This window comes from Nicotiana tomentosiformis, chromosome 7 (assembly GCF_000390325.3).
Source record: "Nicotiana tomentosiformis chromosome 7, ASM39032v3, whole genome shotgun sequence".
NCBI classification, from domain to species: Eukaryota; Viridiplantae; Streptophyta; class Magnoliopsida; order Solanales; family Solanaceae; genus Nicotiana; species Nicotiana tomentosiformis.
Window position 1 is genome coordinate 11,942,611 of NC_090818.1, and position 72,089 is coordinate 12,014,699.

The 72,089-nt window shown below is 38.3% G+C and overlaps 5 protein-coding genes across 6 annotated transcripts; 3 read left to right on the forward strand and 2 right to left on the reverse strand.

Moving 5' to 3' along the window:
* Positions 1-6,384: 6,384 nt before the first annotated feature.
* Positions 6,385-17,162, forward strand: LOC104091021 (threonine--tRNA ligase, chloroplastic/mitochondrial 2). The gene is made up of 8 exons (XM_009596265.4): positions 6,385-6,781; positions 9,916-10,062; positions 10,198-10,345; positions 11,925-12,178; positions 12,329-12,706; positions 15,795-16,103; positions 16,245-16,445; positions 16,767-17,162. The coding sequence occupies exons 1-8, from the start codon at positions 6,437-6,439 to the stop codon at positions 17,025-17,027; spliced, it is 2,043 nt and encodes a 680-aa protein (XP_009594560.1). The 5' UTR covers positions 6,385-6,436; the 3' UTR covers positions 17,028-17,162.
* Positions 17,163-18,360: 1,198 nt separating this feature from the next.
* LOC104091022 (fasciclin-like arabinogalactan protein 7) lies at positions 18,361-20,507 on the reverse strand. Its single transcript, XM_070181318.1, has 2 exons — positions 20,295-20,507; positions 18,361-19,355 (listed from the first exon to the last, which is right to left on the reverse strand). The coding sequence occupies exon 2, from the start codon at positions 19,324-19,326 to the stop codon at positions 18,532-18,534; it is 795 nt and encodes a 264-aa protein (XP_070037419.1). The 5' UTR covers positions 19,327-19,355; positions 20,295-20,507; the 3' UTR covers positions 18,361-18,531.
* A 3,606-nt stretch (positions 20,508-24,113) lies between these two features.
* LOC104091024 (uncharacterized) lies at positions 24,114-39,078 on the forward strand. Of its 2 annotated transcripts, none has more exons than XM_009596267.4 (12): positions 24,114-24,262; positions 24,647-24,718; positions 26,955-27,086; positions 27,438-28,295; positions 28,530-28,611; positions 28,689-28,765; positions 30,264-31,173; positions 31,262-31,554; positions 32,217-32,323; positions 36,651-36,801; positions 38,077-38,229; positions 38,426-39,078. In XM_009596267.4, the coding sequence occupies exons 1-12, from the start codon at positions 24,224-24,226 to the stop codon at positions 38,558-38,560; spliced, it is 3,009 nt and encodes a 1,002-aa protein (XP_009594562.1). In that variant the 5' UTR covers positions 24,114-24,223; the 3' UTR covers positions 38,561-39,078. The 2 variants fall into 2 exon arrangements, with proteins under 2 accessions (XP_009594562.1, XP_009594563.1); XM_009596268.4 differs by having other exon boundaries at positions 30,267-31,173.
* Positions 39,079-45,378: 6,300 nt separating this feature from the next.
* LOC138895247 (uncharacterized) lies at positions 45,379-46,533 on the reverse strand. Its single transcript, XM_070179919.1, has 2 exons — positions 46,022-46,533; positions 45,379-45,880 (listed from the first exon to the last, which is right to left on the reverse strand). The coding sequence occupies exons 1-2, from the start codon at positions 46,531-46,533 to the stop codon at positions 45,379-45,381; spliced, it is 1,014 nt and encodes a 337-aa protein (XP_070036020.1).
* Positions 46,534-69,514: 22,981 nt separating this feature from the next.
* LOC138895248 (uncharacterized) lies at positions 69,515-70,378 on the forward strand. The gene has a single exon (XM_070179920.1). It carries the CDS (start codon positions 69,515-69,517, stop codon positions 70,376-70,378), a length of 864 nt encoding a protein of 287 aa, XP_070036021.1.
* The last annotated feature ends 1,711 nt before the right edge of the window (positions 70,379-72,089 follow it).

Sequence of the window (72,089 nt, forward strand, 5' to 3'; positions counted from 1 at the left end):
CTCGCCCTACCGTATTCCGCAAGTATATGTATAGACGTCTTTTGGTCATGTTTTCCTCGCATATGTTATTCACGTGATTCAACAGTTTATTGACAGATGTTATGCATGATCTACTTTTTTTTTCATGTTATGTCTTAGGCATATGCTTAGGGGTGTTCGACAGGTACGACTCGGGCACTCGTCATGGCCCATCAGTTTGGGTAATGACAGTTGGGCTCCTGAGATGAAATCCGACTAAAAAATGACCAGTCTAAGCACAAGGCAATAAAGGGGCACAGAAGCACAAATGTGCGGTCCGCAGAAGAAATTGCGAAACGCGAAATTCCATCTGCAACCACAACCAAAGAGAGACAAATCTGCAGATAATTGTGCAAATTGCGGACCACACATGAATTGTGCGGCCACAAAAGCTGGGCTAGGATTCAAGATCAAAGAGTATGCAAATTTCTAAGTCCAGGACCTCAGTGAATTACGGATCGCACAATATTTGTGCGGCAGCAAAAGATAGTCTTGTTGTCGCAACCCTAACATTGCGGACCGCAGAAGACTGTTTTGTGGCCTTAGTTCTAAATCTGCGGACCGCTGAAAAGTTGCTTCGCGGCCGCAATACAGAATTGTGCGGCCGCAGAATTCATGCTCTTGTCAAATGAAGAAATCTGCGGACTGCACATGGAATTGTGCGGCCGTAGAACCTCCCGAGGGGTATTTTTGTCCGAGATTTTTAGTCTTGTATAAATCTACGAGTTTCACAAAATTACGTCAAGTTTCACAAAATTAGGTCAAGTTTGAACCTTTGCAATTATTGTAGCCGGTTTTCTTTGCTATTCTTTGAAGTTTACCTTGCTTTGGTGTATTTTATAATAGATTTAGCCATTTTAATCTTTCATTATGAATTTAATTAGTCTTTCTTCTTCATTTTCTTCAAACCAAAGTATGAGTAGCTAGATTTTTACTAGGGTTGTGACCCAACCCTAGTGTGTAAACCTTATGGGTATTTAATTTAGTGCTTGTTTATGATTGCGTGTTTATTATTTAGCTTAGTCCATGCTTTAATTTGTGGAATTAATGGTTGCAAACATTAGTTCATGTCTATTTGACTTAGTCTCTACTTGAGAAAGAGAGACCTAGTCTAGGATAACTTGGCTAACAAGGAATTGGGTCAATCGAGAGATTGATTTACCCAATTAAAGGGTTCAACCTAGAGATAGTAATAACCCGACTTGAGCTTTTATCAACTGTTTTGTGTGATACCCATTTGGTCTTGAGAAAGACAAATTGGGCAAAACCACTCTCTAACTGAGAGGTATTGAGTGCGTAATTTAGAGTTGATAGCTATACTACACCCCAATCAACATAACAAGTATTAAAGTCTTTATCCCATTAGGCAAACACCTAGGTAATGGTCACAACCCTAGAATATTTATCAATTTGGAAAAATCCCTAAAAACAATTATCTCTAGTTTTCTTTCTTTATTTTGCAATTAATAGAGTAAAATAAGAAATAGAAAACCAATCTTTTTTGTGGAAGTGCAATCTAGATAGTTCAATCACGCGCATTGAAATGTATACCCCTAACTCCCACCTTAACTCCCTGTGGATTCGACCCCGACTCTTAGTTGGGTTTCTATAATTGCAAATGACTATTTCATACCTCTTTTGAGGTATGCATTTGAATACGATCAAGGCCCACCCTCGAGAATATCGGGGTCATGGTTCGGAATCGATCCTAGCCTTAAACGACTTCGAAAAACGTTGTCAAGCAATCAAGCACGGCCAATGAAGGGCTGCTATATCCTTCACCAGCCGAATAGCACGACGAGGATCTTAGCACGTATCGATGAAGAACCGACAATCAGTTAATCAGAGGATTTTTTTATATTTTATAGAGTTATACCTAGAGTAGGATTCCCCTACTATATAAATGGGGTCTGATAATTCATTAAACACACTGTAACACATATTCCAAAGTAATATATTATTATTTTCTCTGTTATTAGCTCTTTATCTTGTTCATCAGCGCTGGCCATAGCGAGCCCAGATCGAGGGTGAATATTTCACTAAGGTTGAAATTATCCTCCTCGTGTGGTTTGAATCCTTTTTATCTTTGTTTGTTCAATTTGACTTAATTTATCGCTTTGTATCAAATTAATCCGTGTATCCTTAAAACCACATACAAATTTAATTGTTATCCGATTTTGAGGGTAAACAGTTTGGTGTCCACTGTGGGGCTAAGGATAATAGTGGCGATTTGATACAAATTTCCATAACACACCCTACACAGGTGTTCTTTGAAGTGTCTTTGATTTTAGGTATGCATTTAAAATGGCAAACTCCTAATCTGCCCCTCTAAAAACGGATGTTGAGTCTGGCCACCATGGCGAGAACAACAATATAGCGCCCAGTAACGAGGTGCCCCCCGCCGATCCCAACAGAATTCTGGTCGGGACACGATCGACGCCAGCTCACATGTGGCCATCAACACGAATTTGCCTGCCGATCCTGAGAACAACATCTGCGGGGGAGTCCGGTCAGTAGCTCAAAATGCTCGTGACGGTGAAGGAGATGGGATCAGCTTACAGGTGATCTTCAAAATGCTGCAGGCTCAGCAGGCAGCGATAGTCCAACTACAGAACCGAAGTCGCGCTCCCAATAGAGCTGAGTCTGAATCATCCCAGGAAAACACATGCAAAAATGAACTAGCCACAGATAGTCCAAATGAAGTTGAACCCGAAACCAACCCCGGGATAATAAAGATGATCAAGAAATTGAAAAAGTGGGTAGAAATGGGAGAAAAGAAAATCGAAGCCAACGATAAGAAGGTGGAGACTTACAACTCCAAGGTCGACCAAATCCCCAGAGCGCCACCGATATTGAAAGGCCTAGACTCCAAAAAGTTTGTTCAGAAACCCTTCCCTCCGAGCGCAGCCCCGAAGCCGATCCCTAAAAGGTTCTGCATGCCTGAAATTCCTAAGTACAACGGGACAACTGACCCAAATGAACATGTGACCTTATACACGTGTGCCATCAAGGGGACTGGCCTAGAAGATAATGAGATCGAATCTGTCTTGCTGAAAAAGTTCGGGGAGACTTTGTCAAAAGGAGCTATGATATGGTGTCACAACTTACCCCCCCCCCCCAATTCTATTGACTCATTTGCTATGCTCTTACATGCCTTTGTGAAAGCACACGCCGGAGCCATCAAGGTCGAGACCAGGAAATCAGACCTTTTTAAGGTAAAGCAAAGAGATAACGAAATACTCAGGGAGTTCGTGTCAATATTTCAAATGGAACGGATGGACCTGCCGCCGGTGGCAGATGATTGGGCCGTTCAGGCCTTCACCTAAGGACTCAATACTCGAAGCTCATTTGCTTCGCAGCAGTTGAAGTAAAATCTGGTAGAATATTCGGCCGTAACTTGGGCTGATGTGCATAACCGATATCAGTCAAAAATTAGAGTAGAAGATGATCAGCTTGGGGCCCCTTCGGGGTCTGTTTATCCTGTCTGAACTAGTGACAGTCCTAAAAGAGACATTGATCGTGAACCAAGGCCAAGTAAAGATGGATATCAGTCGTATAACTGTGATCGTAGGGGTAACCGATCTGGACGAAACCCTGTGAGAAATGAAAGGAGAAGTGATCAGAGTCAAAATAACTGGGGACTCATGAGCAAAAACGGTTTTGACAGGACCATCGGACCTAAGGAAGCACCGATAAGAAAAGGGAATATAAGGCATAAAATCGACGCTTAAAGGGAATGCTTACGTGATGCATTCCACCTTTCGGGAAACGGCCTCCACTCGGCAAGTACCAGGTCGACGGTCCTCACTTGAACAAAATGTCCTTGCCAACCCCGATCCTGGTCCTCGTCGATGCTCGAGAATGGGGCTTTGCTGGCCCTGCGTACTAGCTTTATCACTCCCCCAGAAGATTCGGGGACTGTATAAGCGGAGTAGATGATCGATGGTGAACGAGTACCCATCCATTTTGTTCACAAAGAATCGGAGGAGGATCACGATCCTCCACGGTGATGGATGAATCTGGCCAAGGCACACATTGTACCTCCTGCAGAAGTCTAAGATGACCAGGTCTACCTGTCCCAATGTAAAGGGAAAAGTGTAAACACTTAGATATCCCTCGACATGGGTGGTAATGGCCTCTTTGGAGTCGGGGACCACTATGTCTTTGTCGGCCCATTTCAGTCTTTTCGGACCGTGGGGAGGACCTCTTCGGTAATTGAGCAGATATATCTCGAGGCCTCCTCACGCCGACCCTGTACAGAAGAAGGCTTCTCAACCTTGAAGTCGTCGGTGACCGAACAACCACCGGGAATGAACATCTTGAAAGGGGGCTCTTCCGCTGTTTCATCAACAATCGTACCAGGGACGGTCTCCTCGACCTCAGTGGTCGGTCGCGAGGAAGAAGGAGCATCCTTCCGAGGAACAGATTTTTAGGTTTTTGCCATTATTATGTAAGAAGAAGCTTGGAAAAGATGGAGAAAGATCGAAAGTTGAAAGATCAAACTTGTTGACTTGAGTAGGAGATGAGTAAAAGTTTTTGCAAAGTACTGAAGAACCTTGAATAACGGAGGTAAAAACGCTAAAGAGTACTGAAATCCTGAAGGTACGAAGGTAGAAGATTTGGTGTAAAGTGAAAAATGGACGGAGAAGGGGGTATTTATAGGAGTTTAGCGATATTTCGCGTCCAGGTACAGCCGACCGGCGGCTGACATGCATTTAATGCTATTATGACATGACTGACGAGACGTTTTAGGTGTTTTGTTATTTCTGCCGCGATGTGTCGAAGTAAGAATCAGGAGGTCATGTTGTTTCTCGTCATTTACTCTCTGAGAAACGAGGAGACTATCTGTATACGGGTAAAACCGGGCTCATGGTACACCCTGGTCTCCGACAAAAACAAGCCAAGCTCGAGACATGATGACAGGGGCCCGAAATTGAGGCAAAAGTCTCATCGAGTTAGAATCCAGGGGCATGATGCCCGCCCTTGAGAATATCGGGGTTATGGTTCAGAATCGGTCCTAGCCTTGAACGACTTCGAAGAACATTGTCGGGCAATCAAGCACGGCCAACGGAGGGCCGTTATATCCTTGACTGGCTGGATATCACGGCGAGGATTTCGGCACGTATCGATGAAGAACCGACAATCAATTAATCAGAGAATGTTTTACCTTTTATAGAGTTGTACCTAGAGTAGGATTCCCCTACTATATAAAGGGGGTCTGATAATTCATTAAACACATTGTAACACGCATTCCAAAATAATATATTATTATTTTTTTTGTTATTAGCTCTTTCTCTTGTTCATCAGTGTTGGTCATAGCGAGCTCGGATCGAGAGCGAATATTTCACTAAGGCTGAAATTATCCTCCTTGTGTGGTTTGAATCCTTTTTATCTTTGTTTGTTTAATTTGACTTAATTTATCGTTTTGTATTAAATTAATCTGCGTATCCTTAAAACTACTTACAAATTTAATTATTATCCGATTTTGAGGGTAAACACACGTGTAAAAATTTCATGTGGCGTCCACATACAATTTTCTCTTCTTCTTTAATGCTATTTTCTTCTTCTTTGTGCTTAGAGTTTCTTCTTCTTTTAAGTTGCAAAATGAGTTTGTTAAATTTGTTGTTGTTTTGACAACTTAATGATTGAGATTTGTTCTTTATAATATTTAAAAGTTATATTTCAAATTTGAGTTTATTTGGAGTAGATTTGGGTAATGAATCGTGTATTAGATTGTTGAAATACGAATAACACATTTATGTTTCAGAACTTAAAATTTAAAATGTGAAGTTGCTTTCAATAGATTGAACTACTTAAAATTTAAATTTTTGAAGTTGCATTTAAAAGACGGAAGAACTTCATATTCGATTTATGAAGTTGCATTGAAGAGATTGAACTATGTCAGATTCGAATTACTGAAGTTGCATTTAAAAGATAGATTAATTTTGGATTTGATTTCTGCAGTTGCATTGAAGAAATTGAACTACTTTAGATCCGAGCGGATACGTTTTGTAAATTTTTATATAATGCGGGTATAACTTTAATGGTGACCCCAAAAGTGGATATATATGAAAATGTCCAACAACACATGGTTAAAAAATAAATGTTGACATAGAAAATGTTCAGGGAAAAGATCACTTTTAACCGGCAATCGAAACTAATTACATTTTGTAACTGCAAAAATATATAAATATTTTTATATATGACATACATAAATATATATAAAAAAATATACAGAAATATATCTATATATAAAAAATATACAAAAAATATATATTTTTACTACTATTATTATTTTCGCAAATATTTATTAATCGTGGTAAAAGTGAAAGTGAAATATGAGGAAACAAAACCTCCACCACAGAAATCAAAAGACCCACAGCAACAACACAGCAGATAGTTAGCCAAAATCTCAAAAATGAAGTACGTTGGGGCTCTAGGAAAAACGATGGCTTTATCACTATCTTCACGCCCTTCTCTCTTCACTTCCTCTATTAAAAACACACTTTCTTGCTTCCCAATTCGTCAATTTAGAAATAGTTTTTTTGTTCTTTATCCGTCTAAGAACTGTAGTAGTACTAGGAACAAGTTACTGAGATGTCGCAGCAATTCTTTCTCGACCCATGCCGTCGCCACCGATTCTTCTGAAGCTCCTGCTGCTGCCTCTGCCACCGATGAACGGACAAATGGCGAGGCCGCAGTTGAGAAAATTGTGCTGCCCACTAACGAATCGTCCGACACACTCCTTAGAGTTCGCCACACGGTAATTTACATATTTTGGATGTTTTATTTGGGTATTGAAGAAATTTAAAACCATTTCTGCTATTAGAGTTAAGTTAAAATGCAGATACTCTATTAATAGCACTGATTGGTAATTTTTGATAAATTGTAATACTAAGTAAGGCATGGATAGGTATAAGGCAGCTAGGAAGGAGGCTAAGCTGGCGGTCACAGAGGCTAAGACTGCGGCTTATGGTCGTATGTACGAGGAATTGGGGAAAAAAGACGGGGAGAAGAAGTTATTCCGGCTGGCCAAGTTGAGAGAGAGGAAGGCTCGGGATTTGGACCAAGTGAGATGCATCAAGGACGAAGATGGTAGAGTATTGATGGAAGATGCCCAGATTAAGAGGAGATGGCAGACTTACTTTCATAAACTTCTGAATGAAGAAGGGGATCGGGATATTGTGCTAGGCGAATTGGAGCATTCCAAGAGTCACCGTGACTTTGGGTACTGCAGGCGTATCGAGGTTAAGGAGGTCGTGGGAGCTATGCGTAAGATGAGTAGGGGCAGAGCGACCGGGCCAGATGAGATTCCGGTGGAATTTTGGAAGTGTGTGGGGAGAGCAGGTTTGGAGTGGTTGACTAGGTTGCTTAATATTATTTTTAAGGGGAAAAGGATGCCGGATGAGTGGAGGTGGAGTACGGTGGTTCCATTGTATAAGAACAAAGGTGATATCCAGATTTGTAACAATTATAGGAGTATCAAATTACTGAGTCATACCATGAAAGTGTGGGAGAGGGTGGTTGAAGCGAGGGTGAGGATGACAGTGTCTGTATCCGACAACCAGTTCGGGTTCATGCCGGGTCGTTCGACTACAGAAGCTATACACCTTGTTAGAAGGTTGGTGGAACTATACAGAGAGAGGAAGAAGGATCTGCACATGGTGTTTATTGACCTAGAGAAAGCGTATGACAAAGTTCCTAGAGAAATTCTCTGGAGATGCCTGGAGGCAAAAGGTGTGTCGGTTCCCTACATTATGGCGATTAAGGACATGTATGATGGGGCTAAGACTCGGGTTAGGACAGTAGGAGGCGACTCTGAACATTTTCCGGTTGTAATGGGGTTACACCAAGGTTCTGCGCTCAGTCCGTTCTTATTCTCCCTGATGATGGACGCGTTAACACACCATATTCAAGGGGATATGCCATGGTGCATGCTATTCGTCGATGACATAGTTCTAATTGATGAGTCGCGAGCCGGTGTTAACGAAAGGCTGGAGGTTTGGAGACAGGCTCTTGAGCCTAAGGGTTTCAAGCTGAGCAGGACGAAAACGGAATACCTGGAGTGTAAGTTCAACGCTGAGCTAGGGGAAGTGGGCGTGGATATGAGGCTTGATTCGCAGGTCATCCCGAGTAGAGGCAGCTTCAAGTATCTTGGTTCGGTTATCCAGGGGGAGGGAGATCGACGAGGATGTCACACACCGTATTGGGGTAGGATGGATGAAGTGGAGGTTAGCATTTGGAGTCCTGTGTGACAAGAGAGTGCCACCGATACTCAAAGGTAAGTTTTATAAAGCGGTGGTTAGACCGGCCATGATGTATGGGGCGGAGTGTTGGCCCGTTAAGAACTCACATATCCAGAAGATGAAAGTAGCAGAAATGAGGATGTTGCGGTGGATGTGCGGGCACACTAGGATAGATAAGATTAGGAATGATGATATTCGGGAGAAGGTGCACGTGGCTCCCATTGATGACAAGATGCGGGAAGCGAGGCTTAGATGGTTCGGACATGTTCAGAGGAGAAGCCCAGATGCTCCGGTACGAAGGTGTGAGCAGCTGGTTATGGAGTGCACAAGAAGAGGTAGAGGGCGGCCTAAGAAGTATTGGGGAGAGGTGATCAGGCAGGATATGGCGAGGCTCCAGATTTCCGAGGACATGACACTTGATAGGAAGATGTGGAGGTCGAGTATTAGGGTTGTAAGTTAGGAGGTAGTTGAGTTGTGCCTTTCTTCGTAACATGGTGGGACTAGCCATGTAGGGTTTTTGTCTAAGATAACTAGTGGGAATGTTGTGGCTTACTAGTTCGCTTTTCAGTGCAGGTCCTATTTACTAGCTATCGCTTTTACTTTACACCTTTCTTCTAGATTTCATGGTGTTCCTATTTTTCTTATGACTGTTGTGGTGATACTAATATTTACTAATATTGTCTCTCTTTCTTTGCATCTTTCTTCTGGATTTCATGGTGTTCCTATTTATCCTATAATTGTTGTTGTGATACTAATATTGTCTCCTTTTTGCCCTTTTGTCTTTTTGTTTTTTTTTGAGCCGAGGGTCTTTCGGAAACAGCCTCTCTACTCCTTCGGGGTAGGGGTAAGGTCTGCGTACCCACTACCCTCCCCAGACCCCATTAGTTGGATTTTACTGGGTTGTTGTTGTTGTTGTTGTTGTTGTAATACTAAGTAACTTGTTATATGAAAACAGTTTCCTCCAAAAGAGGGACAATTACAGAAATAAGTAGAACCTAATACATTGTTGCCAATCTTTAATGCCACAGATAGTTTAGAGGTGGATCCAGATTTGAACTTTATGGGGTCGGAATTATAGAACAACAAACTCGAGTGCTAAAAATTTTAATATTTGTACCTATTTAGTGGATTTTTTAACACATATATACGGTCTAGGCCAAAGCCAATGAGTTCGGCCGAACTCATAGCTTACACTGTGGATCCACCGCGGAGGCGCTGACAATATCACTCAACATGATGTTCTTATGCCCTTTCCTAGATTACCATGTGCTACCTACTGCTTTTTTCACTCAAACATTGGAAAATAGTCCATGAAATGATTTACAAAGGTAAAACATTTTTTCACAGAAAGCTATTTTTGCCGTGTCGAATACATCCATTGCGTTTAAGTAATAAGTTTCTATTATAACTCATAGTCTTCTTCTTGTACGTTATTTGGATTTGTAAAATCTATTCTTTTATGATTTTAATGTTGTTAGAAATGAAGTTCGTTTTGTCATTGCAACATATTCCTTTTTTTTAGTGAGTAGTGGTGACTTTACTCGCTCATGGGATTATGTAGAATGCTCATTTTTGTATTTAAGTTGGACCAGCAGATTTTAGTAATATAAATTACCATTCTGAGGGCGGTTCAATGCATCTCTTGCTGCAGTGTGCTCATGTTATGGCCATGGCAGTACAAAAGCTCTATCCAAATGCAAAAGTGACAATTGGGCCATGGATTGAAAATGGTTTTTATTATGATTTTGATATGGATCCATTGACCGATAGAGACTTGAAGAGGATTAAGAAGGAAATGGTGAGCTGACTCATTCTTTTTCAGTTATCCCCCATGACAATCCAACCCCCTAATAAAGGAATAAAGAAGTAGTTGGATCTTGTCAATGAAGCTGTCATTTCTGGCTAGATAATTGACATTTTGAATTTTCTGTAGGACCGAATTATCAGCCGAAATTTGCCTCTTGTTAGAGAAGAAGTTAGCCGGGACGAAGCTCAGAGAAGAATAATGGCTATTAATGAACCTTACAAGGTAGAGATTTTAGAGAGCATAAAGGAGGAACCAATTACCATATATCATATTGGTAAGACTTTGATTGGTTGCTTTGTTTAGTTTGAGAAACTTATATTTAAAATATTACATTAGCACATTGTACATGTGTTCTAATTCAGACGATATAAGCTTTTACTTTATGACCGAATGACTCATAAATGGGAATGATTGTGGGGAGTAATTCAAGAACCATAAACCCTATATTTTACAAGACCATACTTACTTGGTGATTGATGGAAGTAAGTGTCTTGCATTATCAATATTATCTTGACAGAAGATTATGGTATTCCACTTGAGCATTTTTGAGAGAATGAACCTTTATCTATTTCTTGAGGATCTACTGTCATACATGTTGACCTATGCTTAGTAGCTATCTTGATGTCATTGTATACAACAAATGACCATATGTTAGAGTGCTGGACTAATTCATAGAGGATAAATTCTGATCTTGCTGCGTATTAGATCCTTCCTGAAAGTGTTTCAGGTGGAATTTTCAATACTTACCCCAGTTATTGTTGCAGATTGTTTTAAAGATGTCATTCTTCTGCTGAATTATATAGTTCTTTCTTAATATTGTCAAAAAATGCAAATTTTTTTTTTTTTGAATTTATGTGGAGTAGTATATTTCATTCTGGTCTGTGCTAAATGCACTTATAGTTGAACCAAGTCAAATATCTTCACTTTGAGAGAATTTTATTTCTAGGAATAGAAACTTACGTTTGTGGAGGACCAAATTGATGCCGTAGGAAGTGGTTCTCCAAAAAGGTTAAGTGAAGTTTGAGAGTTCCATGACAAAGGCTGTTAAGAAACACCTTTCTCACTTTAGGTCATAATGCACAAATTGAATCCGGGATCTAGGTGGAACTATGTACCATATTGAGTGCAACAAAAGTAAAATTAAATTTGTTGTTATTATTATTGTTAGCGCTAAAAGAAGAGGGAAACTGAATCGTGCACCTGGTAGCCAGATGACTTGAACCTGGTTGGATCCTGAGATAGTTGATTTAGTGCAAAATCATACTTCCAATCTTCCTGGACTTGTACCTCTAACTCGAACTTTGCCATTGAAGCCTTATACCCTCCTGTCTACCCTGGAAGTTTTAACAACTTTGTAGAGGTCTGAGGTGTGAGAATACGAGTCGGAAAGATAAAGTGAACCAAATCAACTGTCCAAGGATCCAGTCTCAACCCTCAAGGTTCAAGATTCGAGTCATCATTCTTAATAAGTAAGTGCTAAGAATTATTAATTACTATTTTTAATTCGGAAGTGCTTCATAAACTGTTGAGCTTTCACCAAGCTGTAGTCCATAATTGACATGTTGAGAAATTGTACAATAGGTGAACTTACTTGGATTTACCTGAAGGGATTAAGACTTCTAGGGGGCAAAGAATGTTAAGTTTAGGACTTTTAAAGTTCTAGCTAAGATTATCCTTCAATCTGTAGGTCTTCAGCCACTATTTGCTTATCCATCCTTTATAAAGCATCCTCACAAGCTTCATCTCGTATTTTGCAAAATTTGATCTGATCGTGGAAACATCCACCTAAACCTATGCTCCAACAACAAAGTATATTTAACTTTTTCTCATTATCATATGCTTGCTTTTCGTAGGTAATGAATGGTGGGATCTTTGTGCGGGACCTCATGTTGAAACTACAGGAAAGATTAACAAAAAAGCTGTTGAGCTTGAATCTGTTGCTGGTGCTTACTGGAGAGGAGATGTAAAAAAACCAATGCTCCAAAGAATTTATGGCACCGCATGGGAGAATGAGGACCAATTAAAAGCATATCTTCACTTCAAAGAGGAAGCTAAACGGCGTGATCACCGGAGACTTGGCCAAGATCTTGATCTCTTCTCCATACAGGCAGGTCTCTCTTTGATTAACCCATTTATGAGACTTGTTATGCATATATACTTCTTCTTGATGGAATCAGCATGAGATTCAATATCTTCTTTTTCATTGTTGCATATGCTGCACATGAATTGAAACTCAAATTGGGTATAAAACTGGCAGGATGAAGCTGGTGGAGGCTTAGTGTTCTGGCATCCCAAAGGAGCTATTATTAGGCACATAATAGAAGACACATGGAAAAAGATTCATATGCAGCGGGGCTATGATTTGCTCTATACTCCTCATGTAGCTAAGGCAGATCTTTGGAAGATTAGCGGTCATCTGGATTTCTACAAAGAGAATATGTTTGATCAGATGGAGATTGAGGAAGAGCTTTATCAGCTTCGACCAATGAACTGCCCTTATCATGTATTGGTCTATAAGAGGCAGTTACACTCTTATCGGGATTTTCCAATCAGAGTTGCAGAGCTTGGAACAGTGTATAGATATGAGTTATCTGGAAGCTTACATGGCCTTTTCCGTGTAAGAGGTTTTACTCAGGTATGTTTTCAAATATATATTTTCATTTACCTGAACATCTGTATCTTGGATTTAGATTATCATCCCTAAATGTGAGTGGTTATTGCATTCAATTGTCTGAAAGAGAAGAAATGGAGGAAAGGGTGGACAAAATGGGTATAGCATTTTATTTGTTTTTCCCTGTGCAGTAACCACGATGACCTACTGCTTATGCACCAATAATATGAACGAATGAAGATGCATTTCCTGTAAACAATTGTTGTGGAGCACAACATACTTGTTATAGTTGATAGAAGTGATCTGTCTTCTCCTCTTGGAGGCTAGGATTCTTGTCTTGGTCTGCTTTGGGTTCTCTCTGGCATAGAGAAAATACCTAATGTGATTGAACAAATAAATCTGTTCTCTCTTTAGGGATTTGAGGTACCATCTTGAGTCTCAACACCTGATCTTTTGTATTGGCTGAAATGTTTGGCATTTCTTGTAAACATGAAAAGTTTCACAATTAAGAGAACCGCGGATCATTTATCGTTAGTTTCTTTTTATTAGGTCAAATGTTTAATTGGGCATCCAAGGGGAAAAAGCTCCAGGAAGGGTGGTGTTTATGACACAAGAAAGGCCATTTTTTTTTTTTTTTTTTTGGTAAATAAAATTTTATTACCCTCTGAGCACGAAATTTCTTCCAGAAGAAATTTAGGAACCATAATGTACCCCATAAAAGTTTCCATCACCCTCAAATCATATACAAAGAACTGCAAGAAAAGGGAGAGAGAGGAAAAACACGCACTCACATGCACACACAAAGGAAGCGCCTGGTATAATTGAGGACACTTCATTAGATTACTTTGATATTCTTTCTTCTTTTTTTCTTTAACATTGGTGTCTGAGCAAATTTGCTTGCACCTAATTCACCAGGCAGCCTGCTATAGCCCACACACACATGCCAAGTAATCCTACTGATCAAGTCTGGAGCAAATCACGTAGAGTGTTGTAGTTGGGATTGGAACTTGGGACCTCTAGGTTGTTACTCTTATACCGCTCCAGATTGCTTTGATATTCTTTTTCTCTCTACTCTGTTTTTGTCATTATTGTTTGGTGTTTTTCCATCTCTTCCAGATCAGCTCTTAACTGGGTCCCAAAATTTTGCCTTGTGCTCTTTGCTTGTCACACCTTTCTTGCGAATTATACCCAATGCAGAATTTAATGGATTTGTAATCTTTCCCAAAAGATATAACCAGAATTTTTGAAACGTTCATAATTCTGCAATCTGACGCTGGAGCCAAGTCGCATTATCTCCTCTATTCATGCCAATGACTTTCCAAGAGGATCCCCTAAAAAAGTAAAAGGACCCGTGTGAGTGTATTACCTGTGATGCTGTGGAGGTTCAGCTTCTAACCTGCTATTACTAGATCTTTTAACGTGATACTTCAGCCTTTGTGAAAGACCAATATAGAACTCCTTTGCCCTGCATTAGGAATTGGTGGTGGGGAGTTGTTAACCGTTTTACTTTTTACCCGTTTGTAATCTTCTCCACCACAGCAGGAGATTTTAGTTTCACATTTATAATTATGACGAGCGCAGAACACAACACGAAATTGATGCTCGCTAGCCAAAGATAGTATAGTTTAATTATCGTCTCCAAAGGGATCGGATTTAGACAATGTTCAAGTAATTTTTGGCTTATCGCTATTCAGGATGATTAACACTTTGGTTGGAATGACTAATAACTAAAATTAATTATTAAAACTAAAGCAATTAACAATTGATCATAGAAAGATAAGAGTTGAGCAACACCGAAATAATGAATGGGAGAAATAAGGGTCGTGACAAGATAGGTGCAAGATAGCTATTCGTGATCTAACTCTAGTTCAATTCACTCTAATGTTCTAATGATTCTCACGAATACACTCAATAATTAGTTCACACGTGTAGCCAAGACTCCTCTCTCGATTAAATCTTAACTCTACGAGGTGAATTAATATAAAACATGTGAAAATATGTAAGAACGCGTTAATAGATTAGTCTTTAGGAAAACATTTCTTGAATATTCTCCTCATTTGAGTTAATCAACAATTCAACAAGCTCTTTCGATTACTTAAAAGAAACACGGAATTAAACCAAACAAAATAATGCGACGATAATCACCAAAATATTCCTCTTTCGATTAAAAAAACTGGTGAATAAAGTTGCAATCAATTCAAAGCTCCATAAACGAATTCATGCAAAGCACTAGAGTTAAAATCTACAAATATCAATCAAAACATCATATCCGTCAAACCCTAAGGTAAACTACTCCATAATCATGGAGAAAGTCATCAGAAATAAAGTTAAATTATAAGAAAACATGAATTCAATCCAAACTCGAGTGTTGAGTCGAGGAAAGAATGATGAATCCTTGTGCCTTAGCGTCTCCAATGCTCTTCTAATCCTCCGCAGGTCAAATGTCCTCTGAAAATCGTGTTTTTGATGTATTTATACCATGTAGGAACGGGTCCGGACGGAACTACCCGTTCCAAGCCGAAACGGGAAAGTACTCTGACAAAAATGCACATGCGCGACGCAGGGCACAGTGCCCCATGCGCCGCGCCAGTGGAGAACTTCATGGGGCTGATTTTTACACTCTGCAGAAAAATTGCACTACCACCTTTCTCGGAGTAATCTTTTTTCCTCACCTTTTGGCATCCAGACTTGGTCCTCAACCGCGCGAACGTGATCCTGGCTTAATTTCTTGGGCTTCTACTCAGACTTTAAAGCTCCAAATCATCCATTTTACCTCCAAACTTGTTTCTTCACTCGAAATCACATCCTACGCAATATAATACACGTAATAAGTACAAAGTACTAACACTTAGGCTCAAATATAATCAAAGTGTAGTAATTAGAGTGCGAAATATAGTTAACATGAGTTCCTAGCTTATCATCAAATTATAATCATTGTTGTAATGTACACTCTTCTTAGTAGAATGCTTCTCCTATCTCAGAAAAGGACTGAGAAAGATTGAATCTATGAGATGATTCTGATAAAATGTCTGCTTCAAGTGTTCTTTCTTTCAGGGGAAACTCCTAAGTAGTTGCAATATGCATTACTGTGATCCCTTTATTGATTTTGCAGGATGATGCACACATCTTCTGTTTAGAGGATCAAATTAAAGATGAAATCAGGGGTGTTTTAGACCTGACCGAGGAAATATTACAGCAATTTGGTTTTGACAAGTATGAGGTGAACCTTTCAACAAGGCCAGAAAAGGCTGTGGGAGATGATGAGATTTGGGATAAAGCAACGTCCGCACTTAAGGATGCTTTAGAAGACAAAGGTTGGAGCTATCAGATAGATGATGGTGGTGGGGCATTCTATGGTCCCAAGATTGATCTGAAAATTGAGGATGCTCTTGGAAGGAAGTGGCAATGCTCAACTATACAGGTCTCTGTTTGCAAAACTCTGATCAAGTTTGAGCTTGATCAAACAATTCACAAACTTGAAGTGTTTTTGTTCCTCTTCATTTTCTTGTTTCAAGCTCGCTATATTCTTTGTAACCCTTCACTGACACATGAACTTCTACAGGTTGATTTCAATTTACCCCAGCGCTTTGGCATTACATATGTTGACTCAAATCAAGAGAGGAAGCGACCTATCATGATCCATAGAGCAGTTCTTGGATCTTTGGAGCGCTTTTTTGGTGTTCTCATAGAGAACTATGCTGGTGATTTTCCGCTTTGGCTTTCTCCGATCCAAGCTCGAGTTTTACCAGTTACAGATGCTCAGGTAATCAATACTTGTTTGACTAATTCTTGTTTTCCATTTACATAAAACCACGTTTAATTTATTACCCTGACCAAAGATTTGCTGCTTACAGTATAGTAACTCCTGTAGTAACCCTTTATGGTACTGTTTGACTTGATTAAAATGACACGGATCACGATCCGTAATGTACAATCAAATAAAAACCACAAAAGGCTTCATGATGAAGTTTATGTCTTGAAACTGGTCGATAATAATTGTCTTCTTTATATTTTTATCTGTCCATAATCTTCTGCTGATATATATGGTGGCTCGGACTGATTTTATGCATGTATATGTTCACAGCTCCAGTACTGCAATGAAGTGGGAAAGAAACTAAAAGCTAGTGGTATTCGGGTCGAGGTTTGCAGTGGCGAACGCCTGCCAAAACTCATTAGGAATGCAGAGAAGCAGAAGATACCATTGATGGCTGTAGTTGGGCCCAAAGAGGTAGAAACACAAACTGTTACTGTTAGGTCTAGGTTTGCTGGGGAGTTGGGGAATATGTCCATTGATGAGTTTATCAGTAGAACAAAGACTGCTAGTGAAAACCGTACATTCTTATGATCAGGACTCAGGAGCATGGTATTGTTTGAGAGTAGCTCTCCTAAGTTATAAGTATTTCATGTATGGTTTAAACATAGTTGTGAACCACAGAGAAATAGAGATGAAAAATAAAGGAATACAGAAATTCTTGTTGAATCTTTTATTTTGTATTTCATTCATTTCTACTTGTATGGCATTGTTTGACTGCCATAACATTTATGTGACTATAAAATCATGTTATCACGAGTAAATTGGAAATAAAGTCTAATGCCATCACAAATACAAAAATATGTTATTTTTCTTGGAATAAACTATTAAGGAAAGAATCCATTTAAAAAATTGTTCAGATCTACTGTAAACTATTCGTACTTTAGTTGACCTCTCCAAAATCACATTAAAAATGAGTTAGTTGAGATCTACAATTACCACTCACAACAGCTGCTGTCTCTTTTGTTTTACTATCATTTTTTACACGTGAATTAATTATTAGATTAATTGGATGGCATGTGATTCCAGTTGTAAGATCTTTGAAGAAGTGGATGGTTTTGTGTGTGTGTATTAAAGTATGTTTGTTAAAATTTTGTCCTTTTCTCTCAAGCTATTAAAGAGGCCGGACATAAAATTAATGTCACCTTAGAGATTAAGATTAAGAAATCCTTGGGGATTGTAATCAGGCAACTTAATCAAGAAAACACTGAAGATAAATTCAGAATTGTTGTCTGAGCCACTAAGTTTCCTGTATTCACAATTTTCTCCACTGAATCTAATGCAATAAACACTTTGATCCCTACTTTTGTGTTTTAGAAGTAAAGTTCGATTTGTTACTCGACCTTGTGATTTTTTTTTTTCCTAATATTGCATTTGAGTGTCTTCTTTGACATGTGGTATTGTTATGGATATGTTTCCTCCTAAGTCCTAATATGGGTGAAGTAGGGTAGGAAGTTTTTGGACATTGTATCCGATTGAGATGTAATACTCCCTTTGTATAAAATAGAAAGACAGAAATATGAAATACGAGAATCAAACTGTCTAATTTCCGTATTATCTTATGTTTATTTCTTTAGTTCTATCCTATGTTTATTTCTATCCGGAAAAAGATAGATATCCAGAAACTACAAAAAGTACTGTATACTTAGAGGCGACTCTTCCACGGATCCCGACCCCAAAGTCACGGATCCAACACGGAATACTTTGTGAACAACACGGAATACTTTGTGAACTGGACTGACCTTATTATAAAAGAGTTTGTTAGAGAACAGGATTTGCAACATAGCAATGGAATCAATGAAGAAATCTGAATTGGTAGCACTTCGGAAAAGAATCCACAATGATAAAACTAAAGAACAGAGAATGATTGAGAAAGAATATGGAGTATCAGAAATGAAAATGATACATGAATGTATACAAAAATATTGTAACCAATAACCAATACTAAATCACGAATGGAGTATATCAAACCAATAAGAAACAGATGTACCATTTTCAACATAATTTAACAAAATTCCCCCCCATAAGATCATTTTCCTTACAATAACACCAAGAATCCACCAGCAATTGCCAAAACCAAATGATTTAAAATGCCCCAGCTCATCATCCTGTGAGAAGCCGATGGCGATGAAGAATCTGGAGAGGCTGCAGCTCTAGCTTTTCCTGTTTGATCGGCAGCTGGACTATCAGCAGTAGGGGCGATATCTGTTTCTGGCGCTGGTGCTGGTGCTGGCATTGGAGGTAAATCTGTCCCGAAAATGGCTTCAGGAAGAAGCACCTTGTCCACCTGATAAACAGCAACGGGAAAAGTCGTGCGAACAGCGCTACTAACTTTAGTTCTAGACCATCCTGAGTTAAGGTGAACGGTCCCTGAATCATAGGTGAAGTTCAAGGAAAATAAATTTCCTCCAGCAAAGGTATTAATAGGGCTCATGTCACTAAGGTTCTTGAAGTCGGCTAGACTGTAGTAATGTGGCAATGCATGGAAAAGGCAAAGGGATTTGAGTTTATCTGAGGTGAGGTTGGAAATGGTAGGCTTCTTGAGTGAAGCAAAGGCGGAGTCTTTGGGAACAAAGAGTGTGATCCCTTCTTCTGTGTCGTTGGCTTGGCTTTGGAAAGTATCGATGACTTTTGTCGATTCAAGGTAGTTAAGGAATGTGTGGAAAGGGCCAGCAACGGAGAGTAAGTCGGTTAGGTTTGTGTATTCGGGACCTGGTGCTGGTGCTGGAGCTAGGCTTGGAGATCCAATTATAGCTTTGCCTTTCCCGGCTACAGTTGACAATTGAAGGACTACAAGTAGACTACAGACAATGAAAACAATAGAGTAGCCCATTTTCTCTTAGTGCTAATATACACAGACCCCTACAAATTCAAGATCCATGATTAGAACACCAAAATCAAAGCAAATGGGCACAAAGTTAGCATCTTTAGTTAAAACTAAGCCAAACTGGACCGATCCAAGTGAATTGCTGTTCACACTTGAGCTCATTTTTTTCATTTGAGTTCATAAGAATATGTTATCTAGACAGGGGTGGATCTAGAGTTCGACATACATGTTCACGGGAACCCAATAGCTTTTGCTCTTATACTACGAAGTTCACTAAATAAAATTTTGACCATGAATCCAATTATTATTATAAATTTATTTAAATTCTGACGCTAGAACCCATAAGCTTCAATCATGTATTCGACTCGGTATCTAGACACCCTATTACTTAGATCTCAGCATTTCCACTTCAGAATTTCCTAAAAGGGTAAGTTCTATCTACCCTTTTGGATGGATAGTGTAGTGCATTTTCATACTTACATTACAAAATCATACTAAAATTTTCTTGAAAAACTTGAGCAAGTAACAATTGAGTATAAAATGATCACTAATTAGTAAAATTATAACTCGTCAACTCAAGGACTAAATCAACAAATAATTGAATTCAAGATAGAGTAGTAAGTACATACAGGTAACATGCAGTAAAATACAAGATAAAAGCAGATATAACAGTCAAAACAACAAGAAAAGGAAACTTCCATATGTTACAATGTCAATTAACAGCTTTAGATATCTTTGAGGAAAACAATGCAGTACATCAACCTGACTAAACAAGAACACAGATCCAGATCCAGTCATAACCCCCCCCCCCCCCCCCCCCAAAAAAAAAAAAAAACTCCCACCACCCTTTTACACAAACATAGGGGGAAAAAAGCACAAACAAATGCTTCAAGATAATGCAAATGTTAAGAAAAACAGAGAATTTTGAGAAAGAAAATGCAAAGATTAAAAGAGTGAATATGAAAGAAAAATACCTGAACTGAGCAGCTCAGAGAGAGAAAAGGTTTGAGAGCAAAAGGGTATGAAGTTTGGTATACAAAGAGAGTATTTAAAGAAAGAGGAGTGTAAATTTTACAAGTTTTGCACTGGCATCTGGTCTAAGAAAAAGGGATTTTTGCTTACGTCTGTGATTACTATGGGCTTTCTTTGTCCTTATTATTTTATATTCATCTGTTAATTTGTCTTTTGATTGGAAATAACTTTGACGACAAGACTTTAAAGCAAAGAGTTGATGTGTTTTGTTGGCCTTTCAATGTCGCACTTACCTTCTCATCTAATTGTTTCTTTATAATGTTTCTTCTTGTGTCTACAAATTTGTATTCTGCCTGTATGTTCATTTCTCGATGTAAAAGTACTATAGTAAATTTGTAATATAGTCTTAATTAGAGGTGTGTATAATATATTAAAAATATTATATGAATTGTGCAGTCTTAAACAATTATGTCTTTTTTTTTATAAGGGTGTCATTAAGGTTAAAATAAAATTATTAAAATTAAAAACTTACTAAATATAAAAAGATGGATTTTTTTACTAAACAAAAAAGTAAGACACAATAATTAAAACAAATGGAATATTAATTTTCAACAACAACAACCAACAAAAAATTCTGTGTAATCACATAAGTGAGATTTGGGAAGGATAGTGTATACACAAACCTTACCCCAACTTTGAAAAGGTAGATATGTTGTTTTCAATAGACCATCGGCTCAAAGAAAGATGAAAAAAAAGCGGTAGCAACATGCAGTAATAATAACAAGATAACAAGAAAACCGAAACGAAAGGAGTATTATGTAAGTAATAGAAAGCTAAAAATAAAAAAAGTATAAGATTAATACTAATACTACCGGTATGAACAAGGAAAACTCACCACTACCCATCTTTGTACCGGTACTCTTAATGATTTCATTCAATATCTGAAACTCACTTGTCTAACTAATATGATTCATATAGAATAGACTCACTGATAAGGATAAATCACTCCTTACTGAAAGGTTTTTCCATCCTCACAACTCAAAATCGAAACCCTTTGATACTAGTATTAAGCGAGTAGTGTGTCCATAACTAGCATTGTTTTTGGTATGCTTTAATTTTAATTTTACTCTAAAAATTATTATGCTAAAATTTAGCTTTACAATATTATCATTGTTTTTTGAACATGTTATGTATACCCGTTTCCTATCTCAAGTCTAAACCTTTCTATGGTTCATCATAATACCTATTTTATAAATTGTATTAGCTAAATAAATCTTATATCAGGGGCTTGTAGAGATATTCTACAAGGGAAATAAAAACGGAGATATAGGCGTCATGCGCCTAGATTTCTTTTGATCTTACGACCATATTATTAATTTATTATTATAATATCAACTTTAATTATTTTTAGTTAAAGCTTAAGCAAACGACAAGGATACAAAGATATGATCTTACCTGAGCTGTTTTGAGCAAAATGACAATCAAATAGCTAAGAATATGGTCCAACATGAATTGGCAGTGTCCTACTTTTGCTGATTGCTTTATATGATTAACAATCTAATGCTTGTTTAGCGATACATTTAGCTTAAAACATTAACTAATGGAGTATATAATTTGATTTTTTTGGTACTTAAAAAAAAGAGAGAGGGAGAGTGTGGTGTGTGTTTATTCACAGCTGTCGTAGCTAATTTCTTCATAACCAGCTAATAGACGTCTAAATTGGATACACAACAAACTTTGATTTTGACCAAGATGAAGATAATAAGTAGAAAAAAGGTTCCTTCTTGATTTTTTAAGATGCAGGTGAGCTATAGCTCCTTTAATAACGAGGAGAGAAAAGTATAATCTTACAAAATTACAACAATTAGGTACTATAGAACTTAATTTTTATATGACTGATAGTTTAGATATTTTTGTATTATTATAATTAATTGATTATAAAAGTTAATTTAATCGACAATAAAAGTTATTACTCTATTATTTAGTTAGAATATCATATTTGCTATAAAAAATTATATATTAATACTGTATGTCAACTTGACCCAATTATATAAAAAAAGATTATATCTCATGCACTGTCAATATACAAACTCGATCGACACGATAATTATAATTATCACTCAGTATAAATAGAAATAATTAAAGTGTGTGAAAACGGAGATGTGGAGGTTGAGTTGTTGCTGTCGGATACAGTAGAAACCAAATTCTTTGAAACAGAATATATATCATTTTATGTAGCACACAAATCTTTGTAACCGACACTAATTCATTTGGCACTTCTGTAAAGCAAGTTCGGGAGCGTGATAAAGCTGATCCCATACATCACCAATACCATGTATTTTATGCATTTAGCTGATGATCTTTTTTAATTTTTTGATTTAATAATTTGGTGTTTCACAGTTGATTTAATTAATTCGGATTCGCATAGTATAAAACATATTATAAGATATTGTATACGGGTGAAACCGAGCCCGTTGGACACCTCAGTTCTCGATGGAGTAAACAGAGCAGAGACATGACCGTAAGGAACCGGAATCGGGGCAAGGAGCCCATCGAGTCGGGGTCCGGACAAAACACCTGCCCTCGGAAGAATCGGGGCCACGTCCCCATGTCCGATCCGAATCCCAAAACTTCGAAGAGCATTACCATATAATCGAGCACGACTAGCAAAGGGCCGTGATATCCGTACCCCAGCCGGATGTCACTGTGTGAATCTCGGCACGTATCGGCAGAAAATCCGTAATTAGCAAAACGGAATTTTTTTACCTTTTATGGAACTATACTTATGGTAAAACTCTAACTATGTAAAGGGGAGTCTCACTATTTATTAGAGGCATTTGAAACACGCATATCAAGGCAATATACTTTTATTTTCTCTATTATTCAACTTTTCTTACTTTTGTTCATCAATTCTTCGTTATAGTGAGCCCAGAATCGAAGACAGGCATTTCATTAAGTTGTTACTGAGTTCGGGGTCATTATTCTTAATTAGTATGACAATTTATTACGTTCTTTATCTGTTTAATCTAACACTTTTTATCATTTGTGTTGAATTAATCCGCATATCCTTAAAATCACATATAAATTCAATTGTTATATGTTTTTAGGGTAAATAAATATTTAAGTGTTCTTTATTGACGAAGGCTTCATTTTCAAGACTCGAATCCGAGACTCTTATTAAAAATAGAGCATCGTTGATAATTCACTACACCCTTTGATGGTAAAGAAGATCACTTATGAGTACGGGTTATTAGTTTTGAACTCTTAATCCCACTATACAAATTGTATTTTTTTTTAGGAGTATTTCAAGTGAAATAATAATTTTCACTCATATAATTTTATTTTCTTAATTTATATCCAAACATAATTTCAATTTCAAAATATTATTTTTTCTAGTATTGTTTTCCGACTCCTCTCTTGTGGCCTACCCCTTTCATTTCTTGTTCACATTATTGCGTCTAAAGTTTGCGTCCCCCCAACCACATCTTTCCAAGCATTTTCTTCAATTCCTTCAGCTTTAGTTGCAGACAATGAAATTAGTAGACTTCCAAAGTTGGTCCATTTCGTACTTCATCTTCTTCTTTTTTTTAAGAGAAAATATTTCTAAAAGATATCCTTAAAAAAGTCGGAAAGTAAAAATAACAAGAAGTGATTTTTCCTTCCTATACAATATTTGAAACTTATTTATCAAAATTGTTCTAATTTTGTATATTACCCGCCTTAAACAAGGATGTAAACTAGGCTTATTGGGCCGTTCAGCTAGCGCGCTAACTCATAACTTGGCCCAATTTATGAGAAAAGGCCGAGGCCCAATGCAAAAGTCCCCCTTTAGGTTTTTGGCGCGAAGAAAAATTGGCGCGGGTTCGTCATTTTCCTGCTCCTGCTCACAGTGATAGCTCATTGAGTGAATAGAGCAAAGTGATTACATTCAATGAACTTGCTAGGGTTTCGTCCTCCTCAATTTTCTGAGGTATGCTTTCCAATCCATAACTATTTTTTCTTTCTTTTTCTTTTCGCGTTTTTTTTTTTTTTTGAAGTTTTACGCATTTGAAAAATCCATAAGCTGCGCCTACAGTGGCGCGGAACCAGTATTTTTATTAAGGGGAGTCAAAATATAAAGAAACAAACTCACTAAGAAGTATATAGTATATATACATATTTTTAAAAAAATTACCCAACTAAACATTGTAATTTTCCGACGGTTGAGCGGCTCCGCCACTGTGCGCCTATACCAAAATCAGAATCTATGCGAATTTTCAGTTCAATCACTACTTGCAAGCTCAATAATTTGATTTTTTGTGTGGAACTAAAGTGAAAAAGGGGATTAATTGACTTGAACAATTGATTGATGTAGGAGGCTGCTTGGCTTCCCGGTTGGCTTCAGCAACATGATGTGGAAATTAAATTATCTGACCATCATGTGGAGGTATTGTCTTTAAATTTGTCCTTTTTTTACCTGAATCAGAAACACCTTTTTTTGGGTTATTAAAAAATCAAGTAAAAGAAAAGTATCAATATAGCTTGTGAAAATATACAAACTATTATTTTGATAAAAGTTCACCAGCTTTCCATCTTGAAGTACAACCTGTCAATGCACCACCTGAAATGTAATAGTTTGAGGGGAAAAGGGCCAAATATACCCCTCTACTTTGATATATTGTTCACATTTACGCTCCGTTATACTATCGGGTCAAATCTACCCTCACCGTTAGCAAGGTTTTCAAATTTACCCTCTAATCTTACGGAAAGCCCCAAATCCCAATTTACCCTCTAATTTTTTCTCACAAATTACTTATCCCTGCGTGTGCTCTACCAGATAAGAAAATATCCTCGACAAGTTGATTTCTTATTCCACTTGATTATTTAGAGCAGGAAGAGTTAACAAACTCGCCACCTTCAGGCATGAGAGCACTAGTAAATATTACTTTGAAAGAATGTTCTGAAGCTGGACATAATTTAAACAGATCATTTAATTTAGGACTTCTCAAACAATACTTAAGAATCATATGTCACAAATTTCATGCAGAAGTGCTTGCGCAAGCAAAATTTGCATCAAATGACATGCTAAATCCAAATCCGAAAGGGAATGCATTTACATGGATACCTACGGCCTTGTTATGCCTGTAGTCCATAAAAATAGTAAATATTAGTAACAACTTCATAAGCGAATGCATTTCGTCCACCTGAAGAATTAAATAAATCTCTTCCAAATTATCTACGGTATTTCACTCATCCTCGTTCTGTTGGAAACATACCCATAAACTGTGAATTTTGCGTTTCATTTTTGGTTTGAGCATAACCAAAGACAAGAGGAATAATTATGATGTAACTCCACACTCACATTTCTATAATATGGACCTTTTTTCTTCTCTGGTGGATCACACGAAGGAGATGGCTGATTTATGAGAAGAATTGCAGTAAATAGAAGGGATTTGGGGCTTTCCGTTAGGTTAGAGGGAAAATTTGAAAACTTTGCTAACTGTGAGGGTAGATTTGACACGATAGTATAACAGAGGGTAAATATGAACAATATATCAAAGTAGAGGGGTATATTTGGCCATTTTCCCTAGTTTGAATTATATTTTTATAATGGTGCAAACTTTAAGATGTTGAAACAATACTAAAGCTTTTAGTTTGCACCATATAACAAATGCATAAAAATGGAGAAAAATGTAAATGTAGTACTTTTATCAACATCATTTATTGCACTGCAAACTAAGCAGGGGCTGCTCAATGATATTTGGGACCTAAAGCCAAACTTCAATTAGAGGCCCTATGTTTTATGATAGTATTAAAAAAAATTCATATAGTATAATTTTATTTGAAGTTTATTTTCTAGCTTTTTGTGATGCAAAATTACTAATAATTTGTTTATAATCAATTTCTTCTCATAATTCTTTTTCAATTATTCAATTGATAATATAGTTAATCCATTTAATCTCTCTTATATTAAATTTTTAACCCTTCTCTTTTTTTGTTTTGGCATTTTTAATACCAAGATTCATATTTTCTAGTTTATATACTAAAATTCTAATAAATAACTAAAAATACAATATATACTTACCAAAAAAATATAAAAAATAACAAATTTTATATGCAAAATAATAAGAAAAGTATAGAACAATGGAACCTGATTCAACAAGTAGTGATTCAACAAGTAGTACTTTGCTGCTTCAGTATTCTTGATTCAAAGCCGGGAAACTTGAAGGAAAAAAAGAGTTAGCAATTGCTTTATGTTCTCTTATATTTGATAGAAAGGTTTATCAGATTGTGGATTTGTGAGTCTGGAGAAAGGCCAAAAAAAATACTCCGTATAAAAGATTAAAGTAAATACACGTTTGAAGTGAAAAGTAAATAAAGGAATAAGAGTAACGTGGGCGTCTGATAATAATGGTGGTGTATAAATGAAGCAAGAAGAATATTCATACGTAAGGTTAGGGGTGAATCCCAAAAGTAACATTCATATTCCCAATTTATCTGTAACGCTCCCATATTTTCCTTTTTCATGAAAATTGTACTTTGATTATTTGCTTACATATTTACTACAAGCGTATCATTAGTTGTCACTTCATATTTTTTACATGGTCTACAAATTTCTAATTTCCCCAAATAAGACTCATGTGCCACAGGAAAAATCAACTGGCTCCTTGGTCTATTTGTAGGAATTGATCCAGCAGCATAATGCAGTAGCGTCCCATCCACACACAACACAAGAAGGTGGATATAAGAGTTGCCATTTATTCTTATCCGGAGATGATAGTTCATCACTCAGTTTGGTTCAATCAATTGATAATGTAAGCTGCAGGGAACTCTTGATTTTAATAAATTGTCTCGAAAGTTCTTTGCATTTAATGTGAGTTATTTCTTGGCGTTAGTTTTAGAGACCCCACAATTTGTCTTACAATTGGAACCAAATTGTCCACGACTGGAGTGGAATGGATATAGAGTATTGATTTAGGCGACCAAACTAGTCTGCACTTTGTGGTTCAGTTAGATTGGTAAATTGATTGATATTCTCCTTCTCTCTTCAAATAAACAAGATAGTGAATGTTGCAGATTTGGTTTTTGGCACCAATTGCATGATGCTCAATCCAACGTGTTACCAATCCAGTCCTTAACTAGCTCTATGTTACTTTTTTTTTAAGGTGGTTCAATTTCATCTTCATCTGTCATTGGATTGTAGCTCAAAGAACCTGTCAAGTACACTTGAACTTGAAGATATATCTGAAGCAGAAGCAGAAAGGACTCAGTCCAATCATGCTCTGTCAGTTCAGTGTGTTCAAATCCCGATTATTCCTGAAGGGAAGGCTAAGGAATTGAAAGTGGACAACTTTGCTGCATTAGGCAAAGGATCTAATGATACGAACAAAGGGGATGGGCAAGAGGGAAATGTCAGTCTATGCGAAGTCAATCACACGGACGATGCAGTTGAATTGTCGATTGCTGCATCTGAAGCACTGGTTATTCATGAGATGTTCAAAACTGAATCATTTTCAAAAAGAATTCCGACTTCAACCGTGTTGGAAGCTGCACTCCAGGTGAAACAAGCACGGCTGGAAGCTTGGAAAGAGAGTCATGAAAGCTGTCATTGTGATACTGAGGAGACATCTGAAATTGATTTTCTTTCAGACTCAGAAGATTTGAGAATGGAAGCTGCATTTGAAGATGTGGGGCTATCTGCTAGTGATTCTGCTGATATGCATTTCCACGACTTAAATGTGTCTCACGTTAAAGATACTCTTGCCTCACAAAATCAAAGACTTAATGGAGAATTGGAAGACGAAGGAGCAGTTTTTCATGGAATAGACATTCTTCAGCCAGGAGATGGTTTTATTAAGCCATACTTAAAAGATATTGAGAGTGATTTCCAGTTGAAAGTGGATGAAAGATTTGGATCTTTTAGCAATGATGGGCAGAAAAAGCTAACAAGGGATCAGCATTTGGGTTTAGATATCACCCCTATGGCACGTGGGAATGATCACTTGTCAGATTGTTTGAACCAGGTAACCCCTATTGGTTCAGCTTCAGCACTGACAAAAATGGGAAACTACTTAATAAAGACAGAACATACCTTAATTTTGGCAAACTGACCTGAATATGCCAGTAAATAATTAATCATACTGCCGTAAGGAGAATTTCCTATCTCCATGTAGTTTTTCCATATCAATGATTGTCCATTCCATTTTACTTGGTTAGCTATGGATTAGTTTGGGCCTTGACATTATCTTGTTATGTAGATTGTCAATTTTCCTGTCTTGGAAAGACATGCATTTCAAGCATCTATGGATTCACCCTCTGTTAAGAACTATAATGTTGCAGGTAAAATATTTTTTATTGCTTCCTTTGCATTCCATTGGAAGAGTGTTCATATCTGATTATGCATTTCATCCTTACAGGAGAAGGTGATGAATTACTTAAAGTAGTTCCCAAAAGATTCGAAAGTCGTTGGTTTGGTGGTTGGACTTGTTTGAAGGTCAGTACCTTCAAGTACATCCCGTATCACTGATTCCTTTGTCAACACTTTTTATGTGGCATATTCTATAATTAACAGGGCTTATTTTTTGTTAATCCAAAGCCTCAGTGATCCTTCATCACTTGAAAGAAGCACAAGTATGCTTAAGAATTGTCTGATTTGTTGCATAATTTAGTCTCTCTCTATCCACATATTCTCCTTGTTATTACCAATGAATGAGTTGACTATTGGCGTTGAGACAGATGCAACAAATTGAAGAATACTACTCTGGTTCTGTTTCCTAAATTACTAGATTTTATGTCAGTTGCCTTCAATCCATTAGTCAATACTAACATCACTCATATAAATTAGGGTCACACCTCACCGCTGTAGTGCTGGTCTAGGATACATCTAGATAGCAAGATTAGGTCTCTTTTTATCTTCTATTTCTTTTTTATCCTTATGTTCTCAAATCAGATCACTTTTTGAACCCGATTTTCAGAATCAAATGGAAAAATGAGGGTATGATCATTGGACATGATAACATTGATAAGCATGAAAGACATACAGTAGCAAAAATTTTCTATTTAATGAAATAAACCATAATAATTTTCTTAGTAGCATAGGAAAAGAAGAGCTTCACTAGTACTAGATGTCATGCCACTGCCAAAAGATATCATAGCAGTGCATGTCCTATTTGAATTTGGGGTTTGCCTTTCAGCATTGCATCTCATCTCTTAGTCTTTCTTTGTTATCTTGCTTTGACTGCTAATTTATCTCCTCTTCACTTTCTCTTCGCTTTTTCTTGATAAGTAAGGTATCTTCACTTGCTGTTCTTACTACTGATAGATTAGGGAAAGAAAGGAAAGAGGAACACCAGGGAGAAGAGAAGAAAAAGGAGAAACAAAATTTAATTTAGCTTGGCTCAGGGAGAACTGCACGATATTAATGACAAATTCATTTCTCTTCTTTTTAAGTTCTTTTTTTCAATTTTGGACTGTAAAACCTGCTGACGCGCCGAGAATTGCCTTGAGTATCCAGTCATTTGAAAGTTAATGCCCAAGGAGTGCTTTCCTTGCTTGTCGTGAAGTGTGCCTTTTCAAACACATGCAATTATACTGGGTTGTTTTACATAATTTGATGATTAATTAAAGTAAAATTGTTTTTCTTAACAGTGGGAGTTTACATTTGCAGGCTGTAGTTTATGCTACATAGTTTTGAGGGTCATCATTTATTTGAACATGTTCATGTAGATGTCACTTCTTTGTTACGGGCAATATTTTGCATTAGTTTCTTGTCTTTAATATTGTCACTAATCTTGTTATAATGATGAACTCAGGACTTACATTATAATGGCTGCTTTTATGTGCTATTATAATGGCACGTTCTCGAAATTCTTATACTGCTGTTGCTTGAGTTTGTGGATCTCATTATGTTATTGTTGGATCATACTCCCTAGTTACATTAGTCAGATGTACCTAATCTTCTGTTTTCCTTCTTGTCTTGCTCTGCTCTTTAGAAGGAAGTAAACTCCTCTGATCAAGCCAAATGCAAAGCTATCCAAAGTATTCCTAAACCTTTTGTTGGCGAGACAAGTTATTTCTCAGAATCAGCTGACATAGCTCCAGATCAAAGCTCCTTCGTCGCACAAAAACAGGATGAAAGGGTCATCGTTGCTTCTCAATTGAGTATACCTTTTGAAGGTTTACGTAACAGAGGAAAGGAGATGATACTGCTCTCTCAGGATATTGCAAGATCCTCAAATCTATCCTTAGATGATACTCTATGTTCTGTTGTTCCGTGCAGTATATCGTCTGACCATCTGTCTTCTCCTTCAGCTGTATACAATCATGTAAAGGATGAAAAACAACAGCGCTTTGGTTCCACAACTGAATGCGCTACAAAATTGCAGAATAACTCGGTTCTTGATAATCAGGTGGTTCATGGGAAACAGCTTACCACTCCGAAGATTAATAGAGAAGGGATGGATCACCCAGTTCGCCGAGAAGTAACCTCTCTAAGAACTTATAGCGTACTCCCTAACAATGGGACATCTTCAGAGAAAGGGTATTGTTTTGATACATCATTTTCATTTGGAAGAACTGATGTACCGATGCTAAAGCCAGTAGCTCAAATGACAAACAAAAAGGGAAATTGTGATGATACTCCAAGAGAGGGGAATGAATTTACAGTGGCTATGCCCATGAATACAAGCTCACCCCTTATATTGAACCCTGGGTCACAATGTCGTTTCCAAGTTTCAAAAGCATTTCAATATGATTTTGGGATGGGAAAGGATAGAAAGCAATCAAGAGAAGATCAAGCTAGCATAGAGTGTCCAAAAAGAAAGCGTGTTCGCTTTTCAGAAACTGAAACTGAGATTCAACGGAGGAAGGAGCCTAAAAAGTCACACGTTGCACTAAAATCTCGTTAGTAAATTGTAATTTGGAATTTGACCTAGTGTTGTTCAAAGAGAAAGGACACAAATTCACTTCTTTGTCACCTTCATCTTTGCAGGTCATGCGCCCAAAGCTACTAGAAATTTGGGACTTCCAACTTCACATTTGGAGTCAAGAACTCAGGACCTCAAGAAGCGTCTAACAAATTCTTGTGCTAGAGTTGGAAGAAGATCGATGTTCAAAAATATGGAATTCTTAGTCACAGGATTTTCTAGGCAGCGAGAGAAGAAACTTGAAGACCTAATCAAGAATTATGGTGGCATAGTTCTCTCTGATATCCCCCCTCCTTCAGTTTATAGGGGTCAGAGACTTAAATCTCAGGCGGTTCCTGTTGTTCTTTGTTCAAAGAAGGTCGGTCATTGTCTGCTTTTATTTTGGCATTTCAATTCATATCTACTAAATTAAAACAATGTATTTCTGTTTGCTCTTCATCCCCAGTAGATTGATACTACATCAAGGTTTTCAGGCCTCTAGCATGATGCTTATAATGAGCATAAGACAGAACGTTGTTCGTATGTAAAATAATGTCCAATGACTAACTACTGCATCTTTGCTGGTTTAATTGAATGTCAGCTATGGAGATGGTTACAATAAAGGAGAACTAGATGTCCTCAAACCGAAGAAAGAGTAATATTAGCAAACAAACCCTCTCATTAAAGTTTCACAAAAGAGTTCCTTCTTTCTATAGTGAAGGATATAATGGAGCATTATGAAGGCAGGAAGGTTGATACGTCTTGGGCAGAACTTTGTTTTTTCATGTCTAGGGCATTTTGTGGTGATCGTTTAAGTCGTAGAACTTGATTTCCAAATGAATTTGGGCTGTTTTACTCTTAAAGTGAATTAATTGGACCTTGGAGCTTTAGATACTAAAACCACAACTTAGATTTGTATGACTTCCGCTTCTTGTCCCGGTGCCTGTATATTTCCTGTCATTTCATTTAAGCTACTACGATCCTTGAATTTACTTCTGACAATATAAGATAAATTGTTGTTGTTATTTGATGTTATTGCAGCTGCAAACAATCAAGTTCTTGTATGGATGTGCAGTAAATGCCTTTATGCTTAAAGCTAAATGGCTTACTGATTCAATTAGTGAAGGTCGCATTTTACCACCAGAAAAGTAAGTTTTCTACCATACCCAAGATGGCACCGAATTTATGGATTGTTCAGCTATCACCTTTGTATATGTTATATATATGACAGAATATTCACTTTTTCCGGCTATAATTCTTCTATAGAATCTTGATTTCATGTTGTCATTCTACAATGTATAGTTTAAGCAATCGATAAGGCACTGGTAACAGGAAAAACTGTATTCAGTTCTGTAGTATCTATCAACTCTATGCCAAAAACGAAAGTTGTCGTTCCCTCTTTCAGAAGATAACTTTTCTTCCTATTTATCTAGCTTATAGCAGAAGACAATATGCTTCCAGATATTAGGTGTTAGTATCTTAATGTCTTTTGTGTCTATACGTGCTTCTTTGAATGGCTTATAAATGATGACTCGTTAACCCTTTTTCTTTTTTGTGCATCTTCAAAAAATGAGTCATAGTTACCTATAAAAAATTGATTCTTAGGTTCAATCTTCTTAGGGAGGATATGTGCATAAGAATTCAAAAACATATATATGAGGTTGGGGATGGTTGCTACTGCTTTAACACAAGTCAGGCATTGTATTTATGTTTGTGAAAGCTCCAAATGTGTTTGCTTAAGGATTAAGATATGTAAAACTACGGCCCTCAAAGGACTAAATCTACTCAATTTTTTATCCTGAAGCAGTTAAACTCGTTATTTAGTACTCAATTTCAAAATTGCCATATGCCAAGTAGGTGGGGCCTCTATATTAGGTTTAATAATCCAGCCAAAGGGGCCAGCATTATTAAGGATGTTGGGCCTAAAAATATTATTGTTAACAAACCAGACAAAGGGGCATGCATTATTAATGAAGTTGGGCCTTCAAACACAAAGAAAACAGATCGGGTTTATTACAATACAGGCCCAAAAAGAAGAAATAAGAAGATACAGATCTGGAAGGCCAGAACCCAAGACCCATGTCTTCTTAAAACCCGCTCTTCACCTCCACCACATAATCTTGATCCCCTTCCATAGAACTCCATGCTCTAGAAATTCACCGTATGATGTCTGATTCAGAAGGGAGTGTTTGCCCAAGCCTCTGCGATGCTGATGATGAAGGAGAATTGCCCCAAGATACTGAACTTCCTTCTATTCCTCCACAGATCAGGGAATTAGCACTAGTGTTTTGACTCAGAATCTGATTACTCTTCTCAATCTCACAATGATACTCTCTCTCTTCCTTGGTACGGTGATTACTCTTTTAATCAACAAATTGTTCATACTCCTTCTGTTATATCCGCTTCGAAATGGACAAAGTTGGTTGTGGTGAAGGCATGCTAAGCATTTGGGGTTAATGCAATTGGTTTTGAACATGAATTATTGAATATGATTCTAAGAATGGACCAGAGGAGACAATCTCAATTGCAACAAAGGGAGTCAGAAGAGGGTTGTTCGAAGACAAAAAAGAAGAATGGGGTGATAGAATTGAGTATGTTTGCAGGAGACAAAAATTGAAGAGTGGTCACAAAGTAGGTTCTTTATGGGGAAATAGATGGGCTAGCTGGGCAGATTTGCAAGCAAATGACACAGGAGGTGGGGTCATCATTTTGTGGGACATGAGGTTGTGGAAAAGCATTAACATTCAACAAGGTATATACTCTGTTTCTGTCATTCTAGAAAGTCTCCAAGAACAATTCAGGTGGTGTTACACAGGGGTATATGGGTGACATTCAAATGCAGCAAGAACGGATCTTTGGCATGAATTGGCAGCAATACGGGGTATTTGGGATGAGCACTGGGTGATAGGGGAAGGCTTTAATGTATGCAAATATGAGCATGAAAAATTCAACTGTCTTAGAAGGTCCAGAGCAATGAAATCTTTCTCTGATATTATATTGGAATTGGAACTGTTGGACTTACCCCTACATGGAGCTCAATATACATGGTCTAGAGGTGAAGAACAACTTCAGGCTTCCAGAATTGATAGGTTCTTAATTTCATCTGAGTGGAATGACAGTTTTAAGGCAATAAAGCAGGTGGCTTTACCCATAGTAGAGTCTAATCATAAGCCATTAATGCTTGAATGTGGCGATTGGGACTCTAATTCATCTTATTTTAAATTTGAGAATATGTGGTTGCTAGCAGAGGGATTCACGGACTCAGTTAAAGAATGGTGGTCCAGTTATCAGGTAGTGGGCAATCCAGCAATCCAGACTTCATCTTGACTCAAAAATTGAGGAATCTGAAGAAAGACATCTCATGCTGGAATAGGGAGGTATTTGGAAAACTAGAAACTCAAAAAAGTAAGGCACTTAATGAACTAACTATACTGGAACAATCATCTGATGGCAGAGTCGAAACACAAGCTGAGAAGGCTCAAATGATCAACTTACAATCACAAATTCAGTAGTTAGCAACGATTGATGAGGTTTCATGGAGACAAAAATCAAGATGCTTATGGCTCAAGGATGGAGATAGAAATACAAAGTACTTCCAAAAGATGGTTAATGCTCATAGAAGAAACAACTGCGTTGATAGGCTACAGATGGGGGAAGTCATCACTGAAGATAAGGAGAAAATCAAAAGTGAAATCCTGAACTTTTACCAGCAGTTGTACTCGGAGAATGAACCTTGGACGCCGTCAGCTAGATTTGACAATTTAGCTAGGATTTCAGAAGCTGAGAGACACTGGTTGGAAAGGGAGTTTGAGGAACAGGAGATTCTTTCAACCATTAATTAATATGCTCCAAATATGGCTCCAGGACCTGATGGTTTTACTATGGCATTCTTTCAACATGCTTGGGAGATTATAAAAAAGGAGGTTATTGATGCAATGAATCACTTTCACCACAACTGCCACATGGTTAAATCTATCAATGCCTCTTTTATTGTTTTGATTCCTTTTCATTAGTCTTATAAGCAGTGTATATAAGATTGCTTCTAAACTTTTGGCTGAAAGGCTTAAAACAATCATTGGGAAGTTGGTATCAGGGAGTCCGAAAAAAGGTTACCCAACCAAAAACTCAACAGGGGTTGGGAATTAAAGATCTAGCAGCACATAATAAAAGCATGATCTCAAGTGCTCCATATAGTGTGGGATTATGGAAAGGCATCGGCAAATTATGGAGTACTTTTGTTCAGAACATCCACTTTGAAGTTGGGAATGGTACACACATCAGATTCTTGAAGGATAAATGGCTTGGAAACTCCTCCCTTCAAGTTGAATTCCCTAACTTGTTCACCATAGCCCAAGATCCTAATGCTGTTATTGTTGCACACAGTGAAGGGGTCAATTGGGACTTGAAGTTCAGAAGGGACATGCATGATTGGGAAATAAACGAGCTGCTAGACCTCTATGCAAGACTACAACAAAGCAATGTTAACCCCCAGGCTGTGGATAGACTTAAATGGGGGAATCATGGCGGAGGCATCTACACAGTCAAGGTGGGATATCAACAGATGTGTTCTAGTAATCCCATGATAGACAACTGGCTCTGGAAACCTATTTGGAGAACCAAGCTGCCACCAAACACCTGGATAGAATTATATGAGGCATGCCTCACACAAGATAACCCGATGAAAAGGAACTTCCAGTTACCTAATAGATGCTACATGTGTCAAAAGGAAGCTGAAAGTACCAGCCACTTGCTCCTACACTGTGAGGTGGCTTCAGACATATGGTACATGTTTTTTTTACCTTTTTGGTCTTAAATGGGTCACCCCTTACACAGTCAAGGATGCTTATAAGAGCTGGAGTTTATGGAGAGTTGATAAAGCCATCTGGAAAATTTGGTCAATGGTCCCTGCTTGTATTTTCTGGTGCATTTGGACAGAGAGAAACAGGAGATGTTTTGATGGAAACTCAACTCCTATAGGTTTTTTAAAGGCTATGTGTATTGCCAATTTGTTTTGTTGGTCTAGACTGTACCCTATCAACAATATTGATCATCTTTTGGATTTCATTAGTTCTTTAGCTTGCTTAGCCAATTATGTATAGGAGCCGGAATATTTTTTGTAAGCTCAAATGCCAAATCATGTACTTCTTGCGTCTTCTTGGTGCCATCTATTGAAATCACTTGCTTTATAAAAAAAAAAGTACTCAATTTCAATGATCTGCTGATTTGATTTATCAGAAAATAAAAAGATCTTGCTGATTTGAAAAATCTTCTGCATGCATGTTCCTTTTCTTTTTCTGTTAGTTCTATATATTTGCTAATGTTAATGTTGAGTGATGATTCTCTTCCTTATTCCATAAGAAAAGCATGATGAAGGGTGTTAGACTGCACAAGTTACATTTTCCTTTTGAGTAGTTCCGATAGTTGATTCTGGTTACTTGCTTATTCATGATCAGTTGCATCTCAACTTTTTGTCAGGTACATGGCTGTTAAAAAATGTGTTGGCAAACTGTGTGTTGCTGTCGAAAGTTTAGTCAAAAACAATAGTCACAGCCCTATTTTTGACAATCTAGGCATCATGCTTCACGGTGAAAAGAATTTCTGCACTGACATGGCCAAAATTATCAAGGTAGTTATGGTTTTTAAGTTGATCAATAACTTTGCTGTCTTCTCTATTTTCTTGCAATTCTCTTGCTCAGTTGCTCTTACTTCTCCATTTTTCTTTTACTATATCAAGTGCCAGGTTTCCTAAAACGTAAAACAATAAGCGCAAAAACGAAAAATAAAAGAGAAAATTATTCAGGTCTCTGTTGTAGATAAATAAGTTTATAACAGAAACCAAGTAGGGCAAAGTCCTCTTATGGTTGTGTTCAATAATCTTAGAATTTGTTCAGTTGGAAGAGCATTCTCGTTTTACAAATTTTGTTTACTTGGTTTGAATATAGTAATGGAAATTCCATTTAATGATTAAGAAGGATCACTTATACAAATAACCAGTACGTGTCCAAGTTTGTGCATGTGTTTATCAGTTCTCTGTTCAAGTTGGCACCAAGAAAAGAGAGAAAAAGAATATTTTGATTACTGTACTGTTTCCGAAGGATAAATTCATTACTCGGGAGCTTTAGATTCCCGTCAAATTATCAAGTTTCTCTATTTTGAGTCAAGCGTCACAGCATCTCTGTTGATCAAATGTAGGGTCAAACCGTCAAACAAAACTTTCTTCTGACCAAAAAGCCATCTCTAAGCTAAAAGACCTGAACAAACAACATAAAAGAATATCACATATTGATCTAATAGACACTTGAAATAGGTGATAGTTTTTCTTAGATACATTATTCTTACTTATCTTAAGTATACTTCATTAGGTTTTGTGAATGATATGCTTTTACTTTGGTCCTGATTCCTTAGGGAGTTAATATTATAATTGCTAACACATAAGAAATTAAAAATAAAAAATTGATCAAACCCAATTAGGTGATTCTGCTAAAAGAAGTTGATTTATGTTTCGCTCAACCCCAGCTCACTAAAATCTTCTATGGGCCCCTTCTTTTTACCCGTGGAAAAATTAGAGGACACGGCTTGATGTGAACTGATCGCTGTCAAAATTTTGCCAGAATCTAATATATCGCTTCCCACATCCTTGAAATGATCTGGAAATTTTGTTCTTTTAGCTTAATCTCTTGCTATTACTGCTTGTACAATTAGTTATTTATATGACTTCAATTTCAATATCAATGAAGTGATCCTTATCAAGAATAACATTACAAAATTTCTTCTTGCTTGTCTTTGTTGGTCTTTAGTTTCTCAGTCAAATCCATGTGATAGTGTTCTTAGAGAGGCTATGTTGTTGTCATTCAAGCTTTCATGTTATGATACCCCTTTTTCTTCTTTCTGGGTCCCTCAGCATGGTGGTGGACAAGTTTTCAAAACGCTTCTGGAGTTGGTTCAAAATCGTGACGATGAGAAGATTGTAACGGGAGTCATTGTTACTGAAAATGAGCGTAGCGCATCACGTCACCTGAAGCACTGCGCCTCGGAGGGGAAAATACCAATTATGGTTAGTTAGACCCTTCTTCAATTGCCTAGTTTAGCTGGTTAATTGAATTATTTAGCTAAAGTATCTACTTAAGCTCTAACTTGCATAAAAGTAAGGTATTGAGGGACCTTGATGCCTGATGGTTCGTAGAATTTTAATCTATTCTTTTCAGCTCTACATTCCCACCTACACTTTTTTTTCCTTCACTTTTGTGCAGTCAGCTTACTGGATCCTAAGGAGTTTACATCTCGGAAAGCTCCTTCCTTTGAAAGAGAAGGCGAAATCCTGCAAGTTACCAACTCTCAAGCTTCCAAATTTCCCTGATACTCTAGGTCTAAGTCAAGAAATATAAATGCTCTTCCTTGTGGGCACGTATTAGTCTTGTGCCAGAAGTTACTTAGTACAACCCCTATGAAGAGAAACTTCACGTTATCACCTTGCATGGGTTACCTCATTTCGTGACATATGAAACCCAGGTTCACTCGGATGCTAAGTAGTTGCTGATGGTGTAGCAGCATAATGTCTGCTCCTCCTTGAGGTGTACATAATTTACCAGGAGTATGTGTTGATATTTGTTTATAGGCGCAAGATTAGTTCAAAAGCATTCCTTTAGGCAGATGGGCAGAGGCACAAGACAAGAACAGGGATAGGTGCTCAAGACAGATATTCATCCTAGCTTCTTTGAAGGGATATGCTGTATGTTGTATGCTGAAGACCAATCAAATATGTTAAGTTATATGTTGTTGTAAGTCATCCTCCTGGATTACGCTGTTTCTGCTGTAAGAAGCCTATATTACTACATGTACATGATCTGTTTGAAAAATGTACTATTCCTGAAGATAAATAAAAAGTTCTTTTTAAGTCTAAAAACTACTTTATAGATTGATTTGAGGCTTGAATCTGTACACTCGAATATTAGCTCCATACACTTCCCTTTATTTGTTTTTTGAGAATTGTAACAATATATTCATCAGCCTTAAGGAAAAGCTGGGCACCATATTTACAAATTAGATTAAGCAACATAGAACCTTGTTCTTCTTACAAGGCTACTACAAGGCTTCTAGAAAATCCATTAAAGATTCAATATCTTCTACATATTTTCCTTTTACACCAAAAATACAAAGACTGTTATGAAAATAATTATTGTGGATGTCCATTTATTATTTCGCTATAGATAATCTTCCTGAAGAAGATTATCCATTTAGTACTCTGTTGAAGTTTATCTACAAGCAGCTGATGCAGGCAGGTTGCAAGCAACTCAATGAAATGATTTGCAGCAACTTCTTATTAAACAGGCAGGTTGCAAGCAGCTCATGCAGACAACTTACAAGCAGCTAAAGAAAAGCTTTACAGCTGCTTCCTGAAAAGCCTCGCAGCTGCTTCCTTTCTTCTATAAATAGAGGAGTTTTCGGTTCATTATGTACATAAGTTTGAAGTTTGAATAATATATCAGTTTCTCCCTATACTTGTCTTTACTTTATAGTCTTTATTTTATAACACGCTATCAGCACGAGACTCTGTCATCTCGAGAAAATACTTTGAAAGTATCAGATGTACGAACTTTTTTTTTCTAAATAATGTCAAATCTTTCTAAACTTGAGTTTGTAGCCCTGGATATATCGGGCAAAAGCTATATGTCTTGGGTGCTTGATGCTGAAATTCATCTTGATGCGATGGGTCTGACAGACACCATCAAAGATAAAAATCAAGCATCAAACCAAGACCGTGCCAAAGCAATGATATTCCTACGTCATCACCTTGATGAGAGCCTGAAAATGGAATATCTTACTGTTAAAGATCCAGTCATACTGTGGAATAATCTGAAAGATAGATATGACCACCTGAAGATGGTCGTTCTTTCACAGGCACGTTATGATTGGACTCATCTAAGGCTACAAGATTTTAAATCTATCAGTGAGTATAATTCTGTTATGTTCAGAATTATTTTTCAATTGAAACTGTGTGGTGATAATATTATTGATCATGATATGTTGGAGAAAACTTTCACCACTTTTCATGCCTCGAATATGCTCCTACAGCAGCAATATCGAGAGACGGGATTTAAAAAGTATTCTGAACTTATCTCACATCTTCTTGTAGCCGAGCAACATAATGGGCTATTAATGAAAAATCATGAAAGTCGATCTACTAGTTCTTGTCCATTCCCTGAAGTGAATGAGACGAACTTCCACCAAGCTAAGCGTGGAAGAGGACGTGGCCCCAATCGTGGTCATGGCCGTGGTCGGGGAGGAAACTCTAATCGTGGTAATAATAATACATCAAAGAACTCTCATCACCACCAGCAGTGGAAAAGGAAGGAACAAAAGCATGAAGCGGTGCAAGCAGCAAAGCCAGAAAATGCATGCTATAGATGTGGAGGAAAAGGGCATTGGTCACGTACATGTCGTACGCCAAAGCACCTGGTTGAGTTGTATCAAGCCTCCCTAAAGAAGACAGAGAAAAATGTTGAAGTAAATTTTATTTCTGAAGATAATTTAGACTTCATGCATTTGGATGTAGCTAATTACTTTGCACTCCCAGAAGGAGAAACAAGTCATGTGATCGGTAGTGAATCTGTAGAAATGTAAATATTTTAATTTTGGTTGTTTGTAGTAGATAGTATGGTTATATAATTATTGTACATAAATAAAAGTTATGCTTTGATAATGATGTTTACTATAATATATTTTATTTATGCATTTTGAAGAATATAGATAATCCTCAAATTATGTTTGGATCAAAGACCAATCATGAAGATATTTGTGTAATTGATAGTGGAACAACCCATGCCATATTCAAGGATCAGAAATACTTTTCTTATTTGCATAAGGAAAAAGCAAATGTTTCAACAATTTCTGGTAATATAAGTTTGATTTAAGGCTCCGGAAGAGCCATTATATTTTTGTCTAAGGGAACAAAACTTATTATCGACAATGCATTGTTCTCCTCCAAGTCCCGAAGAAACTTGTTGAGTTTTATAGATATCCGCCGAAATGGGTATCATGTTGAGACAATAGATGAAATGAACGTGAAATATCTTTATATTACAAAGAATATTTCTGGCCAGAAATGCATTGTAGAAAAGTTACCAACTTTATCTTCTGGCTTATACTATTCAAAAGTTAGTACAGTTGAAGCACACTCTATCGTAAACCAGAAATTTGCGGATTCAAATACTTTTGTGCTTTGGCATGGCCGTTTGGGCCATCCCGGATCAATAATGATGAGACGAATTACTGAAAATTCAAGTGGGCATCCATTAAAGAACCTGGAGTTTCTTACAAATAATGAATTTTCTTGTGATGCTTGTTATTAAGGCAAAATGATCACTAGACCATCACCAATGAAGGTTGGCACTGAATCCTCTGCCTTTTTAGAACGTATACATGGGGATATATGTGGACCTATTCACCCACCAAGTGGGTTGTTTAAATATTTTATGGTCCTAATAGATGCGTCTTCAAGATGGTCTCATGTGTGCCTACTATCATTTCGCAACTTGACGTTTGCAAAGTTATTAGCCCAAATAATTCGATTAAGGGCACAATTCTCAGATTATCCTATAAAGGTTATTCGCCTTGATAATGCTGGAGAATTCTCATCTCAAACTTTTGATGATTATTGTCTATTAGTTGGGATAAAAATTGAACATCCTGTAGCTTATGTTCATACTCAAAATGGTCTTGCAGAGTCATTTATTAAACACATGCAGTTGATAGCAAGACCACTACTTATGAAAACAAAATTGCCCACTACTGTTTGGGGCCATGCTATCTTGTACGCAGCATCACTTATCCGTCTCAGACCGACACATTATAATAAATATTCTCCGTCACAATTAGTTTTTGGTCATGAACCAAATATTGTCCATCTACGAATTTTTGGATGTGTTGTATATGTGCCAGTAGCACCACCACAACGCAGGTTAGGAATATATGTTAGGTTTGAATCACTCTCTATTATTCGCTATCTTGAACCATTGACGGGAGATTTATTTACTGCTCGATTTGTAGATTGTCGATTTGATGAAATAAATTTCCAACAATTAGAGGGAGAGAAAAAGGAAATCAAAAGAGAAATTGTGTGGAAAGTTTCATCATTATCTCACTTTGATCCACGTACCCCTATATGTAATCAGGAGGTCCAGAAGATCATCCATTTACAGAATATAGCAAATAAAATGCCAGACACATTTACTGATTTGAAAAGGATAACTAAGTCATATATCCCTGCAGAGAATGTGCCTATTCGAATTGATGTCTCAGCAAGACCATCTACCAGCATGAGAGCTAGTGAACCTAAAGCGTAGGCCTTTGGGTTCTAAGGATCGAAATCCTAGAAAAAGAAAATCGATAAACAATCAAAATGATATTATGAAGGGATCTCCTGAAGAGACCCAAGATCTGATTAGTTCTGAGATTCCCGAAGAAATCAATGAACCCGAGACTCAAGTGAGTGAGGAACTTTTAATAAGTTCTACTGGTGATGGGATTAATTTAAATCGATTTGAAATAGTGGTGGATAATATTTTTGCATATAATGTTGCACTTAACATTATGTAAGATAGTGAGAATCTTGAACCCCGATCTGTCGAAGAATGTCGACAAAGATCTGATTAGCCAAAATGGCAAGAGTCAATTCAATCGGAATTGAAGTCACTTGCTAAAAGAGAGGTCTTTGGACCAGTAGTCTAAACACCTGCTGGTATAAAGCTAGTTGGTCATAAATGAGTTTTGTGCGAAAAAGGAATGATAAAAATGAAGTTGAAAGATACAAGGCTCGCCTTGTTGCACAAGGATTCTCACAACGACCTGGAGTCGATTATGAAGAAACATATTCACCCGTTATGGATGCCATAACATTTCGATATCTCATCAGTTTAGCCTTACGTGAAAGGCTTGAAATACATCTAATGGATGTGGTTACAACTTATCTATACGGGTTACTTGATAATGAAATTTACATGAAAATCCCTGAAGGATTTAAAATGCCTGAAGCATATTCAAAATCTCGGGAAATGTACTCAATCAGATTACAAAGATCTTTGTACGGTTTAAAGCAATCTAGGCGCATGTGGTATAATCGTCTCAGTGAATATTTGCTGAAAGAGGGTTACATAAATGATGTTATTTGTCCATGTATTTTTATAAATAAAATGGCCTCAGAATTTGTTATACTTGTTGTTTATGTTGATGACATAAATCTTGTTGGAACCCAGAAGAGCTCCAAAAGGCAATTAAATATCTTAAGAAAGAATTTGAGATGAAAGATCTTGGAAAGACAAAACTTTGTCTTGGTGTGCAGATTAAACATTTAGCAGACGAAATATTTATCCATCAATCTGCCTATACAGAAAAGGGTCTTAAAACGCTTTTACATGGACAAAGCGCACCCATTGAGTACACCAATGGTTGTTCGATCACTTGAAGTGAATAAAGATTTGTTCCGACCTCCAGAAGAGGATGAGGAACTCATTGGTCCCGAAGTACCCTATCTCAGTGCAATTGGTGCACTAATGTATCTTGCTAATGCTACAAGGCCTGACATAGCATTTTCTGTTAATTTACTAGCAAGATATAGTTATTCTCTTACACAGAGACATTGGAACGAGATTAAGCATATATTGCGATATTTAAAGGGAAATCTTGATATAGGTTTGTTTTATTCTAACAAAGATAGTGCAGATCTTGTTGGTTATGCAGATGCATGTTATTTATCTGATCCCCATAAAGCTAGATCTCAAACCGGGTACGTGTTTACATGTGGAGGTACTATCATATCATGGCGCTCCACAAAGCAATCTATTGTTGCTACTTCTTCAAATGATGCTGAAATAATAGTTATTCATGAAGCAAGTAGGGAATGCGTATGGTTGAGATCAATAATTTATTTTATTCGAGAAAAATGTGGTTTGGAATGTGAGAAAAGACCCACAATTTTATACGAAGACAATGCTGCATGCATAGCCCAATTGAAGGGAGGATTTATAAAAGGAGATAGAACGAAGCACATTTCACCAAAATTATTCTACACACACGATTTTCAGAAAAATGGTGACATTGATGTGCAACAAATTCGTTCAAGTGACAATCCGGCAGATTTATTCACTAAATCTTTGCCAACTTCAACTTTTGAGAAGATGGTATACACGATTGAAATGTAGATACTCAAATATTTGAAACAAGATTTTCATAAGGGGGAGTAAAATATGCGATGTACTCTTTTTTTCCTTACTAAGTTTTTTTCCCACAGGGTTTTATTATAAGGTTTTTAATGAGGCGGGTAGAAGTGCGTATTACTAAATATGTGTACTCTTTTTCCTTCACTAGGATTTTTCCCACTGAATTTTTCCTAGTAAGGTTTTAACGAGGCACAATACCTTTTAATGAACATCCAAGGGGGAGTGTTATGAAAATAATTATTGTGGATGTCTATTTATTACTCCGCTATAGATAATCTTCGTGAATAAGACTATCCATTTAGTACTTTGTTGAAGTTTATCTACAAGCAGCTGATGCAGGCAGGTTGCAAGCAGCTCAATGAAATGATTTGCGGCAGTTTCTTATTAAACAGGCAGGTTACAAGCAGCTCATGTAGACAGCTTACAAGCAGCTAAAGAAAAGCCTTGCAGCTGCTTCCTTTCTTCTATAAATAGAGGAGTTTTCAGTTCATTATGTACATAAGTTTGAAGTTTGAATAATATATCAGTTTCTCCCAATACTTGTCTTTACTTTATAGTCTTTATTTTATAACAAAGACTGTATACAATTCATCTTAATTGTCTGTATAGAGTTACTATTGTCTTCAAAACACCTTGCATTTCTCTCTGTCCATATAGTCCACCATACACAAGCTGGGGTGGAGTTCCACCATTTCTTCTGCCTTCCCCTGCCTCCCCTCTTTTTCCAGCATTTCAGAAGCTCAATTGTAGACTCTGGCATGGCCCAATTTAGGCCAATCATGCTCAAAAAAATCTGCCAAAGCTGACCAGTCACTTTGCAGTGTAAGAACAGATGGTTATTATTTTCTATGTTCTCATGACACAAGAAGCATCTTGAGCTTAGCCGAAATCCCCTTCTTTGTAGTTTTTCATGAGTGAAGCATGCTCGTCTAGCCACCAACCAGGAGAAACGTATCACTTTGAAATGAGCATTAACTTTCCAAATATTTTTAAGGCCAGCTTGTATTTTGATGTCCAGTAGAGTTTAAAAGAGTGTATACTGATTTAACAGTGAAGTCCTTTCCATCACTCTTCCATATCATGGAATCTTCATTGTGAGATGTACCGTTGAAGGTATCCAAGTCCTTCAGTAACTCAGTTACTCTTATAACCTCCCAATCATTCAACGATCTCCTAAAATATAGATTCCAGCCTTGTAAGCTCCAAGTGTCTCCAATGGAAGCCTCTGATACTAGGCTTAAACAGAAAAGATGTGGGAACATATCTTTTAGAGGGGCATATCCCAACCAATTGTCATTCCAAAATGAGATTTTTCTCCTGTTACCCACTGTAAACCCCACATTAGCGTTAAAAGTAGGCCACTGAGCTCTAATGGATCTCCAAACACTAACTGCATATGCCGTTGTCACAGGCTTGGTGCACCATTGTCCCTGTTGTCCATATTTGTTGATCACCACCTCCTTCCACAAAGCTTGGTTTTCATTGTTGAATCTTCATAGCCATTTCATTAGAAGACTCTTGTTTTGTGTTCTTATGTTTTTAATACCAAGACCACCTTTCCAGTTGACTAAGTGAAAACTCTTTTTATCTTTGCTTCCTTGCCATAAGAAATTTTTTCTGAGAGAATCCAACCTCTTTTCCACCTTTGCAGGTATTGGAAAAAGAGACATCACATATGTAGGCAGAGAATCCAGCACAACATTAATGAGAATCACCCGACCGCCCAGAGATAGGTATTGTGTTTTCCATCTAGCCAGTCTCCTTTCAACCCTCTCTACAACTCCACTCCATACCTCCATAACTTTATTTCTTGAACCAAGGGATAGTCCCAAATAAGCAGTTGGTAGGCAATCTATCTCACATCCAAGAATCCCTGCTAAGACTTGGGCATCTGCCACTTCTTTAACCGGAATCAACCTACTTTTTCTCCAATTTACATGTAATCCAGACACAAATTCAAACACAATAAGTATTAGCCTCAAATACCTCATCTGCTCAGCTTTTGCCTCGCACAAAACTAGAGTATCATCAACATATAGAAGATGTGATACCTCCATCTCATTGCCAGCATTGTTAGGTACCCTGAAGCCTCTCAACCACCCATTCTGATTAACAGTTTTCAACATATTGTTGAGTCCTTCCATGGACATAATAAACAAAAAAGGGGATAAAGAATCTCCTTGTCTTAACCCCCTATGAGAAGGAAAAAAACCCTCTGGTGATCCGTTAATCAGTATAGAAAATCTTACTATGCTAATGCAAAATTTAATCCAGTTTTGCCACTTTCTTCCAAATCCCTTCCTTAAGGGTTTTGATTAAATTGTTTACCCTCAAAATCGGATAACAATTGAATTTGTTAGTGGTTTAAAGGATATGCAGATTAACTTGATACAAAGCGATAAATTAGATTGTAATTAAAATAAATAATGATAAATTAACTGCAAACCACATGAATTGGATGATTTCAGCTTAAGAAAGCCAGCTACCCTTGAGTTGAATGTATTTTTATTGACACAAAGATATCAGAGAGTAAGAACTTAGAGAACGTATTGCTTATCAGTGTATGTTACAATGTCTCTCATAAATTGTCAAGTCCCCTTTATATATTAGGGGGGACCTACCTTTTAAGATATTATCTTATTGTTCTATAAAAGGCAAAAGTTCATGATTTGCTGACCGTTGGTCCCTTTTTGACTCATTCCATAATTTCTGCCATAATGATTGGTTAATGATGAGAATTACGTACCCCTGTCGGTTGAGTTGGCAAACCTTTCTTCGAGACCGTTAGAAACAAGACCGGTTATGCCTTCGGTAAACTCGAGGGCAAATATGATGGTTTTGATGGGTAACTTTGACAATGCTTTGGGTTCGATCATAATCACCATGTACCGATCTTGACTGACGATGCTAGACGTCAGATCGATTTTCAAGCTCGACTTCACCCGATCACAGATATATCGACCCTGGCCTAATAAGGGAGTTCGGAAGCTCGATTGTCATGACCCAAAACCCAAAATCCAATTAACCACTAACCAATTCCAATAACAATCAATAAAGCAATTAAGTGAAGAAATTATCTGAATCTGATACATTCCTCAAGAACTGGTAGTACAAATCATGAGCTTCTAAGAATAAAGTTTACAAAGCTGAAATGAAGTAAATACATCGTCTGTTTGAAAAGTACATAAACAAAGTTTTATAGATCTAAGGCTACCACGAACAAGAGGCAGCTACCACCGGGACGCAGGTACATCTTCAAATCCAGCTCCCATCGAACACAGCAACATCAACAGTCAATATCTGCACGCAAAGTGCAGAAGTGTAGTATAAGTACAACCGACCCCATGTACTCAATAAGTAACAAACCTAACCTTATGTTGAAAGTAGTGACGAGCTAACAAAAAAGGTCGGGTCCAACACCAATATTCCACAATAATTCATAACAACATAGTACAATAACAAAGGAGTACCTCAGAAATAAAAAGCTCAGTTCGTTCACAGTTCCAGAAAAAATAGGCATTTCTTTTCAGGTATCTCAGTGAAAACCCAAATTTTTTACCGAAAAATTCAAAATACGAGTAAGTTTGAAAACTGTGGTTTTTCCCTAAAACTCCTTTCAACAAATAGTAAGATGTTTCATTTTCAGATAGTATGAGGAAAGTACTTCTCTATGCCTACATGTCAAGATACAGGTAAAATCATAAATGTTCCCCAAACTGGGTAGCAGAAGAAAATGCACCTCTATGCATGTATCTCAAGTACGCATGTCAAATGTAATGCATCTCGATGATGAGCTCATGTACTCACACTCTCAGAGTACTCAATCTCATTGTCTCGCATTCTCTCTCACTATGCTCAGCACACGCAATCACTCAGCGGTGTACAATACCCGCTGCGGCGTACAACCCAATCCATATATGATCATAAGGCCCATTGCGACGTGCAACCCGATCTACATATATATAGTCGACTGTGTTCACTGGGGTGTGCAAACTCCGGAGGGGCTCCTTCAGCCCAAGCGCTATATCGCTGCGGCGTGCAGCCCGATCCCATAAAATGTAATCAATATAACATGTTACGGCGTGCAGCTCGATCCCAAAATATGTAATCAATATAACCTGCTGCGGCGTGCTACCCGATCCCAAAATATGTAATCAATATAACCTGTTGCGGCGTGTAGCCCGATCCCAAAATATGTAATCAATATAACCTGTCGCGGCGTGCAGTCCGATCCCAAAATATCACTCTCACTCGGGACCTCGGCCTCACTCAGTCATCAATCTCTCCAGTCTCACTCACGGGCTCATAATATCATGAAACTATAACTAGCCCGGCAACAATGATATGATATATCAATAAATAATAACTGAGACTGAGATATGGTATGAATGTATGGATATGACTGAGTATGAAATATCAATGAAATCAGTGAGATGACAGTAAGAAATGACCACTATGGGTCCAAATAGTATCGGCATAATACCTAAACATGATATCTAGCATGATTGACAGCTTAATTACTTTATCACATGGTGAAAACACGGATATCAACAAAGTAGGACCATATACAGTGCCATGGGAACAACAGAGTCTCAGTTCACATGGTACACGCCCATCACCTAGCATGCCACCTCAACACTAATCACATAACACGTATTTCGGGGTTTCATACCCTCAGCTCCAAGATTAGAAGAGTTACTTACCTTGAACAAGCCAATTCCAACACCGAGTAAGCCAAGCGATTCTCCAAAATGCCATCGCGCGCGTTCCGACCTCCGAACGGCTCAAAACTAATCAAAATAACTCAAATACATCAAACAATGCTAAAGGAACCAATCCCGATCTAAAAAGATTAAATCTTGAATCAAAAGCCCAAAATCAGCCAAAAGCCCAACCTGGGCCCACACCTCGGAACCCAACAAAATTTATAAAATTCAACAACCCATTCAATTACGAGTCCAACCATACTAGTTTCACTCAAATCCGACTCCAATTCGATGTTCAAAACTCAAAAATTCATATTATGAAACTTTAGGCCAAAACCCCCCAATTTTCTCTTTAAATTCACAATCCAATTACCAAAAATCATGCTTCTGCGGAGAAGCACTGGAGGCCTGCCTTCGCACCTGCGGTAAATACCTGCATCTGTGCACTCGCAGGTGTGCGCCCAAATATCGCTTCTGCGCTCAACTCACCGCATCTGCGCCTTCGTAGATGCGAAGCAATCTCCGCTTATGCGAAACCCTGCTCCCAGCTATATTTTCGCTCCTGCGACCCCTTCGTCGCTTCTGTGACCATCGCACCTGCGCAAACCAGCCATAGGTGCGGTCACACCATAACCAACAATAGCAACATGAAGTGAAAATGATCTGAACCTCGTCCAAAACTCATCCGAGACACTCGGGACCCTATCCGAATATACCAACAAGTCCAATAACATAATACGGACCTACTCGAGGCCTCAAATCACGCATAACAACATCGAAATGACGAATCGCACCTCAAATCGAAATCTATGAACTTTGAACTTTCGAATTCAATAACTCGTGCCCAAACATAGCAAATCAATCCAGAATGACTTCAAATTTTGCGCACAGGTCCCAAATAATATAACAGAGCTATTCCAATTCCCAGAATCACAATCAAAATATGATATCAAAAAGTCCACTCCCGATCAAACTTTTCAAAATTTTTACTTTCGCCATTTCGAGCCAAATTCAACCACGGACCTCCAAATCACAATCCGGACGCGCTCCTAAGTCCAAAATCACCAACGGAGCTAACGGGACCATCAAAATTCCATTCTGAGGTCAAATGCTAAAAGTCAAACTTGGTCAACTCTCCCAATTTAAAGCTTAAACCATGAAATCCATTCTTCCAAATTCGATTCTGAATGACCTGAAACCAAAACCGACGATTCACATAAGTCATAATGCATCATACAGAGCTACTCATGCCCGTAAGCTACCGAGCGAAGTGCAAATGCTTAAAAAGACCGGTCGGGTCGTTACATCCTCCCCACTAAAACATACGTTCTTCCTCGAACGTGCCAAGAGTTGTTCCAAAAACCATCAAATCGCCGTGTAACCTTACCATGCACATACCCGGGGGTGATCCCACGTCACCCTATCCCATACAAGTCCGATAACACAACATAACTGAAATTCTCAATTCAACCTAGCCCACAAGCCTTCGAATCTAATTTCCAGCATCCGAAATTTCTTATAAGATCAGAATTTCGCATCTACATACTGTATAAGTCTGAACAAGCTATACCAAAAGTCGTAACCATAACTCAAATACCACATAGCTCAAATGCTCGAAGCAATGATTTCTAATCACAGTAGCTGCTCAAATCAACCCAATGCCGGTAATAAACCTCATATCATACAAGACTCCATTCTAAAACCTTCGTACACTGCCGATGATGAAAGAAACATGCAGAAACTCGTAACCATTCATCAGATCCACCAGTCATGGAGCTCCCTCTCCTTCGACAAGGACTATAGCAAATTTCTAAGCTGACTTTCGATATTATCCTTCCAACCATGCTGTAATCAATTTCGATAGTATCCATTCTAGGTCCAATGACCTCATCTCATCCAACACGACCCCTATAATGACATGACACATCAATACAATCTAAATCCATAACCCGTGCAATCCGTGCACCATTAAGCAACATTCCAAATATACTCAAATCATGGAAAAAAAATAACTCAGACGAGAGAACCATCCCGCAAGTTCAACAAGTACCACCACAACCGAAATGCTACGAACCCATCATAACTAGTAGAACCAAGACACACGAATCTAACACAAAGGATCAGATCTTAACATAACTCCGTTGTAATGCGTGACCCCACCCAAACACTGGTCCATATGAAATACTTCAGCTACCATGCTCAAAATGAATGACCACGCAAAATTCGACATCAAGTACCCAAAGTGCATTACCGTAACTCCGGAGGGCAAATAACACAATACCACAATCCGGAAAGAACATAGCCAACGCACAAACAATCACGCAATACTCAAATACTCATCTCGCTCAAATTCCGCTATAAAGCCCAAATAGAACCACATCGGGTGTGCATATAACCCACGAATCACAACCCCTTGTAGCATAGAAGAGTAACTCACAGATCATTTCAGAACACGAATAAGCTCAACGACAACCGAATGGTACATCCCTCAACAATAGCGGTATGGAGCCAATCAATCCGGCTCAGTGTAGAATACACATCCTAATTGGGACCACCAATGGACCCCCAAATCAACTCCGGCCACCCATAAATAGATAAATAACCCTCCGAAAGCCCACAATGACTGAATCATAACACATACTATCATCTGGCTAGCTTCGGCCATGACTTCACAGTCCACAGCCATGAAACAATCTGTTCCTGAGAACTCCCAGTCTCCAAATCCATAGAACACACGAATCACCATATCTGATCCCAACTCCACCGCCAGAATGTCTAACACATCTCTCATACACGATCCTCCCATGAGAAATACTTCTAAAATTCTTCCGTGCCACATAGCAAAATTTGAATATCAGCAGTCGATCAACCAGGAGAGTGCCGCAATACCAATGAAGTATCCATAAATCAAAACACATTGCCCTTTCTGAAATGTATACTCCCATCATGCCATACCGATTAGTAATATCATCTACCTAGTCATCTGAAACCGTCCATGCTGCCTACGAATTTATACCCTTCTTTTCCAAACTGACCCGTGACCTTGCACATGCAAATCTCAATCCCACACAACACACCGCATCATAATCAATTCTGAGTCACAAGCAGGATACATACCCGATCGGTCAGAAACCTTCCATTTGATCTCATCCCGGAGAAAATCCCAATACGCAACATATTCCTCACGCCGGTAGGAAATATACTCCTCGAACCGTGGTAAAACCCATTGAGAACTCTTCGAAGCCCATTTTCACACAACCAAGCTATCAGAACTAAATCTCTCTAACTCATCCAGCCACGCAGGTCGCCAAAAACCAAGAGCATTGCCACGAAACACCTGTGGAGACTAGTCACATCATAAGTACCCAAAGAACCGATTATATCCATTACTGTGCTGATCCAACCTACTACCACGTTGTCCTATTTCTCCAAGTCCCTTCCAAGTTGCCTTGAAATTGATACTTCTCTATGCTGGAACACCACGATCCTTAACCAAAATTCACCACACAAGAGACCCCAGTATAAAACCACAATGCCCTAAGGCCCATAAGCCACTGACTTCCCTCTTAAGCACCTCAAAGCTCCACAACCGCGGCACCCACTCTAAAGAGACCTTATGTGAACCTAAAACTATTTCCTTCACCTTCTTGACGCAGAAATGCATAATCCACAATGGTATAAAAATGCCACAAGTCTCGACACCATCCAATGTGAATCTCAATTTTCTAGCCATATACAAATCCTGAAAATTCCAAACCGCTACATATAAATCGTGAATCCATTAGAACTATTCTTGAGAGTCATCCACTCTACCCAAATCTCAATTGAACCAACCAAACGGACCGAACAACTTGTGCCCCATTAGTACACCAACACCTAAGGGAGTAGCCCACACTCCTAAGCAATCGAGCAAATTCCTACTCAATGTACACTACATCCTTTGCGAATAACCACTCAATTATCCCATATACCCATAGAGCGTAATACAACCTGTATCCAGAATTTCCTTTACCTGAGTCATCCTCGATCTCGACCTCTGCAAGTCATAACTGATTCACCAGTATACCCTGAACCGAAACCAATACGACACATAACCGTGTAAATAACTCGTCGATAGCAGACTCCCCCACTTGGCTCAAAGCCATAGAACAAAACAGCCGATAACATCACGATACCCATACTCTATTACTGCCAGAATCCCGCACTGAAATTCAACTAAATCCTTCGTAAGCCCATGTAACACAAATCATATAATACCTCAAATTTTCTGCAAATCTCGCATTCATCGTCTGATAGTCAGGTCAACTGTTACAACCGATCCAAACTCAAATCACACAAATATACCTAACTGGTAGAAAAGAACGCCTCCACACAACATCATAAAAATCATACATCCGTAGATTACCTCGCAGGTTATAACCCACCTGTTCAGCCTCAAACTGACATCTCTTTATCCCCTTTCACAACCACAACTACTAAGCAATCACTCAATCTTCTTGATTCTGAACTCATCAACAAGACATGAGAATCTACTTTACCCCACGACTAAACAACATGAGAGATCCCTTAATACACCCGTTACTCGAGACCATACGCCAAATCAAGATAGAAATCAGGTACCCCATAGTCCTTGCTACATCTCAAGGAAACACTTCTCGTCGCATTCAAATCGTCTTAACACAAACACCTCCCGCAATCACATCATTATCATCACAAATCCATTCTACCTCTCATCGAGCCACAAATTTCACTCGCAGGGATATTAAATCATTACCGGACATATGAGTCCCAAAAGCACGTGCTCACAAAATCAAAATCTCCGTGCTCAAGCTACCGTCAATACCCGGCCTCAAGTCCTCCAGACTGGCCCATCATCAGCACGCCAAAATCATATCTCGCACCTCAACCATGGAACCACAAGCCGCTGGCGCACATCCGATATCGAGCGCTCACATGCGCATACGAATGCGTGGAAGGAATTCAAAGAGTTACGCTTCAAGCTGAATCAATGATGCACGATAAGGAAAGAAAGATGGAAAGTATATCCTAAATGTCCTGTATCCTCTCGAAGATAGGTATGGACGTCATCATATCGATCCGCAAGACTCTACTAGACACTTGCTCATGACTTGTAGAACCTATGAACCTAGAGCTCTAATACCACCTTGTCACGACCCAAAATCCAACTAGTCGTGATGGCACATAACCCAACCCGCTAGGTAAGCCAGTTAACCACTAACCAATTCCAATAACAATCAATAAAGCAATTAAGTGAAAAAATTATCTGAATCTGATACATTCCCCAAGAACTAGTAGTACAAATCATGAGCTTCTAAGAATAGAGTTTACAAAGTTGAAATGAAGTAAATACATCGTCTGTTTGAAAAGTACATAAACAGAGTTTTATAGATCTAAGGCTACCACGAACAAGAGGCAGCTACTATCGGGACGCATGTACATCTTCAAATCCAGCTCCCATCGAACACAGCAACATCAGTAGTCAATATCTGCACGCAAAGTGCAGAAGTGTAGTATGAGTACAACCGTCCACATGTACTCAATAAGTAAAAAAACCTAGCCTTATGTTGAAAGTAGTGATGAGCTAACAAAAAGGTCGGGTCCAACACCAATATTCCACAACAGTTCATAACAGCATAGTACAATAAAGGAGTACCTCAGAAATAAAAGGCTCAGTTTGTTTAGAGTTCTAGAAAAAATAGGCATTTCTTTTCAAGTACCTCCGTGAAAACACAAATCTTTTACCGAAAAAGCCAAAATACGAGTAAGTTTGAAAATTATGTTTTTTCCCCAAAACTCCTTTCAATAAATAGTAAGATGTTTCATTTTCAGATAGTATGAGAAAAGTACTTCTCTATGCCTACATGTCAAGATACAGGTAAAATCATAAATGTTCCCAAAACTGGGTAGCAGAAGGAAATGCACCTCTATGCATGTATCTCAAGTACGCATGTCAAATTCAATGCATCTCGATGATGAGCTCACGTACTCACATTCTCAGAGTACTAAATCTCACTGTCTCGCATTCTCTCTCACTATGCTCAGCACACTCAATCACTCAGCGGTGTACAATACCCGCTGCGGCGTACAACCCGATCCATATATGATCATAAGGCCCATTGTGACGTGCAACCCGATCCATATATATATAGTCGATTGTGCTCACTAGTGTGTGCAGACTCCGGATGGGCTCCTTCAGCCCAAGCGCAATATCGCTGCGGCGTGCAGCCCGATCCCATAAAATATAATCAATATAACATGTTGCCGCGTGCAGCTCGATCCCAAAATATGTAATCAATATAACTTGTTGCTGCGTGCATCCCGATCCCAAAATATGTAATCAATATAACCTACTACGGTGTACAGCCCGATCGTAAAATATCACTCTCGCTCGGGCCCTCGGCCTCACTCAGTCATCAATCTCTCCAGTTTCACTCACGGGCCCACAATATCATGAAACTATAACTAGCCCGACAACAATGATATGATGTATCAATAAATAATAACTGAGACTGAGATATGGTATGAATGCATGGATATGACTAAGTATGAAATATCAATGAAATCAGTGAGATGACAGTACGAAACGACCACTATGGGTCCAAACTGTATTGGCATAATGCCTAAACATGATATCTAGCATGATTGACAGCTTAATTACTTTATCACATGGTGAAAACACGGATATCAACAAAGTATGACCATTATACAGTGCCATGAGAACAACAGAGTCTCAGTTCACATGGTGCATGCCCACACGCCCGTCACCTAGCTTGTGCGTCACCTCAACACTAATTACATAACACATATTTCGGGGTTTCATACCCTCAGCTCCAAGATTATAAGAGTTACTTACCTCGAACAAGCCAATTCCAACACCGAGCATGCCAAGTGATGCTCCAAAATTCCATCCCGCGCGTTCCGACCTCCGAACAGCTCGAAACTAACCAAAAACAACTCAAATACATCAAACAATGCTAAAGGAACCAATCCCGATCGAAAAAGATCAAATCTTGAATCAAAAGCCCAAAATCGGCTAAAATCCCAACTTGGGACCGCACCTCGGAACCCGAAACAATTTACCAAATTCAACAACTCATTCAATTACGAGTCCAACCATACTAGTTTCACTCAAATCTGACTCCAATTCGATGTTCAAAACTCAAAAATTCATATTATGAAACTTTAGGCCAAACCACCACAATTTCCTCTTTAAATTCACAAACCAATTACCAAAATGAAGGTAGATTCATAAAATATAACCAAAACCGAGTAGAAAATACTTACCCCAATTCATATGGTGACATTTTCTTGAAAGGTTGCCTCAATCTAAGCTTGGAAATGTTAAATTGACGCCAAAATCGCGAACCTTTGTATTTTTCATTTTGCCCAGCACTTTCGCACCTGCGACACATTAGCCGCATCTGTGGCGTCGCTTTTGCGACCAAAAATCACGCTTATGTGGAGAAGCACTGGAGGCTTGCCTTTGCACCAGCGGTAAATACCCGCATCTGTTCACTCGCAGGTGCGTGCCCAAATATCGCTTCTGCGCTCAACTCATCGCATCTGCGCCTTCGCAGATGCGAAGCAATCTCCGCTTCTGCGGAACCCTACTCCCAGCAATATTTCCGCTCATGTGACCCCTTCGTCGCTTCTGCGACCATCGCACCTGCGCAAACCAGCCGCAGGTGCAGTCACACCAGAACCAGCAATAGCAACATGAAGTAAAAATGATCTGAACCTCGTCCAAAACTCATCCGAGCCACTCGGGACCTCGTCCGAATATACCAACAAGTCCAATAACATAACACAAACCTACTCGAGGCCTCAAATCACGCATAACAACATCAAAATGACGAATTGCACCTCAAATCGAAATCTATGAACTTTGAACTTTCGAATTCAATAACTCGTGCCCAAACATAGCAAATCAATCCAGAATGACTTTAAATTTTGCGCACAAGTCCCAAATAACATAACAAATCTATTCCAATTCCCTAAATCACAATCCAAATCCGATATCAAAAAGTCCACTCCCGGTCAAACTTTCCAAAATTTCAACTTTTGCCATTTCGAGCCAAATTCAACCACGGACCTCCAAATCACAATCCGGATGCACTCCTAAGTCCAAAATCACCCAACAGAGCTAATAGAACCATCAAAATTCCAATCCGAGGTCAAATGCTAAAAGTCAATCTTGGTCAACTTTCCCAATTTAAATCTTCAACCATGAAATCCATTCTTTCAAATTCGATTTCGAATGACCTGAAACCAAAACCGAAGATTCACATAAGTCATAATGCATCATACAGAGCTAGTCATTCCCGTAAGGTACCGAGCGAAGTGCAAATGCTCAAAATAACCGGTCGGATCGTTACATCGATTGAATATCGAGCTCGGTTTTACTCGTATACAGATAGTCCCCTCATTTTTCGGAGAGTAGATGACGAGAAACGATATGAGCCATAGATTCTGACTTCGATATATCATGACGTAAGTGCCAAAAATATGACGTCAAATCCCCTTGTTTTTTGGAGAGTAAACGATGAGAAAAGATACGAGCTTCCGATTCTCACTACGATAAATTATGACGATGAATTCATGACGTAAGTGATAAGAATAGTTGAAACGTCCCGTTGGTCCAGTCTTCAAGGCATTAAATGTGTGTCAGTTAGTGGTCGGCCGCTACAGGATGTGAACCGCCGTTTTGAGAAAACTATAAATACCCATTTCATACATTCATTAGAACTTTTACCAAACATTTGCTCTTGTGTTTCAAGAAAACTTCATCACTCTCATCTTCTGGTTTTCTGAAAGCTTTCATAAGTTATATGCTAATTACACCTCATCTTTTATCAACACCTTCTTTTCTCCTCTATTTAGAAGCAATGTCAAAGACTTCAAAATCTGTTCCTCAAAAAGAAAACCCCTCTTCCTCGAGATCGTCTGAGAACGTTTCGCCTTCTGTCACTGAAGAACCGACACCAGAACTCCCTCTAAAGATGTTCGTCCCTGCGGGGTGTCCAACCGGAGCTGATTTCAAGGTTAAGAAGACCTCCTCGATACCGGGTGGGTGCGAGCCGGTCTCGAGGTACATATGTTCGGTCACCGACATTGTCCTTGAGAAAGTCAAGGAGGACTGCAACTGGGCTGATAAGCTTGTAGTGGTCCCTGCCCCCGAGGAATCGATCACCACCTACGTGGAGGTTTTTTTTAAGTATTTACACTTGCCCTTTCACGCGGGGTCCTTTAGATACACTTATCATACCCTTTTTGCAAAAGGTATGAGGTGACTTTCAGGCAGATTCATCATTTGTTTTGGAGGATTGTAATTCTTCTTCGATTCTTTGTGAGCAAACTCGAGGTGTGTCCCTTTACCATCGACCACCTTATGTGTTTGTATAGCCCTCGACTCTATCGAGGGGGATTAATCAACCTTGCACGTCGGGCCAGTGAGGCCCTATTCTCAAGCGTCGATGAGGATCAGGACTGAGGTTGGTTGGGCCGATTTTTTCGAGTGAAGACCTCGGATTTAATCCCGGCCGAGGATATGTCATTTCCTGAGAAATGGAACTTTGAAACGTAAGTATAACTTTGCCTTTAAGATTTCTTTTATTGCTTTTCTTTTCCTCCGTTCTCATCGGTATTTTGTGATGGTGCAACTATTGCTCAGATGCCTGATGTGGTTCCTCGACTCAAGGAGTGGGTTGAGGGTATCGCAACACAGAGATCTTATTTCGAGCGCTCATGGCGTGAGCTTTCGAAGGGCCTATGGGAGGCCCGTTCTCATGGTGAGATTTTTTTTCTTTAAGTCATATTCGGCCTTACTTTTAAGTCACATTCGACCTTACTTTTATGCACTCGATTTCTGAATCATTTTACTTTCCTTTTGCAAGTTTACCAAATGATGTCGAAATGAGGCCTTTGTCTGGCAATGATGACATATTCATCGATCCCCCTGCTCCGAAGCAGGATAAAGAGAAGAAAAAAAGAAAAGCTCCGAGATCCTCGAGCCCCGAAAAGAAAAAATCGAGGAAGTGGCTGGCGCGCAAACCTAAAGGAAATACCAGCGCCTGAGGACTCTCATTGGACTCAGTCCACCAGTTGAGGGATGAGTTCGAAGAAGAAGAGGAAGAATCCAAATTGGTGGCCCGCGTGAGAAGTGGTTCCGAACTGCCTCAAACCAGAGAGACCGATGAAGAAGCAATGGTCGAGGTCCCCAAACTAGGGAGGGTTGAGGCCGTTTTGCCCCGAGCTTGGGAGGCCGACAAAGAAACCGTGGCCGGTACTTCTCGGTCAGAAGATAATGTTTTGAAGGACGCATTCGGGGTGATAGATCTATCTGGGTCGCCTTCGTTTATTAATTCTATGATAAACGAGGCTTAGACATTGAAAGGTCACCTCAGCGAGGGGCCCCAAGGAGCAGTAGATTCTTTTCACAACTTCTTCGATAACTTGGATTCTACCGCCTCGGAGGATGTCACCGGGTTAGGTGACTTACGGTACCAAAGAAGATACCATCTCCGGGAGCTAACGGGTCTTCTTCGAGCCCAAAATTAGTGAATCGGTTCCCAGCTTCGAGTGTTGATCCTACCTGGAAGCGAGCAATCTTTATGTCCATTCCGGAGGATGCCCGAGTTCTCTCTTCCCCCCTGGGGATTGCTAGTTACCTTCGGTTCTTGGTGACCGAAGAGGATCGGGCCAAAATGAATGAGGTGGAAGTGCCCTGCCTGTTCAACGAAGCTCATCAGGCATTGAATCGGGTAACTACGAATATCCCTTTATTATGTAGTTAGATTTATCAGTAAATAATCTTGACATTTTCCTTTGTGCTTGCAGGCCTCGGTACTTCATCACGAGGCTTTTCTTCAATACCGGGAAGAGTTCAAACGTCACGAGATCGAGACTCGGGAGCTTACTGAGAAGAAGAATTGTCACGACCCCAATTTCCCTCCGTAGGATGTCGTGATGGCACCGAGTCTCTAAGACTAGGTAAGCCTATCAATTTTGCGGAATTCAAAACTGAAACTCAAATCTCAACATATAAAATAAATCAAACCGTGATTCAAATAATTACAACTCCCAAAACCCGGTAGAAATAAGTCACAAGCTTCTAAGAATTTATTCTAAGTGTCTTTATACATCAGAGTCTAAAGAGAATAAGGAAAACAACATAATAAGGATAGAAGGGGACTCCGAGGTCTGCGGACGCTGACAGATATACCTTGAAGTCTCCGCATACATCTAGTTCACTGATGCCTCATCTGATGGGAAGTACCTGGATTTGCACAAAAAGAAGTGCAGAAGCGTAGTATGAGTACACCACAGCGGTACCCAGTAAGTGCCAAGCCTAACCTCGGTAGAGTAGTGACGAGGTCAGGTCAGGCCCTACTGGAATAATAAAAGACAGGGAGAAAAGTATAACAATATAATAATAATAATAATGACAATGATGAATCAAGTAAGTAGTATGTCACAATTTAACTACATAGAATAAGGGCAAATAACACCTCGCGGAAGAAAAACAGAAATTTACAACTTTAGGGAAAACACCAAAATAACCAAAGGCAATGCAACCATAAAGAAATATCAACAAGGTCACTCCCGAGGTACCACCTCGTAGTCCCAAATCATAAATAAATTCACAATATCTCATTTTCTTATATCATCGCGGGAGTCTTCACATTTAATTTTAAAAAAAATATTTTTCCCGAAATAGCATCCCGCGTTTTAGCCACCCTTATCACGCCGCATGACTTCTAGTAGTTCCCCTACTAGTCACGCGTATCAAGCCACCCTTATCTCATCGCATGCGTTTCAACACCCGGACCTTATACCACCGCATGCGTATCAATATCACAATATATCATAATTTGCACCTCAAGTGTCCAAATATTTCAACTTGCCAAAATAAATCAACAACAACATTATTTCCACAATAAGGAGCTCACGGCTCAATCACAATGAATACAAAATCTCACAAAATATTCGGAAGTGAATAACTCAACAAAATAATATTTCACAAATTTAACATCTTGCATCAATACCAAATTTTTAATGTCAAATACTTTATATTAATAATAATTCAATTAAGAAATTCAACTTTCAAATAATGAGCACAGAATAAAAGAAACAAAGTTTCAACTAAACAGGTAAATCAATTTGTAGGAAAATGTCAGGCAAATTTAAAATGTAAAAATAGATCAATGATGATGAATATAACCGGATAAAATAATTTAATTAATGTGTAACAGGGATCAACACAAATTTAATCCAGAGTTTTCCATATTTAGCCCGTGTACACGCTCGTCACCTTGCGTAGACGACTTTCAACACATCACAATTATCATATCAATACCAATCCTAAGGGGAATTCTCCCCCCCCCCCCCCCCACAAGGTTAGACAAGTAACTTACCTTGAACCGTGAAATTCTTTACTCTGCTATGCCTTTGCCTGGTGAATTGGCCTCTGAAAGCCTCGTATCCAGTCATAGTAATTTCGATTCAGTCAATACAAATTATTGGAATTAATTCCATATGAAAATACTAAGTTTTCAACAAAATCCGAAATTTAACGCAAAAATCGCCCGTGGGGCCCACGTCTTGGAACCCAACAAAAGTTCCAAAATATGAACGCCCATTCAACTACGAGTCCAACCATACCAAAATCACTAAATTCCAACATCAATTCGACCCTCAAATCTTCAATCTAAACTTAGGGATTTTCACAATTTTTTCAACTTAATCCGCAAATTAAATGTTAGAAACTACCATAGATTCGAGTACTTTAACAAAAATTGAGTTAAGAACACTTACCCCGATGTTTTTCTTGAAAATCTCCCGAAAATCGCCTCTTCCCGAGCTCCAATTCGTCAAAAATGAAAAATGGGACGAACAGAACTTAAACTTTCCGTCTAGGCATTCCTTCTTTGCGAACGCGACAGCTCCCTCGCGTTCGCGAAGCACATTTTTGTGCTGCCCAGATTTCCTCCTTCGCGAATGCGAGCCCGATCTCGCGAACGCGAAGACCAAATTTCCCCCAGGCCGGCCTTCCCTTTCGCGAACGCGTAGCCTTTCCCCTCGACCCTTCGCGAATGTGTGCCCCCGATCGCGAACGCGAAGCGCAAAATGGCCAGTCCAAATTTTTTCTTCGCGAACGCAAGACTCCCCTCGCAAACACGATGAAGGAAACCAGATACAGGCATCAAAAAATTCTAGCAGTTGTTTAAGTCCAAAATTCGATCCGTTCACCATCTGAAACTCACCCGAGGCCCCCGGTACCTCAACCAAATACACCAACAAGTCCTAAAATATCATACGAACTTAGTCGAAATCTCAAATCACATCAAACAATGCTAAAATCACAAATCACACCCCAATTCAAGCTTAACGAAACTAACGAATTCCAACTTCTACATTCAATGCCGAAACCTATCAATTCAATTCCGATTGACCTCAAATTTTTGCACACAAGTCATAAATGATATAACGGAGCTATGAATATATTTAGAACTAGATTCCGACTCCAATATCAAAAAGTCAACTCCCCGGTCAAACTTCCAAACTTGAATTTCTATTTTAGCCATTTCAAGCCTAATTTAGCTACGGACTTTCAAATAATATTCTGGACACGCTTCTAAGTCCAAAATCACCATACAAAGCTATTGGAATTAACAAAATTCTATTCTGGGATCGCTTACACATAAGTCAATATCCGGTCAACTTTTTCAACTTAAGTTTTCAACCTTGAGACTAAGTGTCTCAATTCATTCCTAAATCTCTCTGGACTCGAACTGACTACCCGGGCAAGTCACAATACTGCTATAAAGTACAGAATAAGCAGTAAATGGGGGAATGGGGCTACAACTCTCAAAACGACCGGCCGGTTCGTTACAAGGATGCTTACAAGCTTCTTAGTGAGAAATCCAAGGCTGAGCTAGAAGCGGCTCGGAAGGAGCATGACGACCTGGTCGAGCAGGTAAGAAGAGTTTTTGAAGTTAGTCATGATGAATCAAACACAGTGGCTAGCGGTCTGAACCCGCAGGTTCAAAAGAAGCTTGACCAGATCGAGTAGCTTCGGGGAGAGGTGGATACGGTCAAAGCCGAGGCCAAAAAATGGAAGAAGAACATGGATCGCCTGGCCTCGGAGAAGGAGACTGCCCGGGCTCAGTTGGCTTCGGCTGATGTTCAGCTTCAGGCTGAAAAAGAGAAAAACTTGGTGCAGGCCAAAAAGATGGAGGAGCTTCTATCTCAGTTGAACTCAGTTGTCTCCGGTCAAGAGAATCTGGCCAAGGAGCTTGAGGCGGCCAAGTCAGAGGTTGCATAAGGTGGCCCAGCACAAGGCCGATGTCAAGGCGAATCAGGACCAAGCGAGACACATGGTGAAACATGCGAAGTGGCAATCCCGAAGGGAGGCCCTCGAGGGAGTCCATGCTCAGAATTTTGACTTATTAGCTGAAATCGAGACAACCAAGATATACAAAGCCAAGGCCAGGAAGCTGGCTTATCTCGAGGAAGATTCTGAGGGGTCTGAAGAGTCGGATGAGTCCGATGGTGGTGTAGGTGATGACGTGGCCCCCGATGAAGATTAGACCATTTAGGATCTTTTTAGGCATTTTTGCCTTTTGTTTTTTGTACTATCTTTTTGTCGAGGTTGTTAGACCTTTGTAAAAATATGTATCGAGCCTATTCAGCTCTTGTAAAAAGAAATTTTGATATATATATCTAAGGCTTTTCCCTTCCACGGCTTTGAATTTTTCCTTTGCTTTTTTATTTATATTCGCAAAGGTCGAAATGCCTTAGCATGAAATAATTAGGTTGTGTTCTAAGATTCGAACAAACCTTGCCTGTAACATTCTTTTGTGTTTAGGCATCGAAGGGATTCTGTGTTACCGAGAACGTTTCCCCAAAATAGTTTAGGTTTTTGGTTTGCCGAGGGTAACTTTTAGAACCTGTTATGAAAAAGAATTTTTTGAAGGCCTTGTTTTTGTTACGAGTCTCGGACGTCTCCGAGCCGTGTTAATATGGCCGTAGCCTTTTTAGTTTGGGCGCCGCCTAGTGGGTTTGCTTTCCCAAGTTATCTGGGTATGTCTAAGATAACGGTCCCCGAGTGGGGGTGGCCGTGGCCTTTGAAATTCGGACGTTGCCTAATAGGTCTTGTGCCACCGAGATCTGATAGCTCGGACCGCCAGAGATTATTTTCGGTCGGCAGTCCCCGAGTGAGAGTGAATGTTCGAACTCGGATTAAGGTGTCCCTTGGGCTCAATAGCTTTAGGAAATTCCTTGAAAAATGCAAGTAAGTCCTCGAGTGAGAGTGAATGTTCGAACTCAGATTAAGGTGGCCCTTGGGCTTGATAGCTTTAGGAAATTCCTTGAAATATGCAAGAAATATTTTAAAGGACAAGATATTTATGTGCAAGGAAGAGTCTTCTTTTTTATTCTTGTGCACAGTAGTTGTACATGTATACATATTTTGTGCCAGGGTTCGAGCGGTCTGTGTGGGCACAGTTCATTTGACCGTTTGGCCCTTACAATAAATCCTATTGATCGATACCCTTTAATCACGAAATTTCTTTCCTTGTTAAAGTCGATATCCGAGGGTATTGCCCCTCAGTGTTCAGGGTTCACCGAAGAGAGGCCTTGAATGCTGTTGTGATCATTGTCACCGGTTCGTAGCCGGCCTTCAATTCTAAGTTAGCACGATTTACTTGTTGTCTCGTTAAAAACCTTGCCGAAAAACCCATTTGGGACAAAGCCGGTTCAAGGAAAAAGAGTGCAACGTGTGCTTTCAGACCTAGGATATCGTCAAAGGCGGATCTAATATGAGAGTTACGGGTTCAATTGAACCCATAACTTTCGACGTGGAGTAAAATTTTATATGTAAAAATTCATTAAAATTACAAAAATAATAGATTTGAACCCATAACTTTAAATATATAATGGGTTCAATGTTAAGAATATTAAAAATTGAACCCATAGAATTTAAATCCTAGATCTGTCTCTGGATATCGTATCATCCCTTATTTGTTACCTGGTAGTGTTAGTTTGAAATGTAAAAATAAAAGAAAGAATCAGGGCCGTACCTTAGCAGTAATATCGCTTTAAGTGAGTTATATTCCGGTTGTTCGGTAATTGCTCGTCGTTCATTGTTCTGAGCTTATAGGATCCTTTTCTTGTGATCTCGATACTTTGGTATGGTCCTTCCTAGTTCGGCCCCAATTTCCCTTCGTTCGTGTTTCGGGTGCTTAGTGTGACTTTCCTTAGTACCAAGTCTCCGGTATTGAAGTGTCGAAGGTTGGCCCTTCTATTGTGATATCTTTCGATCCGATGTTTTTGGGCGGCCAACCGGACAAGGGCGGCTTCACGCCTTTCATCCAATAGTTCCAGGCTCGTACTCATAGCCTCGTCGTACGATTCCTTTGTTGCAAATCAAAATCTGATGCTTGGTTCTCCGACCTCGATCGGTATTAAAGCTTCGGTGCCATGAACCCAAAAAAATGGGGTGGCCCCAGTACTTGACTTCAAGGTTGTATGGTATGCCCATAGGACCTCGGGCAGTTTTTCCTTCCATCTTCCTTTGGAGTCGGCTAACCTCTTTTTAAGGCTCTGGAGTATGGTTTTGTTGGTAGATTCATCTTGTCCATTCCCACTAGGGTGTTAGGGTGTTGATAAGATTCTTTTAATTTTATGGTCTTTAAGGAATTTGGTTACTTTGCTTCCGATGAATTGTTTACCATTATCGCATACAATCTCGGCCGGCATTCCGAATCGGCATATGATGTGGTCCCAAATGAAATCGATGACTTCTTTTTCTCTGACCTTCTCATATTTCTGTGCTTCCACCCATTTAGAAAAATAATCAGTCATAAATAAAATAAATTGAGCCTTACCGGGTGCCCGTGGAAGGGGGCCAACGATGCCCATCCCCCATTTCATGAAGACAAATAAAGCAGTTGTCCGGCTCGATGAATCATCGGAGCATTCCTTTGGCATTTATCACATCTTCACATGAATTCCCTTGCATCTTTTTCCATGTCGAACCAGTAGTAACCGGCTCTGACTATTTTTCGAACCAGCGATTCAGCGCCCGAATGATTTCCACAGGTACCTTTGTGGATTTCTCTCAAAATGTACTCAGTATCCCCCGGCCCTAGGCATATTGCTAGTGGGCCATCGAATGTTCTTATGAATAGAGTTCCATCTTCGGACAGGCTAAATCGGGCTGCCTTTGTATATAGGGCCCTTGATTCTTTTGGATCCGAGGGCAGTTTACCGGCCCTGAGATATTCCACGTACTTATTCCTCCAGTCCCAAGTTAGGCTCGTTGAGATGATCTCGATGTGGCCTTCTTCAGCCACCAATTTCATAAGATGTACGGCTTTACCTGAGTTGATTTCGTCACCTTCGACCGAAGATCCCAAGTTAGCGAGGGCATCGACCTCGTTGTTTTGATCCCAAGGTACATGTTGCAAAGTCCATTCTTTGAACCGATGTAATGCCACCAGTAACTTGTCCAAATATCTTTGCATTCGTTCTTCTCTTACCTCGAATGTCCCATTAACTTGGTTTACCACAAGGAGGGAGTCGCGCTTGGCTTCGATCACCTCTGCCCCCAAGCTCTTGGCTAGTTCAAGGCCTACAATCATAGCCTCATATTCGGCCTCGTTGTTAGTCAGTTTCACAGTCTTAATGGATTGTCTAATTATATTACCTGTTGGTGGATTTAATATGATGCCAAGTCCAGACCCTTTTTGCGTTTGAGGCGCCGTCCGTGAATAGGGTCCAGATTCCCGAGGAAGTTCCAGAGTTAACCAGTAATTCTCTTTCGACCTCGGGTATTAGGGCCGGTATAAAGTCGGCCACAAAGTCTGCCAAAATTTGAGACTTAATGGCAGTCCGAGGTCGGTACTCAATATTGTAATGATGATTATAAAATATTCATATATTATATACTTAAAAATAAATTATTTTAAATAAAAGATATATATAATATGTCAATTCTATGTATTTTCTAATAGTATTTTGCAGGAAATAAAAATATCATGATAAAGCAAATAAAGGCATCATGGCAGAAGAAGCACGAGGCAACATGGCAGAAGAAGCATGAGGCAACATGGCACCTTATGGGATTTGATTTCTATAAATAGTATGTCATATTTCTGTTGAAGAAGAGGGAGATCATACGTGCCTAATTAGTAGCAACTTTTTCTCTAGCTTTGGTCTTTGCTTCTTTCTTTATCTATTTCACTTTCCTCTTGTAGTTTTTGAATTTTCTAAGAGTGTTGATAGTATTTTAAGAATTTCTTTCTTTGTGAGATTTAAATACTCTATAATGGAGTAATCTCTTTTGTTGGGATAGTTGATGAAGCTCGATATCGTTATAATATTAATCTCAATTTTACTACATGCTTAACCTGAAATATTCTACTTATATTTCTATATTGTGCTAGAATATTAGCTTTAATTAATTATTATCACTTCTATCAATTTATTCTCCAACGTTAGTTGTGTGTCAATTTTGTATTTCTTACGAAGCAAAATTAATATATGATAACTATTGGGTAAAATAATAGATTGAGAGTAATTCTCATTAAGCTATCATTCCAAGTCTATAATATTGCTTACTTCCATTTTAATTCTCACGGAGGAGTTGTAGTTGGCAAGATTATTGATTTTTAGTAAAAAGTAATCGCAAGAGGTTTTTTCTATCTATTAGCACAATTCAGGCAAGAAAATTATTTTATTTTAATCGTCACGAGTCATATATCAATTGATTTACATAACCTCACGGAGTATTATTAATTGATTATTTTTAGCGAGAAAAATATAATTGTATTAGCAATAAACAGTTATTCCTAAGAGAAATACATGTAGAAGCTAAGATTTTATTATTATCACGTTATCGAGTGAATTCAATGATTCCCAACTCTTTTTAAATATAAATCTTCCGGAAGTTATTTTGTTTCAACTTAAGCAATTTAAATTTTCAACAAATAAAATTTCATCAATTTGATTCTCTCAAATAGTAGTAAGAATATTATAAGTTTGTAGATAGATTCTCCAATCTCTGTAGGACGATATCATAAACTATACTAGAATTTGACAGAGTACGAGTAGCAAAATCTTATACGTATTGGCCTCGTCAAATTTTTGGATATATATATATATATATATATATATATATATATATATATATATATATATATATATATATATTATCGGTATTATATATATATATTATCGGTATTTCCTAAATTGCGCTTAACTATTACTTTTATTAATAATAACGTTTTTGGCTCAGTCATAGTTATAGTAATAGTACTGTTTTATTTTTCTTTCTCATTATAACTACTACCAACTTTTTTTTATTAAATCCCTTAGTATATCTACTACAATTAAACTATTGTCAGTACTTTATTAACCAAAAAATAAAATATTGGTGGCAATTTTAGATATATTTTATCGTTGTAATTTTAGATACTATCACGAGTATTAACACTATTACTTTGAATAGTATTATATTTTCTTGTCACGGTTTACTTGTTGCGTCATTTTTATATATCTATTTTATTGCAAGTGTGGTATAATATTACTATTATCTATAAATAATAAAATTATCGTACTAATACTTTTTGATTTGGCACCTATTTTGTTTATCATCTATGCAATCTTCTTTATTATTGTTATTACTATTATTATTATTAATATTATTATTATTATTAATATTATTATTATTATTATTATTATTATTATTATTATTATTATTATTATTATTGTTGTTGTTGTTGTTGTTGTTGTTGTTGTTGTTGTTGTTGTTGTTGTTGTTGTTGCTGTTGTTGTTGTTATTATTATTATTATTTTAGGAACTAATTTTTTTTACTTTATGAATTTCAATTAGTTTATGATCCGCTCTTCTACAAAAGAGTTGGCAAGTTACGATCCTGAAATTGAAAGATCTCTTCGATTGCACAGGAAAGGGCAAATGTCTTCTCAAACAATAGCTTATGAAGGAATGGAGAATCAAGAAATAGAAAATATCAACCCACACGGAGTACCACCACCAGTCCAAATAGAGGATCAGTTTGATGAAGTGGCGCCAAGGCCAGCAAACAGAATCCTAAGGGATTATGCTAGACCAGACCACTTCAACTGTGAATCTAGTGTCAGGTACTGGAGATTCAAGTGAAGATCCATATAGTCATTTAATTGATTTTCTGAAACTAGTTGAAACTGCTAAGTATAATGGAGTATCCCCTGAAGCAATCAAGTTAAGGCTATTTCCTTTTTCTTTAAAAGGAGATGCTAAGACTTGGTTGCGAAGTTTACCTCAAGACAAGACATATCTAATTTCTTGCAGACTGGCACGGAGTCAGTTTATCAAGCTTAGGAAAGGTTAAAGGCAATGTTAATAAAATGTCCTCACCACGACATTTCTGAACATTGGCAGTTGTATATTTTTTATCACGGGCTAAAACCCTCTTCCAAAAATGTGATAGATGCAGCTGCAGGAGGTTCTGTAATGGGAAAAACCATAGAGGAAGCATTGCAATTATTGAATGAAATTTCTGAGAATGCCATCCAATGGCCATCTGAGCGTGTAATTATCAAGAAGGCTGCTACAGTAAATCAGGCAGATGCTTTAAATACACTAACACAACGGATTGTTTCTTTGACACAAAAGTTTGAATCTTTTCAGGTGAATACACAACAACCAAACCAGTCTGAAATTTGTGACATGTGTGGAGGAAATCATCTAAACCATGAATGCCAAGCAATCCATCAAAATGATGAACAAGTCAATGTTATCGGCTACAAATCTTACCCTTTTGGAAGTCCAATAGCACATAAACATCCAGGATTTCAGTGGAGCAATCCAAATGGTGTCGAGAACTCTCAAAACTTTCAGAAGCAACCTGTACAGGGTCCACCCGGATATCAGAATCAAAACCAAGGGCAATTAAATTTTAAACCTTATCAACAAGCAGCCCCATATCAACAAAGGCCTCAACAAGCTCATCCAGGTCTTGATGACCTTATGTACAAGTACATTAAAACCACTGATGAAAAGATGGAGAGTCAGAATTCTGCCCTTAAAAATTTAGAAATTCAGTTGAGCCAACTGGCAACTCTTATGTCAAAAAAGATTCAAGGTCCCTTACCAAGTAATACAGAAAAAAAAATCCAAAAGAGCACCTTAAGGTCATCACCTTACGGCCAGGTAAGGAGCTGGATGAACCCTATGCAGACCAATCAGGATAACAAGTAGACAAGGGTAAGAATGTTGAAACACCCTTGGAACCATCAGAAGAGAAAGAAGTCAAGAAAAAAGAAGAAAAAAATATTGAAAAATTGACTCCTCTCCCTGTGACAATTCCCTTTTCACAAAAAATGAAAAGAGAAAAGCTTGACAGCCAATTTGCAAAATTTCTGAAGATTTTAAAACAAATTCACATCAATATTCCTTTCACTGATGCTTTGTTACAAATGCCTTCATATGCCAAATTTTTAAAGGAAATTTTGTCAAGTAAAAGAAAATTAGAAAATGTTTTTGTGGTAATGCTTACAGAAAAATGCAGTGCTATAATTCAAAATAAGCTGCCACAAATACTTGGTGATCCATGCAGTTTTACAATTCCATGCACTTTGGGAGGAGTATATTTTGAAAAATCACTTTGTGATTCTGGAGCTTCAATAAATTTGATGCCATTTTCTATCTTTAAAAAGTTAAATCTTGGTGAAATGAGAGACACAAGTATTTCTCTTCAGTTTGTAGATCAAAGTACTAAGAAACCTAAGGGAATAATTTAAAATGTACTCGTAAGAGTAGATAAGTTTGTTTTCCCTGTAGATTTTATAGCGCTTGAAATGAAAGAATGTCCTGATGAACCAATAATTTTAGGAAGACCATTTCTTGCTACAGGAAGAGCAATTATAGATGTTCATCAAGGACAACTAATTTTGAGAGTTGATGAAGAAATAGTCATCTTTGATATGCAAAAGATACTAAGATATTCAGGAGATGAAACATCATCTTCATGTTTTTCAATTGACATGATTAACTATCTTACAGATGAATTCAAAGATGATCAATTAATTTCAGATTCAATGAAAAGATGCTTGATCAAATCAGGCACCACACAGGACGATGATCCCACCATCAGAAGAGAAGCTGAAATATTGGACAAAGATTCAAAGGAAGAAGAGATGAAATCCGAAGAAGTTCAATAAAACATTGAACTCAAAACTCTCCTTTCTCATTTGAAATATGTTTATCTTAAGCAAGAATTATTTTTAGTAATTATTTCATCTTCTCTTACTGCAGAACAAGAAAATAGTTTGATTAAAGTATTGAAAGCACACAAAGGAGCCTTGGGTGGACTGTAGAAGATATTAAAGGGATTAGTCCAGCTATTTGTACACACAGAATCCTCATGGAGGATATCTACAAGCCAGTAGTCTAGCCACAAAGAAGATTGAATCCAGCAATGCAGGAAGTAGTGAAAAAGGAGATCATAAAGTTGTTGGCAGCAGTTATTATATACCCCATTTCTGACAGCCCATAGGTAAGTCCCATTCAGGTAGTACCAAAGAAAGGAGGTATGACAGTTATAAAAAATAAAAATAATGAGCTCATACCTACCAGGACTATTACAGGATGGAGAGTCTGTATTGATTACAGACGTCTCAAGAATGCCACTAGAAAAGATCATTTTCCTTAGCCATTTATTGATCAAATATTGGAAAGAATTGCAGGATATGATTTTTACTATTTTCTTGATGGTTACTCAGGATATAATCAGATACCAATTGCACCAGAAGATCAAGATAAGACAACCTTCACATGTCCTCATGGAGAATATGCCTATAGGAGAATGCCATTTGGTCTATGCAATACCCCTGCTATATTTCAGCGTTGCATGTCGGCAATTTTTGCTGACATGACTGAAATATTTTTTGAAATATTTATGGATGATTTT

Bases quoted from the DNA above. Each gene is read 5' to 3' on its own strand.
- LOC104091021 (XM_009596265.4), top strand. From the start codon at position 6,437: ATGAAGTACGTTGGGGCTCTAGGAAAAACGATGGCTTTATCACTATCT. The intron at 10,063-10,197 runs GTGAGCTGACTC...AATTTTCTGTAG, and splicing joins AGAGGATTAAGAAGGAAATG to GACCGAATTATCAGCCGAAA. The intron at 16,446-16,766 runs GTAATCAATACT...ATATGTTCACAG, and splicing joins TACCAGTTACAGATGCTCAG to CTCCAGTACTGCAATGAAGT.
- LOC104091022 (XM_070181318.1), bottom strand. From the start codon at position 19,326: ATGGGCTACTCTATTGTTTTCATTGTCTGTAGTCTACTTGTAGTCCTT.
- LOC104091024 (XM_009596267.4), top strand. From the start codon at position 24,224: ATGAACTTGCTAGGGTTTCGTCCTCCTCAATTTTCTGAG. The intron at 28,612-28,688 runs GTAAAATATTTT...TCATCCTTACAG, and splicing joins TAAGAACTATAATGTTGCAG to GAGAAGGTGATGAATTACTT. The intron at 38,230-38,425 runs GTTAGTTAGACC...ACTTTTGTGCAG, and splicing joins AGGGGAAAATACCAATTATG to TCAGCTTACTGGATCCTAAG.
- LOC138895247 (XM_070179919.1), bottom strand. From the start codon at position 46,533: ATGGAAGGACTCAACAATATGTTGAAAACTGTTAATCAGAATGGGTGG. The intron at 45,881-46,021 runs GTTGGATTCTCT...ATGGCTATGAAG, and splicing joins CCTGCAAAGGTGGAAAAGAG to ATTCAACAATGAAAACCAAG.
- LOC138895248 (XM_070179920.1), top strand. From the start codon at position 69,515: ATGTTAATAAAATGTCCTCACCACGACATTTCTGAACATTGGCAGTTG.